We start from the raw sequence: 72089 nt of genomic DNA on the forward strand, positions 1-72089 counted from the left end.
CCTAACCACCCTGTCCTCGTCAGCTGTCTCTTACGACAAGCATGGGCTACTGAAGACCGATTCTAACCCGGACCTTCACGGATCAGAATTCCCACGAACGTGGAATTGTTATGTATGTGCATTACCAAGTCTTGCATACGCTACATACAAGCTAGATATCAAATTTAAGCATGTTGGCCACCTATACGTAAACGAATTGAATGTATTGGGCTTAACACTATTGCACATAAATCATCCTATCATTTATCATATCCTGGTTTGTCTGTATCCGATACTTAATATCATTAAGCGCAGTTGCATCAATAGTTGCTGTAACGCTTCAGAAAGTCTTTCATGCTCTCTCAATATTTGAATACTCCGAACAGGATGATAAGGGGCAAAAGCTTTGTCGGCATTCATTGCAGATTTTACGAGCGCTTCCAAAGGGACTCGTCGCACGTGTAACAGTTCAATACGAGCGTTCCATGCTTGTCGCAAGAGGCGACTGCGACTAACGGGACCGGGTGGTCAGGTTCGCTGATCCTTACGTTCCATAAGACAACGATCTTCACGTTCCCTAGACAGCGATCTTCGCGTTCCCTTGACAACGATCTTCACGCTCCCTTGACAATAATTTTCACGTTCCTTTGACAAGAATCTTCAAATTCCATAGACAATAATCTTCACGTTCCCTTGACAACAGTCTTCAAGTTCCCTAGACAATAATCTTCACGTTACCTTGGCAACAATCTTCGCGTTGCCATGACAGTGATCTTCACGTTCCCACGCAATAGCTTTCCCTTTTGTACTGAAGGACTTTCGAGGTCTCTCGTTTTATCAGCTCCATCTTCCAATATTTCAAAGAACATTGTATGGACTTTGCTCGAAGGTCGTTTGATAAGATTTCGAAAATGCCAAGCTCTTTACAGTTTTCCACAGGTTTCTAAGACAGATATTAGACATTCAAAATTTGACTTATCACTGGCAATTCTTTCAATGAATAAACATTTGGTGTTAAATCATGCAAAACATGGATATAGCAGGAACTGTACAATGGACTTCATTGTTAATACTCTGCACATGCTGCTCTCGAATATACGAGTAGAACATGCAGGGAAAGTCTGAACAGTGTTGATTTTAATCGGCTGCATACGAACAACTGTTGATAACAATGTGTGTGCCACGGTTCGTATTGTTTATTTGTATATCTTTATTTAACGTAGAAATATTCCAGGTGGAACTGTAGATACTACAACCCATTGTTAAACTTGTTTGCTAAACTGTTTTCACCTTCAGGTTGGATTCCTGAGGGGGACTAGATTTTAAAATATTGGTTGATTGATTAACTGACTGACCGACTGATTCTTTTGAGCGAGTTGGTGAGTGAGTGAGTGAGTGAGTGAATGAGTGTGGTTTTACGATGCTTTTAGCAATATTCCAGCAATATCATTGCGGGGGACACCGGCGAGGGGGTTCACATATTGTACCCATGCGGATAATCGAACTCTGGCGTGAGGAGCGAATACTTTAACCACTAGGCTACCCCACCGCAATAAGAAAGTACACAAGAAATCTTCGATGCCAGGCGCCATCACAGCGGCAAACAGAAGTATATCTTCTTTAATGGGGAACAAATCAAATGTACGAAAGGTAATTTTCTAAAAAATGTTTAATCAATACAGATATATATGAACAACACCTGCCTCCCTGTTTTACACTTTTTTGAAACCATGCAGTTTCATCCCCTATATTCTGACTATGATGAAAAAGGTGTCTCCACAGTACATGAGCAGAGTAGAATATTCAGGACAAAAGTCTTGGAAATCATGGAAACACGTTACGTACTGTAGGCACATGAAGCAATCTTAATTAACTTTGTTCCTTCCCTGGGAACATGGATAATTCGATTTTTTATGTTTTCCCCCGTCAACATAACATAGTCGTGTTGTTGTTGAAATATTGCCTTATTCACTCTAAGTAATGCATTGATAGACTTCAATAAATAAATTAATGCCAGATGAGTCAGTGATTAAGTGAGTGTGGTTTTACGCCGCTTTCAACAAGATTCCAGCACCGTAAATTGGCTTCACACATTGTCGGGAATCCAAACCGGCTCTGCGTCGTGACGAACGGACGCTTTAACCACTAGGCTACCCCACCGATCCCTTGCCAGGTGAACTTTCTAGTCATCCAATCAGAGCAGAGACTCTCGGTAGGAGTGAACGAAACATTCAAATAAACGTATTATATTTTCTGTTTGTATAACATAACCGGATAGATCCGAATGCGGCAGAATATATTATCATTTTAGTTTTTGACAGGTTATACATCGGGTCGTTTTCGAGCCCCATGACATCTGTACCAACAGGGTGTACTAGAGTGCATTAGTGTTGTATGGCGTTTTCCTTAGCAAAGAATTTGGGAAAACAAAATTGCCAAGACATTAAAGGGTACGCTGCTAATTCATATTGATCTGTTCACTCAGTGGTAGTTCAAGGTCAGGTCAGATCGTGACGGAGGCTCAATGAGTGAGTGAGTGAGTTTAGCTTTACGTCGCTTTTCGCATATTCAGACAATATCACAGCTGGGGACATCAGAAATGGACTTCACCCATTATACCCGTTAGGAATCGAACCTCGTCCTCAGTGTGAGTAGCGAGCGCTTTCACCACGATCCCACCGCCTGAATGATAAGCATCTGATACACCTATAGTGAAGAGCACAAATCGGAAATATACCACAAATGATAATATATGCCACCATATATATGCCACCATATATTCACTGGAGGGCACAAGGTCACACATTAAGAGATAAAAGTTCTTTAAGAATGACCAGCTGTGTTTCTCGCAGGAACTCTCTCGCTTTGAAGGTCGGTAGGAACAAACGCTAAGGGAAGTAACTCTTTAACTTTCATTACTGTGTACGTCATATCCGGTTTCGTCATATACACATCCCAGTTCACACCAAACTGAAACAAATGGAAATAATTCATCACCTGAGAAGTATTGACAGTTACCATGTCAATCACACTGACTATTGTAACAGAAACAAGAATAATAACACTGATAAAAGACAAAGAGGGGTTAGTGCTCAAACGTTTTCTCCCAGAGGCAGTGCATACTGGACAAAATAGTTGGGGATATTTGTAAATTTTAAAATTATGAATAATGATGTTATTATTCACTGACGTACTAATAACACGTCAGTCATAAAAAATGCCAATATCCCTAAGTTATTTTGTCCAGTATAGAATATGATCTCAGGCCATACCCTCAACTTATCCTAAATGACAAAATCCACATACACCTAACATTTTCTTCAAATGCACTTTCGGACAAAAGCCAGTTAAGATTTTCTTTAAACACCTCAAGACTCTTCTCCACGTTCCTATTTTCATGCAGGTAAAATAGTACGGTTCGACAAAATAGCCCAGTGCAAGCCTCGTGTGGAATGGCTCACTTCCAAGCCTACCAAAGATGATACTGATAACACTCACCTCGGCCAGGGACTGTCGACAAACACCACAAGGCACAATCATCTCCTTCATGTCACTGTGAACGAGACGAGGACTGAATTAATATCAATACGTTATTAATCAATATGCGAATATCTATATGTCATACAATCCATCTTAGTCAAAATCTCACCATCCTGTTCCCTACCTATGAAATCAATATCGCACGTGACTCTCGCTTACCTGGCTGTTACCTTAGCTGTTGCTACACCCTTGTCACAAATTTTGCAGTATCAAATGAAAATAATGATGGTTTGTTTAACAACTTTTATATTTTGTTGATGAAATTACAACAAATGTCTACAGAGTAGGCGTGTTTTTCCTATTTACTTTGGCGTTAGTTTGAGTCGTTTACGATTATTTGATTTTGAGTTAGAGTACAATTCATTGGAGAGATTTTGACTCTGATGGTCAGTAAGTAAACTGGAAAATGCTACAGATTATGTCCAACGTCGCTTCTTATTTGGAAATTAATGTTATTTCTTGTATTTGTCATTGAGAACAAGACCATCAGTCCTACTTAAAAAGCGACATTTATTTCCACACCACAATGCTAATTGTCTTTTGTTTCCAAAGCGTTAGACCCGGGTTCGACTCCCCATATATATATAGGTACAATATGTGGAGCGCATACCTGGTGTCCCCAGTGATATTGCTGAAATATTGCTAAAGCGGCGTAAAACCATACTCACTCACTAGTAATCTGTAAATGGAGTAGCCTAGTAGTTTAAGCGTTAGCTCGTGACACCGAAGACCCGGGTTCGACTCCCCATATAGGTACAATATGTGGAGCCCATACCTGGTGTCCCCAGCAGTGATATTGCAGGAATATTGCTAATGCGGTGTAAAACCATATTCACTCACTGTCAACAATCCAGTCTGACCAGAAACAACTGCTGTTTACAATACAAGCAACCAGCAACCGTAAAAGGCGACGCACGGGATTGGGTGGCCAGGCTCCCTGACTTGACTGACAAATGTGATCGTATCCCAGTTGCGTAGACCGATGGACATGCGGTCTAAGCGCGGTTATTTACAAACTAAGATACATTTGGAATGTTGGATGATGCTGGAACAGAGGCGAGTGACTGGGGTCTGTTTTACGCCGCATTCCATCTGATTATCCTCCAGAAAACACTTTTCACACATTGTATTCATGTATGGAATACACCCCGTGTTTTCGAAGTGTGGAGCAAACGCTGTAACCTCACTACCCACCTATAGATGTACCCGTGAAGATTCGGGTTACATGCCTGTCGTAAGGGGCAACTAATGGGATCGTGTGGTCAGGCTCGCTGACTTGGTTGGCATTTGTCATCGGTTCCCAGTTGCGTAAGTCGATGCTCATGCTGTTGATCATTGGATTGTCTGGTCCAGACTCGGTTATCTACAGACTGACGCCATTTAGGTGGAATATTGCTGAGTGCAGCGTAAAACTAAACTCACTCACTCACTTTAAAGATGTACACCCAATTCTTAGTTCCTCGCTGCCATAAAGCTGAAATATTGCGGCGGTAACAAAAAAAAAACCCCAACTAACCAATCAACCAACTAAGCTATAAAAAAGTACATATAGAGATTGAAACAAAAGAGTTTGGGGCGTTTATTTGTTTCTTACTTTATTTAAATAGGTACTTTAAACAAACAGTAAAACAACAATTTTTCCCAACTAGACTATTTAATGTGGTTCAATAGTCATTGTCAAAATACCATTTTACAGGTAAAAGTAACACAAAATACACAGTATCAACAAAATTTAGAAACGTGTTATAACTTATGTCGCAATCAATAATGGGCTGTAACAGTTACCTGTTCAGACGGTAACGTGCATTTGCAGGTGTGTTGCCAAAGCTAATGTGCAACTGATACTCAAAACTTTATATGAACTAATAAACATCATTAGATGAGAAAAAAGATAGTACTATAACATTTAACAATAACACTTTGGTTGTGTTCAAAACGCCCCAAACCATTTTATTTCTATTTCCGTGAGTACTTATAGCCATCATTGCCTATTGTCTAACATGAAATTATTAATTTCTTCTTAATGTGCCACCGTGTTAGCTGTGCTTATTCCGTTGCCAACTCATCACTGTTTTGTGGAAATTAGTTTCAATTTAAATATCTCCGCACTGCTAATGTTACCTTGCAATGGCAATGGCTGTGAACTTCCGGTGACCTTCTGAAACGGCCTTGACAATGGCTGTCCTCTCGGCGCAAATCGACAGACCATATGATGCGTTTTCTACATTACAGCCTGGACACACAAAAATAACATGACATAATACTGAGCCCAGTAAGATGAACGAAATTAAGGCTAGACGAAACCCCCATAGGTGTTCACGTTCCCTGCTGGCTTGACATGTCATCTGGAGTGTTTCTCAGTCCCTGAATCATGTTATTTTCCCTGCTGTCTAGTCCTCCCTGCAGTGCTAAAGCCTTAGACGCGTCAAGTCTAGATTTCCCCTGGTCGGAATATTTGGTCTGTCATGGACTCCTTGTCAGTGTAATAGGTTTGTTTGTTACAGTCAAAATTATACATATTGAGAGACAAGGCTTTTGTCTAGGTTCCGTCTTGATAATGACTCCTTAGAACTGCCGCGCAGAGAGAGCCAGGAACCAGTTTAACCAACATATTGCATACATTATACATGTCGCGGATAGGTTCACTGGTTCTCCTTACTATCTACTAATTCGCCATAAGTTGTCGTAGCGATTGAATGAAATATTTTTATCACAATGTAACATTCCTCAAATGTATATTACAGAGGACTCAAATGTTTCCAGTTTGCTTTGAAGAGACACGTTCAACGCATGTCCAGTTGTGTAGTTCCTCTCTAGCTACTATACAAAGTGCCCGAAGCTCTCTTGGCCGTCCAGGTCAATCCGTATCTTAGAAGGTGTAGATTAGCTCTGTTTTGCCCAGTAAATTTCGAAGAAATGAATTAGCATGAGCGTATGCGCTGATGTTTATGTATTTTTTTTATAAAAAAAAGGAAAAAAAAAGACACCCCCCCCCCCTTCTTGCATCTCTTTTGCTGTTCAGTATATATTAAAGTTTGGGGTCCGTTTCCGTTTTGTCTTGTCGGGTCGTCTTCACCCAGCAAACTCGGGAGTCGGGATTCGAGTCCTCGTGTAGCTGCAAGTGCTGAACATTTATGATCCCATTGACATTTTAGTAACAGAATGTCGTCCGCTAGCCTGCCTAGGAAGGGCGATAACTCTGATCTACCTGTGAACATAGTTCCGTCTTCTGTTAGCAGGGCTGCACCGACAGGGAATTTGCTGTAGGGGCAGTACGCCATTTCCTTCATCTCATGACAAGCCTTCAGGATCTTTTGAAGTTGTTCTGGAACAAAACGCGGTACGTGGACTGTTACGATCAAGTAATGTGGTGATATGAGTTCAAACAGTTTTTCTCTTCGGTTAAACATCTACGATAACCGCTCTCATTAAAACAGCGCTGACCCTGACATGCTGCTCTACGGAAACGCTGAGGGGACATGAGTAGAAGGATTTATTTTGTTTTGTATTGTGCACACGAGGTAATAAAAACTGCGAACCATGTTATAGTGTCCGCTCCCTATAATATAGTTTGCGCACGAAGTTCCTTTACTCATGTCCCTAAAGCACTTCCGTACTGCTCCATTGTGTTTTCTTAATATGCTCCCAGCGTCTTATTTGCTGTCAATACACGGGAGATAGCGAGTGAGTGGATTTGGGTGGGTGAGTGAGTAGGTTGTAAGTGAGTGAGTATGGGTGGGTAAGTGAGTTTGAGTGAGTCAGTGAGTGAGTGTATATCAACTTTATCATCAGCGTCTGTTCCAGACATGAAACAATTACTACCACTGACATCAGTATGGTGTTGTCAAACTTTCACTGGAACTCATACTGGATCCTGATACAATAGTGCCTAAAGTAAATTAAACTTGAAACGAGCACAACGAGACCAGTAGTGTTAGTTCGTTATAACGGTATTCGAGTCTGACAAAACTATACAGCAAAGGTCCGGGAACAAAAGGTTCGTTACATCCATCAGTTCGTTATTAGCGAGGCGGTCGGATAGCCAAGTGGTTAAAGCATTACCTTGTCACCGGGTTTGATTCCCCAAATGGGTACAATGTGTGGATTCCATTTCTGGTGTCCCCGTTATGATATTGCTGGAATAATGCCTTTTAGAAAGAGATCAAATATATCATTCTGATGACCGAGTCTGGATAAGATAGATCTTAAACCGAAGTCCCCACGTAAGTCATGCCCTCGTGCCAATGTCTATGAACACCTAAACCTCGTCTTACTTATGACCCAAACTCTCCCTCGGAGGAATAAAAGTATATATATATGCATATGTACAATCGTGAAAGCCGATTTCTGGCGTCCCCTGTCATAACATTTGTATAATATTGCTTAAAGCGGCGTAAACTCCCACTCATTCACTCTAACTGCCACCCGGAAATGAACCTTTACATTGTGTTGCCTGTCCGTATGGTGCCTTGATTCTTTCTAACAATTCATTAAGATTCTTTGGACTTCAGTGATCCCAGACGCCACATTTTACATTAATTCAACTGATAATTTAAAAAAACAAACGTTTTCTAGATAGGTAAAAGGAACCTCAGACAAAGGCCACAAGTGAAACTACACATGCACAACATTACGCTCCCAACGTCAGGTAAATGTCTGAGAAGAAGTACATTTTCTGAGGTAAATGTGCATTTCGGGGAACAATTATTACCAACGAGAAAAGAGTTGTGAAAGCACTGGGTGTTAAAAACGCTGGAGTAGCCTAGTGTTTAAAGGGAAAGCTTGCCACGCCGAAGATCTGGTTTTCAGTCCCGAGAACGGGTACAATGTGTGAAGCCCATTCCTGGTGTTACCGCCGCCGTGATATCTATAGAATATTTCAGAAAAAGCGGCGTAAAACCGTACTCACTCACTCGGTCAGTCAGTATCACAGGCTTGAGTGAATGAGTGGGTGCTGTTCTATGCCGCTTTTAGCAATATTCATTTTATATATTCTCTCTGACTGTCACGGCACATTCAAGATCGATGGTCAATAAAATGTCATTTCTATGTAGAAACGTTTAGTGATCATGATAAGTTGTTCATTATCAGTATCAATGATTCAAGTATGACAACAGCTACGCAACAACCCCAAATCCCCGATTTCACTATAAGTTGGTTATTATGTTATTATTATTATTTATTATTATAAGTTTGCTTGATAAACAAAATCAAAAATTCTCTTAAAAAATAAAGACAAATTATAACAAATTATTAATACATATATAATCCTACAAACATTCCAAGGACAGCATAACAACAGCAAACAACAGTCAACAAATGAAAATAAACTTGAATGTTTTCCTCCATGCATCAGTAGTGTCTACGGAAGTACGATTGCCCCCACGCTTACTCTCTGAATGTATCATAATTTTAGTTAGCAACAATTTGTGAAACAAAATCATATAAACTGACAAGGAGCCCCAGGAACAGCAGAGATTCAGAGCCTGGGGAAATCTAGACTTGCTTCATTTAAAGGGACACTGATGCGGAGCAATTTCCGTGGATATCCCAGAATTTGTGACTGGTTCGTGACCTCTGCTGCGCAGTCCGTAATGAGAATTTAATTATAGACAGATCAACTAAGGTGAAGTCATTTTTACTTCATTACAAATGTATTATGAAAACAAATGAAACACTTTGAAGGTTAATCATCTGCCAGTAGTATAAATGGTAAAACAATTATTAGGACGGACAAATAACGAAGCCAGTGTACGTCTCTGTATTTTGTCTCATAACCCTAATTAGTTTATTGTCATATTTGAATGATTTTGAAAATTAATGAAAGAACACACGGTCTGCTTATACTTATAGTAAATTTCTAACATGGCAGCAACATTTATACCTTGTATAGATTGCCAATGTGGATCCTATTTCACACACATACGCGATCTAGTGTGTGCTTTCTGTCACATAGATTCTGCTGAATGCTACAACAAATAAATTAAAACAAAATGCAAATAATGAATGTAAAACAGACTAATTTTATAGCAACAATATCAGACTACTACCTTGTTCCTAACAAAAGAAAGATATTCCATTCATCTGCAGATGGTAAATTATACTGCTCTCTGTCGTGTGTCTTACAACAGTCTAATTTGCGAAAAAGTAACACATCGTTTCACGTCTTTCACATTGGTGAAAACCTGATAAACCTCTCATTGGTCACCCAAGATAGCACATCTGGCAACTAACTGTATGATGTCGGCCATTCTAAGTAATATCGTTAACCATAATGAGCAATCAATCAGTCAACGCAAGGGTGGTTAATTCTTTGAAGGGAGGATGTTGTTTTTACACTCTCACTTTACGACAGGGTGTAGTCAGTATAGATTAGTACATCTACACACACTGCCTTTTGACAAATCCGCTGTAGAAGATGAAAGTAATTAATCAATCAGTGTGTTATCGGTTAATCCTTTGATCGACGTTTGTTTTTGTAACTCAGCTGATAAACCCTCTTGCATCACTTACATGCACATATTACATAACATAGAATACACTTGCCATTACAGACCTTAATTTATAATGTTGAGTATTTACTCCAGACAGGAGCAATGCCAAATGCGAACCTTTGTTGAGTTACCTGAGTGGTGTTAATACTAATTAAACCTGTTATAAATTCATTAACTGACCATCCACGGAATGATGACAAATAACACGTGTACGTTTACACCATCAAACGTGCGTTACAGCAAGGAAGATGTAATCTATGAGTTGCATGCAGCCTGAAAACACTTATGGGCCGAAACTGTTTTAAGGATCCCAACGGAATTTCGTTACATAAGGAATACACACAGGCATTTGTTGTGTACTTGGGTAAATAGGTGTAATCAGTTTTTATACGTCAGGAGATTTCAGATTTCTCTACCAAAGGCATTCATCGTTTTTAGTTTACGAATTCAAATAAATCAACTGTGTGTTTTTATTATCATAAATAATAAACCAGGGTAGCTACCATAGCTACCAACATTTACGTATGATATTTGCTATCACAGCTGAACCAACACTCAAAACTATCTAAATATAAAACTTTGCAATCTTTCGGACTGAAATAAATGGCTTGTTACGTGCCTGTAAACATCATATTTTCACATAACATGATTAAATATCGAGGTTAAAAACACAGAAATAGGATCAAATTGGATCAGTCACTATACCATCCAAGCATCCGAAAAAAACTACACTGCTGGGATATTTTGTTACGATAAGACAAGGAATATCATGGATATTTTCAAATTATGGCATATGACGGGCATCCGGCCTCCTGACTGTTTAGGCGAAGAAATTCTGCTAATATGTACAGGAGACAGGTCGAAGTACCGTGCGCTGACCAATTTGCAGTTTGGTTTCGTAATTAGACCGTTGGCGAGAAACATTATTCGCTCCACATCAGTCCCCCTTTAAAGCTTTAGCATTGCAGAGAGGGAAATTATCGTGTTTCAGGGATTGTGAGACAGACTATCGGTGTCCATACAAACTGTTATGTCAAGCTGACCTGGCTGAAGGACAGCGACTGGTTTGACCTACATGTAATATTCTGTATATCAGAACAATACCCAAATGACCCATGATCATTTCGGGAACAAAGACAGAAATACCTGCGTAAATATTCGTATCCCATTCAGTTATGCTGCAGATTTTTCGGAAAGCTTTACCCAAAGAAATAAACATGGTTGTTCGATGGACACTACTGGGTTCACTAAGTTCACGGAATGTGAAAGTTAAATATTTGTGAATACGATTTTAAGGATGTATTCATAATTTGATACCAAATATCAAATAGCAGCCAAACTGACATAGTTGTTATGTTAAAATAATTTGTTCTAAATTTTGCTATTTTCATAAATAGCTGGAAACAAATTACAAGTGGGATTTTTAAAGTGCAGTTTGCAACAAAATTGGGGCCGAAAAAACAACTCTCTGAAAAGGTCTAAACATATCTCCGAGTATATCACCATGGCACCGAACAGAAAGTTGACAGTGAATTTAACCATAAATTTCGCCAGATTCGAAGGGTTTAATAACTGCAGACTGCATGTTGATCAACAAGTTCTTCTTGGCTTACCTTCACTGTATCCAGGCATGCTTGAGTCTGATACGTGTGTGACTGATGTCAACGAAAATTCTCCGTTTTGACTGAGTATAATCGTTCACTGGGATGGGCTGACTTTTTACTCCAAAGGGCGATACCTCTCCTTTCGAAATGATTTAAGCGACTGTCGAACATCACCGCTCCCAACCAGTCTGGTTCCCTGGGTCTCATGCGCCTGCGCTAAGGCTCCGACTCAGTGTCGGAGCTTAGCGCAGGCGCATGAGACCCAAGGAACCAGGCCCCATCTCCACCGCCAAACACGTCTGGTTCTCGGCTGAATGCATCAATGTGTGCAATACGCTATTGCTCCAACCTTCAAAACAAATGTTTTTGTACATTTTTAGTTTAGTTTAGAAAAGCGTCACTTGTTGAGTCTGACACGATAGCAGAAAACGCGGAGACGCCATGAAAAACAGCATACATACCAAAACATAAGTCTCATTAACCTATTCAGACACTGACCTCCTTTTCAGCCGATCCGAATTTTCTCGTGTGAAAGTGTAAATCAACACTTCAAACAATTCTAGTTAAACTGAATTTCAATTCCTTGTTTCATAAGAAAATGATATTTATAAATGAATTGTAATTATAAACTTTAACAACACCGTCTTTCTATACTTTGTGTCGAGGTACAGGCAGCATATCTTAACTATGGAATTGCAGACTGCCCCTGTTTGATTAGGTCGTAAAATAAGTCACAATGCATCTGGCTCACTGGTTAAACCTGTTATGTATTTTTTCGCTCATTCATCGTACTCCTGTGGCGCACAACGAGGTTGATTGATATCAGTTCCGTCAGATACCGCCAAACTTTTCTAGTGGCAGAGCCTTGTTTTGAGACTTCCTCGATTTCTAGGTTTCCGTTTGTCGCTTGTTCGCTTTACGACAGAGCACGCCGTACGACGTGTTTGCTAGGATTAGAAGGAGCTTAGTGCTGCAGTATTCAAGTGCATAGACTTATCAAATCATACTGATTAATATTTATGCATCCAGTTAACTGACATACTTTAAAAATTCTGGACTGGTTGTAGCACTAAGTTGCGCAATAGGACGGAATCAAGTGAACAGGAAACGAGACTTTTCTCTGGTCAATGTTTTGACATGTGCCAAGTGTGAGTGAGTGAGCAATATTCCAACAATATGCCGGCGGTCTGTAAATAAACTGCACCTGACCATCCAGTGATCAACAGCTTGAGCACTCATCGGCGTATATCGGCATACCGTGTCAACCAAGTCAGCGAGGGTGACCATCCGATCCCTTAAAGAGACACTGATGTGGAGCAATTTCCGTGGACTGGTGGTTTCTTTTGTTATTGTTGTTCTCTCGTCAGTACCCGGATGATATCCCAGAATTCGTGTAGACTGATCAACAAAGATGAAGTTATTTTACTTCGTTATTATGAACACAAATCAAACACCTTGAAGTTTACTCATCTGCCAGTGATATGAAAAAACCCACACGTTAGGGATGAAAAATAAGTCAGTGTAGGCCTTTATATTTAGTACCTTGTCACATTTGTAAGCATTTTAAATGTTAATAAAAAGCCCACGCGGTCTGCTTATACTTACAGTATCAATACCATCAATATCCACATAAAAGAACGATATTCCATTCATCCGCAGCTGGTATATAATCCTGCTCTATGTCTTGTGTCTTTCAACAGTCTAATATGCGAAACAGTGACACATTTCACACTGGTGTAGACATAATCTCAATGGTCACCCAGGACAGCACACCTGGCAACTAACTGTATGATGATAGCCAATAATGAGCAACAATCAATCATTCAAGGCAGTGACGGTTAATTCTTTGTAGGAAGGATGTTGTTTTTACACTCGTACTTTACGACAGGGTGTATTCAGTATAGATTACGTAAATCTACACTCAAACATTGCCTTTTTGACAAATCTGCTGTGGAAGTAATTAATCAATCCTTTGATCGATGTTTGTTTTTGTAACTCAGCTGATAAACCCTCTTGCATCACTTACATGTACATGTACATATTACATAACGTGCAATACATTTGCCACTACAGACCTTAATTCATAATGTTGAGTATTTACTCCAGACAGGAGAAATGCCAAGTGGGAACCTATGTCGAGTAATTTTAGTGGTGTTACCACTATTTATACCCGTTATAAATTCATTAACTGACCATCAAGTGAATGATGACAAGTAGTGAGTGAGTTTAGTTTTACGCCGCACTCAGCAATATTCCAGCTAAATGGAGGCGGTCTGTAAATAATCGAGTCTGGACCAGACAATCCAGTGATCAACAACATGAGCATCGATTTGCACATTTGGGAACCGATGACATGTGTCAACCAAGTCAGCGAGCCTGACCACCCGATCCCGTTAGTCGCCTCTTACGACAAGCATAGTCGCCTTTTATGGCAAACATAGGTTGCTGAAGGCCTATTCTACCCCGGGTAGACCTTCACGGGTCCGATTACAAGTAACACGTGTAGGTTTGTACCATCAAACGCGAATTACAGCAAGGAAGATTTAATCTCTGTGTCGCATGCAGCCTGAAAACACTTTCGGGGCGAAACTGTTTTGAGGAGACCAACGGAACTTCGATGTTACATAAGAAATGCACACAGGTGTTTGCTGTGTACTTGGGTAAATGGGTATAATCAGTTTTTTACACGTATGAAAATGTTCAGATTTCTCTACCACTGGCCAAGTCGTTATTAGTTTACAAATTCAGATAAATCAACTATGCGATTTTTATTCTCATAGATAAACCAGGGTCGAAGTTGCCAAAATTTACGTATGATGTTTGCTGTGACAGCTGGACCAACCCTCAAAACTATCCAAATATAGAGCTTTGCAATCTTTCGGACTTGTATGAAACAAATGGCTTGCTACGTGCCTGTAGACATCATATTTTCACATGACATGATTAAATATCGAGGTAAGATATAAGATCAAATTGGATCAGTCACTATACCATCAGAAAAAAAACCAACTAAACTGCTGGGATATTTTGTTACGATCAGACAAGGAATACCATGGATGTTTTTAAATAACGGCATGTGATGGGCATCCGGCCTCCTCACAATTTAGGGTGAAGAAATTCTGCTAATGTGGATAGGAGCCCAGTCCCTTTGTCCGTCATGGTCGAGGGAGCGGGTGCTGACCAATTTGCAGTTCGGTGTCGTAATTAGACCGTTGGTGAGAAACATTATTCGCTCCGCATCCACGCCCCTTTGAGATAAGCACGGGTTGCTGAAGATCAATTCTAATCCCTATCTTCACGGGTGGGTGTCTTCAGCATGCCTTTATCATGGGTGTATGCCTCTGCTAATAATTAAGATTAAATAACGTAAAGATATAACAGTTGGTTTAATCTGCCATCGCAGCGCCATGAACACAGTGGTGGGAGGATTGTAGGTATCGACCATTTCCGGTCATCTCGACGGAAGCCGTCAAATCTGATTCGTCTACGTTGCAAGGTTGCATTTGGGTACGATAGTTTGGAAGTCACACCTAAAATACTTTCACTTTCCATGTTTTTAATAAACCCCAATCACTAGATGCAAACTTTCTTTTTTTACCTCAGTTTATATGATCAAACTGGAAATCTGATATATAAGGCGTCACATGTGACAGCACGCGTTGACGAGGGGGATTTAATGAACCCCATGTATGTTACACACTGCAACTGAAGATGTGAAAATAAGAGGTGTGCTGGTAGTGTACCATTTGTACTTTTGGACATATATGTGTGGCCCTGTATACAGAACTTGTACACAGGTCAGTTGAAGTTAAGCAGCGTTGGGCGCGGAGTGTCTTTGGATGGGTGACCGTGTTTGGCAACTTGACAGTTTTCAGGACTCCACTTCTGCCCGACAAAGAAGAACATGAGACATGTGGTCTCACATTAGGCAAGTGAGTTTGTTCAAAATTGCATCTGTTTACCCAGCAGAAAATGGGTACCCGGTTGGATAAGTGACGTGGCTTATACCTCCTAGCGCCCCACAAACACCTTGGGACATCAGGGTAATACTAATCAGCGAATTTGAGCAACCGCAGCAGAGAAAAAATGCACTTAATGCATTATTATTACATGGCCATGAGGTACACTAGCTGCTTTTTGTGAAGGATCATAGCAGTGTTTGCAATTAAGTAAAATCTCATAGACGATGACTGTTTCATTACAACTGATCAATCACCGTAAGTAATTGGGCAGCGTATTTTATGAAATTTCCCTGCTATTTTTGTTCACGCACGAAAGTAAACAAAAAGACATTTAGTTCTTAGGGTCTTGTCTGTTGCACAAACTACATATGCAGACTTCTCATCTTTAAAGCATGACGTATAAGTTAAGAACATAATTTTTTTTGAGTCTTTGAGATAAATTCAGCCATGTCTTGGGACGAGCTTTTAGTGCTTATGTAATGTAACAGTCAAAACTAACCTTGTGAACAATATTCTTAAAGCAGTCAAGTGTTCCAGAATTGTTTGCGTTCGATTATGAGAAATCATGATTGATTGCTTGGTCGTTTAATCACTACGACCAATGATCGATTATTTTTTGTTAATCGGACCACCACTCGGACAAACGCGTCCGTGTGTCTTCCAGATGTTAAATGCACGAGTGTCACGTGCTCTTTGGACCTTGTTTCAGCATCTGAAGCATTTGTGATCAAGCAGATATCGACAACACATAAGCGTTGGTGAATTAGTGAAGAAACACAAAAGCAAAATATCATTGAAAGATTTAATTGGCCTGCTTCAATCACATGTAAATCAAGTAAAATCAATGGTACAGCACAGGCACTTTGTAGAGCAATACAGTGGTATCTCAGACACATTTTATCGGAAAGCAAAGTACATGAACCTGGAGAATCTGGTCGATATATCTATCGGCCGTCAGATTGCTAGGACGAGCACCAGTTTCCGGTGTGGGCGAATGAGATGGCTCCATACAACATTACACTCCATCCACACTTTCTGTATGCAATTTGCCGCGAAGCTTTCACCTCATCGCGATAGACACGGGTCCTTCCGTCTTGTCTGTAGAGCTCGAATCGGGATCCATTGCTGAACCATACGTGTCCCAATCGTCCTTGAGGATATAGTCTGTATGATATACTTTCCCGAAAAAGAAACGCATAGGCAGATATCGACAACACATAAACGTTGATGAATTAATGAATGCTGGTAGTATACAGAGGTGGAGACAGGCCACTACTAATGCTGCTTCTCTTTCTGGTAAAACTATCCACATACCCTGGTGGTATTACATGCATGTGTTTAACGCTTACTAGTATTTGAATACAAATGTGTTATTAGATTTAGCCTTGAAACTTATGCAGAGACATTCTTCTAGTCTTTCTTGCCAGTAATACACTCCTCAAAAAAAAAAAAAAAAAAAAAAAAAAAAAAAAAAATTGGTCCGCTCCAATCATACGTAAATCCAGGAAAATCAACGGTTACAGTATGGAAATTTTGTAGAACAATACAGTGGTATCTCATGCACATGTTATCAGAAAATCAGGCCGTCAGATTGCTAGGACGAGTACCAGCTTGCGGTGTGAGCTAATGAGATTAGAAAGGTATCGTCACAACGCAATAGAACGGAACAGAACAGAACAACGCACCTTCTAGTACAGAAAAGAGCATTCACTTTCGGGCAATAAAAAAGGTTGAAAGAGACTGATCTGAGAGCCAGGAAACCCGATGTCGGGGTCGTTCTACGTCGTCACCATCGCGCTCAGCGTCTCCGTTATCTAAAAGTATCCAATCGGTTGTATAGACATTACCTTCTTCTAAATTGGTGTCAAATTTCATGCACTTAAGTCTATTTGTGGACACGTTATACATATTTGAAATTGTACATTTGCGTACCAGATTTATCGTCTTTGCGTTTCTTTTTTTTTTTTTGACATTATACAACAAACAATACAAAATCACACCTCTACCAGGACGTCTCGGTCGCAACACTGTCTCTCAAAGAACAGTCTAGACCAACATCCTGTGCAGTACCGATAGTGAGGATGCAGTGGAGGCAGCAGTTGTCGTCCTTTGGTGTAGGTGGCGCAACCGGATGTAGTGGCCTTGGGCAGGAGTGGTGACACGTGGTCTACCTGGAAGTGGTTCCATGGCCTCGAAATGGTGCTGGATGAGACATTTAAAAACTCGCAACCTCTGATCTGGACTCTCCAGCTTATAATCCTTCGATGGCGTTGTTCGCCTGAGCTTCGTTCAGTCTTGGCATTGTGAAATCTGTGTTGAGAGTTTTAACCAAAGTGAAGCAAAATCGAGAACCCTGCACATTTGTAGTCCTTTTCGATTTTTTGCACGCGCATACTATGTCTTTGCTTAAGTGGCTTAAAACGACAGCAGTTGCTTTTTTTTGTTACAGTTGTTTTGTTACCCATCTGTGTACAAAGTAATATATTTCCAAACGACTATTGCAATTAAAATGTATTTTGTAAGCTCCGTAACACAACATATTCAGCGTTCGTAAACCTACGTTTCCATATATCTCAGTTTATAAGGGAGTTTTCACTTTTGCGTTACTTTTTTGAAGAGTATACATTGTTGAGATGGGTCATCCGGAATATATTACATGTATTGGGTTTAATATATGCCTTTTATAATGAAAATCCTACTAATCAGAAATTGATATTCTTTATTAACATGCTGTATCCATATTCCGTTACCTGAACCCACTCACTCAGTAACTCACTCATCTAAACCCACAGACTCACTCACCCAAACTCACTCACTCACTCACTCATCTAAAGCCATACACTCACTAACCCTAGGAACATTACATGAAAACACCGTCAAACGCCATTGAGCGAGTGAGTTTAGTTGTACACAGCAGTCAGCGCTCAGCAATATCTGAGCTGTATGGCGTCGGTCTGTAAATAATCGGGTTTGGATCAGATAATCCAGTGATCAACGACATGAGCACCGATCTAAGCAACTGGGATACGGTTTCACCTCTCAATTAAGCCTGGCCACCCTGTCCCGTCAGTTGTCTCTTACGACAAGCGTGGGTTACTGAGAGTGAAGACCAATTCTAACCCGGACCTTCACGGAATGTGCGTTACCAGGTCTTGCATAAGCTACATGCAAGCTAAATATTAAATTTAAGCATCAAACGTAAACGAATTTAATGTATTGGGCTTAAAACTACTGCATGTAAATCATCATCATCATCATCATCATCAGAATTCCCGCGAACGTGGCATTGTTATGTATGTGCATTACCAGGTCTTGCATAAGCTACATGCAAGCTAAATATTAAATTTAAGCATGTTGGCCTTCAAAACATAAACGAATTTAATGTATTGGGCTTAGAACTATTGCATGTAAATCATCATTATCATCATCATCACAATCATCATCATTTATCGTATCATTAAACGCAGTTGCATCAATAGTTGTTGTAACGTTTCAGAATGTCTGTCATACTTTCTCAATATTTCAGTACGCTGAACAGGATGATAACGGTCAAAAGCTTTGTCGGCATTCATTGCAGATTTTACGAGCGCTTCCAAAAGGGACTCCTCGCACGTGTTCAATACAAGAGTACCTTGCTTGTCGCAAGAGGCGACTGCGACTAACGGGATCGTGCGGTCAGGTTCGCTGATTTGGTTGACTCAAGCCATTGTGTTCCAACTGCGTAGATCGATGATGATCACAGGATTCTCTGGTCCAGACTCGATTAGTTACAGCTTTCCCAACAGCCCATCCCCCCACGCCCACAAAAAGTGTGTGACATGTGTGAACTAAATCAGCGAGCTTGACCACTCGGCAGTCGCCTCTTACGACACGCATAGTGGCCTTTTATCTCAAGCATGAGTTGCTGAAGGCCTATTGTACTCCTGGCCTTATTGGGCGGGAACCATAGTACAAGGGTTTTTTCTGGAGTCTTCCCTTTCTATAGCACCATGTTCCCTTGCTGTAATCTTCACGTTCCATTGACAATAATCGCAACGTTCCCTAGACAACGATCTTCGCGTTCCTTTGACAGTGATCCTTACTTTCCCTAAGACAACGATCTTCACGTTTCCTTGACAACGATCTTCGCGTTCCCTTGACAATAATCCTTACTTTCCCTTGACAACGATCCTCAAATCTCCATGACAATAATCTTCACGTTCCTTTGACAAGAATCTTCCAATTCCCTGGACAATAATCTTCACGTTCCCTTGACAACAATCTTCAAGTTCCCTAGACAATAATCTTCACGTTACCTTGACAACAATCTTCACGTTGCCATGACAGTGATCTTCACGTTCCCTCGCAATAGCTCTCCCTTTTGTACTGAAGGACTTTCGAGGTCTCTCGTTTTATGAGCTCCATCTTCCAATGTTTCAAAGAGCATTGTATGGACTTTGCTCGAGAGTCGTTTGATAAGATTTCGAAAATGCCAAGCTCTTTACAGTTTTCCACAGGTTTCAAAGACAGATATTAGACATTCAAAATTTGACTTATCACTGGCAATTCTTTCAATGAACAAATATTTGGTGTTAAATCATGCAAGAAATGGATATAGCAGGAACTGTACAATGGACTTCATTGTTAATACTCTGCACCTGCTGCTCTCAAATATACGAGTAGAACATGCAGGGAAAGTCTGAACAGTGTTGATTTTAATCAGCTGCATACGAACAACTGCTGATAAAAATGTGTGTGCCACGGTTCGTATTGTTCACTTGTATATCTTTATTTAACGTAGAAATATTCCAGGTGGAACTGTAGATACTACAACCCATTGTTAAACTTGTTTGCTAAACTGTTTTCGCCTTGGATTTCCTGAGATGGGCTAGATTTAACTGACTGACTGACTGTTTGAGCGAGTTGGTGAGTGAGTGTGTCAGTGAATGAGTGTGGTTTTATGATGCTTTTAGCAGTATTCCAGCGATATCATAGCGGGGGACACTAGACATAGGGTTCACATATTGCACCCATGCGGGCAATCGAACCCGGGTCTTCGGCGTGAGGAGTGAATACTTTAAACACCTGCTACCCCACCGCCCCTTAATAGCAATAAGAAAGTACACAAGAAATCTTCGATGACAGGCGTCATCACGTATATCTTCTTTAATGGGGAACAAATCAAACGTACAAAAGGCAATTTTCCCAAAAAATGTTTAATCAACACATATATATATGAACAACACCCGTCTCCCTGTTTTACACATTTTTGAAACCATGCATGCACAGTTTCATCCTATATATTCTGATTATGATAAACAAGGTGTCTCCACAGTACATGAGCAGAGTAGAATATTCAGGACAGAAGTCTTGGAAGTCACGGAAACACGTTACCTACAGTAAGCACCTACCACACTTGGTGTAAACTCGATTTATGCCTCCAATGTCATGGATTCCATACAAAGCTGCTAGCGGTTGATTCGAATCTTAGACATTTGCCAAACGCCCATACATCGGAATTTGGCTCTGTATGAACCAGAACCCTCGCAGTGCTACCTGTAATGAACTCCTAGTCCCACGATTCTATACTGGAACGTTTCCGGGATTCACACATGAATAAAATATTATATACCATATTCTATGATATATGCATGCTACTTGATGTACAGCTGTGGGAGTCATACATTGGAGTTGAAACGTAGAATGAACTAAAGCTACATTACAGGAACCAATCTTTCATAATCTTTCATAATCAAGGAACTTTGTTCGTTGTCTCGGAACTTGGATAATTCGATTTTTCTCGTCAACATAACATAGTCGTGTTGTTGTTGAAATACTGCCTTATTCACTCTAAGTAATACATTGACAGACTTCAATAAATAAATTAATGCCAGATGAGTGAGTGAGTGAATGAGTGAGTGTGGTTTTACGTCGCTTTCAACAATATTCCAGCAATACGGCGGGTGACACCGGAAATGGGCTTCACATATTGTACCTTTCGTCGGGAATCGAACCCGGATCTGCGTCGTGACGAACGGACGCTTTAACCACTAGGCTACCCCACCGCCCCCTTGCAAGATGAACATTCTAGTCATCCAATCAGAGTAGAGACTTTTTGACTCTCGGTACGAGTGAACGAAACATTCAAACAAGCGTATTATATTTTCTGTTTGTATAACATAACCGGATAGATTCGAATGCGGCAGAATATGTATTATTTTAGTTTTTGACAGGTTATACATCGGGTCGTTTTCGAGCCCCATGACATCTGTACCAAAAGGGTGTACTGGAGTGCATTAGTGTTGTATGGCGTGTTCTTTAGCAAAGAATTTGGGAAAACAAAATTGCCAAGACATTAAAGGGTACGCTGCTAAATCACATTGATCTATGTTCACTCAGTGCTAGTTCAAGGTCAGGCCTGATCGTGACGGAGACTGAATGAGTGAGTGAGTTTAGCTCTACGCCACTTTTCGCATATTCTGACAATTTCACCGCGGGGGACATCAGAAATGGACTTCACCCATTTTACCCATGTTAGGAGTGACTAGCGAGCGCTTTGACCACGACCCCACCGCCCGAGACTGAATGATAAGCGTCTGATACACCTATAGAGAAGAGCACAAATCGGAAATATACCACAAATGATAATATATGCCACCATATTGCTTCACTTAAGGACACAAGGTCACACACTTAAAGATAACAGTTCTTTAAGAATGACCAGCTGTGTTTCTTGCAGGAACTCTCTCGCTTTGAAGGTCGGTAGGAACAAAAGCTAAGGGAAGTAACTCCTTAACTTTCATTACTTTGTACGTCATATCCGGTTTCGTCATATACATATCCCAGTCCACACCAAACTGAAACAAATGGAAATAGTTCATCACCTGAAAAGTATTGACAGTTACCATGTCAATCACACTGATTATTGTAACAGAAACAAGAATAATAACACTGATAAAAGACAAAGAGGGGTTAGTGCTCAAACGTTGTTTTCTCTTAGAGGCAATGTAGAATATGATCTCTGGTCATATCCTCAACCTACCCTAAATGACAAAATCCACATACACCTAACATTTTCTTCAAATGCACTTTCGGACAAAGATTAAGATTTTCTGTAAACACCTCAGATTTTGTGTAAACACCTCAAGGCTCTCCTCCACACTACTATTTTCATGCAGGTAAAATAGTACGGTTCGGCAAAAGAGCCCAGTGCAAGCCTCGTGTGGAATGGCTCACTTCCAAGCCTGCCCAGAGATGATACTGATAACACTCACCTCGGCCAGGGACTGTCGACAAACACCACAAGGCACAATCATGTCTTTCATGTCACTGTGAACGAGACGAGGACTGAATTAATATCAATACGTTATTAATCATCACTATGCAAATATCAGTATGTCATACACTCCATCTGAGTCAAAATCTCACCATCCGGTTCCCTACCGATGAAATCAGCATCGCACGTGACTCTCGCTTACCTGGCTGTTACTTGAGCTGTTCCTACTACTTGTCACAAATCTTGTAGTATCACAGGCAAACTGTAGCGCAAATGGGATTACGCAACGTAGAGAAAAAGACCAGTCTTCATATATGCGAGCGAAGCGAGCAAAGGTTGGCAACGCACTTCCCTCGCTTCGTTTCAAAATCTATTTTTCAAGTAAAAAAAAAATATCGCCACCATCAAAGGTACACTCCCATTTCCTCAGTAGGTTGTGCTCTGAGATTTCCAACCCCATATTTAATAATTACTCGCGTGAAGTATGTTTTATTCAACATTTTAAGCGCAACTTGTGGTACATCATATTTTATTTTGACAAGAAAAATATTTTTTGAACGGAAGCGATGGAGGTGCTTTGCCGTTTCGCTGGCATATATGAAGACTGGTCCTATTCTCTACGCTGCGTAATTCCATTTGCGCTACAGTTTGCCTGTGTTCCAATTTACTTGGGCGTTGTGTGAGTCAGTTATCAGTTTTAGAGTTAGAGTGCAATTCATTGGGGGAGATTTTGACTCTGATGGTCTGTAAGTAGAACTGGAAAATGCTACAGGTTACGTTCATCGTCACTTCTTATTTGGATATTAATGTTAATGTACTTAAAACCGACATATATTTCCACACCAGAATGCTAACTGTCTTTTGTTTCCAAAGGTACAGTATGTGAAGCCCATATCTGGTGTCCCCGGCAGTGATATTGCTGGAATATTGCTAATGCGGCGTAAAACCATACTCACTCACTGTCAACAATCCAGTCTGACCAGAAACAGCTGCTGTTCACAATCCAAGCAACCAGTAATCGGTTCTTATCGTAAACGGCCGCGCACAGGATTGGGTGGCCAGGTTCGTTGACTTGACTGACACATCCCAGTTCCGTAGATTGAAGCTCATGCGGTGCAAGCTCGGTTACTTAAAGACCACTAAGATACAGTTTGGATGTCACTGTAGAAATGAGTGACTGAGGTCTGTTTTACGCCGCATTTCCATTATTATCAGCCAGATATACTTTTCACACATTTTACTCATGTAAGGAATACAACCCGGGTTTTCGGAGTGTCGAGCGAACGCTTTCACCACATAAGACCGTCTCACTGCCCATTTACAGATGTACTCGTGCAGATTCAGGTTACATGCTTGTCGTAAGAGACAACTAATGGGATCGGTGGTCAGGCTGGCTGACTTGGTTGGCTCATGTCATCGGTTCCCATTGCGTAGATTGATGCTCATGCTGTTGATCACTGGACTGTCTTCTCCAAACTCGGTTATTTACAGATTTGCGCGATGTAGCTTGAATATTGCTGTGTGCAGCGTAAAACTAAACTAACTCACTCACTTTACAGGCGTACACCCAATTCTTAGGTTCTCGCTGCCATAAAGCTGAAATATTGCTGAGTGCGGCGGTAACAACAAACAAACCAACTAACCTATATTTTGTCATTTTTCTGAGCTGCTGAGTACCCAACTAAAGTACTCATGGAAATTGAAACAAGATAGTTTGGGGCTTTTATTTGTTTCTTATTTCATTTGAATAGGTACTTTAGACAAACAAGAGGTATGGTTTTTCCAACGAGATTATTAAATGTGGTTCAATAGGTTCAATAAATACCTATCCCGTGAACAAGCATGAAAAATGTATTGAAAAAGTCAAGATGAATGGTACACTACGATGTTCATAGAATATTTCATGTATTCGTACCTATGGAGAGTGTGTCTTATTTGCAACCTACAGCTAGCACCACCTCATCTATTTCGGGTTATTTAGAAAAAAAGGTTAAAAACAATAGTTACGCCCCCCTCCATCCACCCAAAACGCCACCCCATCCACCCCCGCAAAAAACGAAAAACAAAAACAAAACAAAAAAACCCAAACAAACAAACAAACAACAACAACAACAACATCAACAACAACAACAACAACAAACAGCAATGTAATATTTAACAATCACACTTTGGTAGTGTTCAAACGCCCCAAACCATTTTATTTCTGTTTCCGTGAGTACTTATAGCTGCCATTGCCTATTGTCTAATATGAAATTATTAACTTCTTCCTAATGTGTCACCGTGTTAGCTGTGACTCCGTTGCCAACTAATCACAGTTTTAAGGAAATTAGTTTCCAGTTTTAATATCTTCTCACTGTTTTAACCCGTGAAGGTCCCGGGGTAGAATAGGCCTTCAGCAACCCATGCTTGCCATAAAAGGCGACTCAGCTTGTCGTAAGAGGCGACTAACGGGATCGGGTGGTCAGGCTCGCTGACTTGGTTAACACGTCATCGGTTCCCAATTGCGCAGATCGATGCTCATGTTGTTGATCACTGGATTGTCTAGTCCAGACCCGATTATTTACAGACCGCCGCCATATAGCTGGAATATTGCTGAGTGCGGCGTAAAACTAAACTCACTCACTGTTTTACCTTGCAATGGCAATGGCTGTGAACCTCCGGTGACCTTCTGAAACGGCCTTGACAATGGCTGTCCTCTCGGCGCAAATCGACAGACCATATGATGCGTTTTCAACGTTACAACCTGGACACACAAAATAACATGACATAATACTGAGTCCAGTAAGATGAACGAAATTAACGTGTTCACGTTCCCTGCTGGCTTGACATGTCATCTGGGGTGTTTCTCTAGTCCTCCCTGCAGTGCTAAAGCCTTAGACGAGTCAAGTCTCAATCTCCCCTGGTCGGAATATCTGGTCTGTCGTGGACTCCTTTTCAATGTAATAGGTTTGCTTGTTACAGTCAAAATTATACATATTGAGAGACAAGGCTTTTGTCTAGGTTCCGTCTTGATAATGACTCCTTAGAACTGCCGCGCAGAGAGAGCCAGGAACCAGTTCAACCAGTTCACTGGTTCTCCTGACAATCAACTAGAATCGCCATAAGCTGTAGTAGCGACTGAATGAAATATTTCTGGCATTCACTAATTTTTTAATATTCCTCAAATGTATATTACATTATTTTACATTTACATTTACATTTATACAGAGGCACGTTCAACGTATGTCCAGATGTGTAGTTCCTCTCTAAATACTAAACAAAGTGCCCGAAGCGTTTTTGATCGCCCTATAGCTACCCAAATTTCGAAAGAATGAAATGAACGTTGATGTTTATGTCTGTCTTTTTGTTTTGTTTTTTAAACTGGACATAAAAAACCCCACTGTTCCATCTTTTTTGCTCTTCAGTATATATTAAATTTCGGGCGTCCGTTCCCTTTTTTCTCTTGTCGGATCGGTTCACCCTGCAAGCTCGGAAGTCGGCAAGTGCTGAACATGATCCCATTGGGGGCGGTGGGGTAGCCTAGTGGTTAAAGCGTTCGCTCGTCACGCCGAAGACCCGGGTTCGATTCCCCAAATGGGTACAATGTGTGAGGCCCATTTTCTGGTGTCCCCCGCCGTCATATCGCTGGAATGCTGCTAAAAGCAGCGTAAAACCAAACTCACTCACTCAGTATGATCCCATTAACATTCGAGTAACAGAATGTCGTCCGCTAGCCTGCCTAGGAAGGGCGATAACGCTGATCTACCTGTGAACATAGTTCCGTCTTCTGTTAGCAGGGCTGCGCCGACTGGGAATTTGCTGTAGGGGCAGTACGCCATTTCCTTCATCTCATGACAAGCCTTCAGGATCTTTTGAAGTTGTTCTGGAACAAAACGCGGTACGTGGATAGTTACGATCAAGTAATGTGGTGATATGAGTTGAAACAGTTTTTCACTTCGGTTAAACATCTACGATAACCGCTCTCATTAAAACAGCGCTGGCACTGACATGCTGCTCTACGGAAACGCTGAGGGGACATGAGTAGAAGAATTTATTAAATTTGTTTTGTATTGTGCACACGAGGTACTAAAATGTGAGTTAGTGAGTGAGTTAATTAGCTGTGAGTGAGTGTAGGTTTTTCTGAGTGAGTCTGTGGGTTTGGGTGAGTGAGTGGGTTTGTGTGAGTGAGTGGATTTCGATGGGTGAGTGAGTAGTTTGTGAGTAAGTGAGTTTGAGCGAGTCAGTGAGTGAGTGTAAATCAACTGTATCATCAGCGTCTGTTCCAGACATGAAACAATTACTACCACGGACATCAGTATGGTGTTGTCAAACTTTCACTGGAACTCAGTGAAAATAAAATTAAATTTGAAATGGCCACAATGGCTACTGATGGTAGTTCGTTATAACAGTATTCGAGTCTGACAAAAATATACAGCAAAGGTCCAGGAACAAAAGGTTCGTTACATCCATCAGTTCGTTATAACAGTAATAACGGTATTCGAGTCTGACAAAAATATACAGCAAAGGTCCAGGAACAAAAGGTTCGTTACATCCATCAGTTCGTTATAACAGTAATAACGGTATTCGAGTCTGACAAAAATATACAGCAAAGGTCCAGGAACAAAAGGTTCGTTACATCCATCAGTTCGTTATTAGCGAGGCGGTCGGATAGCCAAGTAGTTAAAGCGTTGGCTTGTCACCGGGTTCGGTTCCCCAAATGGGTACAATGTGTGGATTCCATTTCTGGTGCCCCCCGCCATGATATTGCTGGAATATTGCCAAAATCGGCTTAAAACCATACTGACTTACTCACCCACTCGTCATAAACGTAGCTTTCTGTATTTGCTTAATTAGGTGGGGTGTTACTTAGCTGACGATCAAATATTGCAAGACTTCTATTTTTTTTAAAAAAATGTGTTTTTAACATCGCGTTTAACATCGCCACATACAACCATCAGAGCGAGCTAGAAACCCACAATCTCCATGGACAAATATTATTTACAAGGATAATTCTGATATACACAATGCCTTTTAGAAGAGATCAAATATACCATTCTGATGACCGAGTCTGGATAAGATAGACACTCTTAAATTGAAGTCCCCAGGTAAAGCAAGCACTTATGCCAGTGTCTATTGTATAAATACCTTAACCTCGTCTTACTTATGAACCAAACCCTCTCTCGGAGGAATAAAAGTATGTATATGCATATGCATAATATTGTTAAAAGGGGCGTAAACTCCCACTCATTCACTCTAAATGCCACCCGGAAATGAACCTTTACAGTGTATTGCCTGGTCGTATGGTGCCTTGATTCTCTCTAACAATACATTGAGATGATTTGGACTTCAGTGATCCCAGACGCCACATTTAACATTAATTCAACTGATAATTCTGAAAAGAACGGAGAATCCAGGTTGGAATTTGTGTCGGGAAAATTGGTTAAAATCTCATAATTGTTGATTGGGTCATTACAACCGATCAATCATCGAAAAAACTGGTTAGCGTAATATTGTTTTAGATTTTCCAATTCAGGTTGTTATTGCAGACAAATATAACAGGATGCAACTTGATCCATTAAAATCGTTTAGTGGCTGCGACCATTCTTCGAGTATTTCAGTTAATCGGAACACCAAAATCGAGAATATTTTGGAATATGTTCGTGGCAGTCGGGTAATCTAGTGCTTAAAGCGTTCACTCCTCTCGCTGAAGGGACGGGTTCGATTCCCCATATGGGTACTACGCGTGATGCCCATTTCACTGAGTCACTGACTAACAAGAATTCGTCAAACAACAAACAGCTTAGGTCTTGTGATATATGACGATAGGAAATTGTCCTTGAAGTCAGGAGATGAGAGTTTTGATTGCTGTAGAAACCAATATTGGACCCACGGGGTCAATTGGAAAAACACAAGACTCAGACTGATAATACATATATAAGCCGCTTGTCATAATTCAGTGCTTTATGGACCATCCTGCCAAAATGTTAAAAAGAAATACTGGCGGTATTCTTTCTCACCTGAATATAAAGTGCACAAATTGAAATGTCGTCCACGATAACCTAAGCTATCTGCATGCATATTTAAATGTTTTCTAGATAGGTGAAAGGAACTTCAGGCAACGGCCAGAGGAGAAACTACCCATGCAACCATTATGCTCGCAAGGTCAGGTACATATCTGAGAAGTAGCTGTTTTAGAGGTAGATGTGCGTTTCGGGAGACAATTATTACCAACGAGAAAAGAGTTGCGAAAGCATTGTTTGTTAGAGACAAAGGGTAGCCTAGTGGTAGAGTTCGTCACGCCGAAGACCTGGCCTCGATTTCTCGAAACAAAGTTAAGTCTGAGTTTTGACTTAAGTTAGAGTTTTTACTCAAATTTGAGAAAATACTTTTCCTAGAATGTACTGAAATTGATATCAAACTCAAGAATAGTAGACAGATTGAGTTTTGTGAACATATTGCTTAAGTTGTTGGGGCATGTTTATTTTAAAACTGCAGATGAGAAAATTTCAGCTGATTCAAATTGTCAAAGTCAGTTAGAAAACTTAAGTTTGTTTCGAGAAATCGGGGCCTGAATGTCAGTCCCGAGAACGGGTACAATGTGTGAAGCCCATTCCTGGTGTTACCGCCGCCGTAATATCTATAGAATATTTCTAAAAGCGGCGTAAAACCGTACTCACTCACTCGATCAGTCAGTATCACGTGAGTGAATGAGTGAGTATGGTTTTACGCCGCTTTTAACAATATTCCAGCAATATCACGGCGGGGTACACTGGAAATGAGTTTCACACATTGTGTCCATGAAGGGAATAGAACCTGTGACTTCAGCGTGACGCTTTAACCACTAGGCTACCCCACCACCCTGAGTAATACAAGAGAAAACCGTAAAGAGTATACATAAATAAAAGTAACAGTCACTTTTCATTCAGCAATAAGTACTTGGCATTGCTATTTTTTTTAAAATATCGCCCAATAACCTTGACCTGAAAACCAAACGGCTCAATATAGAAGCCTAGCGTCTCGTTAACGCCTGCAAGAACTGGGTTCCGCCTAACACTGACCCCATATCTAGTAACAAATATAGAAAGATAAGAGGGTGCGGACTAATATATAACACATGTCAAAAAACATGCTGGCGACCTTAACAATACCACCGTTATCGGAAAGTACTTGTAAATAGTACTGGTAGCGTGAGTCTAACAACCAGTACTGTTGGCATGGAAGCGAGAATACAGTTGACGTCTTTTCTCAGTACATACTGATAACCGAATTCTGGTTACAATGTTGTGTTAAGCTCGCTTTGTGCATCGGGGCCCAGATTTAGAAAGTATGCACAGTGTAGTCACCTAACGTTTCGTTACAACAGTGACTGGGAGAGTATGTTTAGTTTTATGCCGCAATATTCTAGCAATATGGCTGTGCTCTGTCAATAATAGTGTTTGGACCACACCGTCCAGTGATCAACATCATCATAAATGTGCCTTGTAGATATTGTGAATCAGAGTTTGGGAGGTCGTGGGCGGAGGGTATCGGTCACCAGTAATGGCTGTAATGAGTGAGTGAGTGAGTGAGTGAGGGGATAGACGTCCTGTTTGAACGTGATACACGTGTACCCACCAAGCTAGTCTTGGGTTTGAATCCAAAGTGATCTGTGTGTTATGACCCCGTTTTTTTGCTTGTGTTACAGGTCTGTACCGCATTCAGCAATAGTCTATCTATATGGCGGCGACCTGTAAATCTACACCGCATCCATTGCAAGAAAGAAGTTGTCTAGCCACAAAAGTGTTCATCCTCATCATACCAACTTCTAAAATGCCACTTAAAGAAGAGGCCTGTAAATAATCGACACTGGAGCAGACATTCCAGTGATCAACATCATGAGCATCGATCTAAGTGATTGGGGTGGCATGGGTAAAAAAGTCAGCGACCTAAGTGGACCAAGTATTGGTTGCTGTAAGCCAATTCGAACGCCGATATCGCGGTTAGCTGTACACGAAAAAGATTTAAAGCATAGCAGCACAGGGGACTAATTGTTACTTGTAAACACTGATTACTCGAGCATCGGAATAATTAATTATGGTCTTTTGTTAAAAAATCAGATGCAGATTACAGATCGGTAAGACTCACACTATCAATACTACTTTAGACATAATTGTCTGATGAACACCATCAACATGCGCCCCCTTGCGGACCAAACACATCAGGATTCATAACTGTTTTCCGAGAGCTTTCAGCGAGAGAGAATTTCGCACACGTGTTTAACTTTCACAAAGAAATAAAATTAAGAATTGAGAACTTGTGAAAAATTGAAAATGTAAGTGTAATTAGAGACTTCCAACCCTTCTGTGCATATATAAAATGTTTGCATTACAGTGTTAGTCATAACAAGTAAATGTAATTAGAGACTTTGAACCCTTCTGTGCATATATAAAATGTTTGCATTACAGTGTTAGTCATAACAAGTAAATGTAATTAGAGGCTTTGAACCCTTCTGTGCATATATAACATGTTTGCATTACAGTGTTAGTCATAACAAGTAAATGTAATTAGAGACTTTGAACCCTTCTGTGCATATATAACATGTTTGCATTACAGTGTTAGTCATAACAAGTAAATGTATTTAGAGACTTTGAACCCTTCTGTGCATATATAACATGTTTGCACTACAGTGTTAGTCATAACAAGTAAATGTAATTAGAGACTTTGAACCCTTCTGTGCATATATAACATGTTTGCATTACAGTGTTAGTCATAACAAGTAAATGTAATTAGAGACTTTGAACCCTTCTGTGCATATATAAAATGTTTGCATTACAGTGTTAGTCATAACAAGTAAATGTAATTAGAGACTTTGAACCCTTCTGTGCATATATAAAATGTTTGCATTACAGTGTTAGTCATAACAAGTAAATGTAATTAGAGACTTTGAACCCTTCTGTGCATATATAAAATGTTTGCATTATGTTGTTAGTCATAACAAGTAAATGTAATTAGAGACTTTGAACCCTTCTGTGCATATATAAAATGTTTGCATTACAGTGTTAGTCATAACAAGTAAATGTAATTAGAGACTTTGAACCCTTCTGTGCATATATAAAATGTTTGCATTACAGTGTTAGTCATAACAAGTAAATGTAATTAGAGACTTTGAACCCTTCTGTGCATATATAAAATGTTTGCATTACAGTGTTAGTCATAACAAGTAAATGTAATTAGAGACTTTGAACCCTTCTGTGCATATATAAAATGTTTGCATTACAGTGTTAGTCATAACAAGTAAATGTAATTAGAGACTTTGAACCCTTCTGTGCATATATAAAATGTTTGCATTACAGTGTTAGTCATAACAAGTAAATGTAATTTGAGACTTTGAACCCTTCTGTGCATATATAAAATGTTAGCATTATTGCACAAACTTTAAAACCAGGGTCTATCAAAGGTGTCGGTTCGGAATCTATACTGGACGAAAGTAGTTTGGAATATATGCAAATTTTGAAATCATTTGATAAAGATCTATTTATTCATTGATACACTGATAAAATATCAATCATGAAAATACCAATGTCCCTAACTCATTTTGTCCTGTACAGTTAGCCTATTCCTATAAGTGGTCGCAGCGATCATCTACAGCTTGCTTCATTAAGGGCTGTCCTCTCACATTAGGCTGGGACAGAGTGATGTAATGTTGTAAATTGTTCTAAATGGTGTAATCAGACGTCCCCCCTATCGAATTCCATGTTATTGCTTTAGATGTACTCAATGTCAAGGCACCCCACGGCGTGGCGCTGTGACACTCTGGCGACCGGATGTAGCCTTAAGAGTTCATATCCGGTTGTGATATTACGTATTCTTCAGAAAGATACTGCGTAACGTTCACATTTCACACCAGGCAGTGAATATAGGACACTTCTTATGCTAATTGCAGGACAATTGAAAACCAGATGCTGGTTGACGAGTTGATCTAATTTCTGGGTGTAAAGAGTACCATGTCGAATTCAGTGGTTTGTGGTGAAAGAGGTACGTACACCGTGTTTATAGATTTACACATGAAAGTCATGAAATTTAGTTAACAATATTGAATGTACAAAACCGTTATTACATAATGATTTTATGATGACAGTGGAAAACATAAGTGGTAACAGATGTAAAAAACTATTCTTGGTTTGGAAATATACGGTATAAGAAAGGGTAAAGAGTCTCGTCCACATTTTCTGTTTATCAACAAAACAACGACTGACATGTATATTCAGAATTGGACAGATCGCCTATCTCTGTTTAATACATTTATAGGCCCTTAATACATTAAGTTTATTATTTTTTTGCGATGTTCTGCGCTATTTATTCACAGCTATAGTAGACATATGCATGTAGGCATCAAACGTAAGAAAGGAATCCACCATCTGTGTTCTTTAAACCTGACTGAAGACGAGTATAACAGAATATCTAGATACGTTTTATCCTTCTCAATGAGTAAATGCCACGTATTATTATCTAGATCTCCGGGGCTGTGGGGTAGCGTAGTGTCTTCGTTACACACCCGGGTTGGATTCCCCTCGTCAGCCCATTTCTGGTGTCCACGACCGTAATATTGCTGAAATATTGCTGAACGCGGCGTAAAACTACACTCACTCAAGCTATAAACGAATAATCAACCGTTCAGTAACATTTTTCTGAGAATTGACCAAATGCCTTCTCCTTTCTCCTTTGAGGCTTGTCATGGCGCTCTTTGTCAACGTGAATAATAGACTGGTGACCTGTCTACTGAATAAACTTCAGATCTGTATGTAGGAACTGACCTCTCTGCGCATTACGTTTTCCATGCGCTTACAACTGGCTCATAAATATATTCCAGATAGTCGGTAGCCCAGTATTTCCTTGTACAGTGCATATTACAGACCTATTATTCTGCGTCTTACGTACTTTCGTTTTTCCGTGGACGTTAAACGTGGCGCCCGTTCCTTTGAAGCTGGTATAGGAAATCGTTAGCGCTGACCCAGAAATAATTTTACTTGCATGTGAACGAAGAACAGGTCACAAACGCGTTACGAAAGCTAACTCAGGGCGATAGCGTTACGTGCGCAAACGTTCGCATTAAGAATTTGGCTTACGTCGCTTTTGCAAAATTCCAGCAATAACACATTGGGGGATGGGTTTCACACATTGTAACAATGTTGGGAATCAAACCCGGGTGTTAAGCGTGACGAGCGAACGCTTTAATCACTTGGCTACCCCACCGCCCCAGGGACCAAATTCACTAACCTCGGAATAACGTCATTCTAAAATGCAGAAGTGGCACTTCTAGTGATGAACGTGACCAGAGTGCCGTCGTACAAAACAACCTTAACGCTAACACACCCTTAAGCCTATGTTGTGGTATGGGAGTTGCGGTCACCTTAGCGCTAAGATCGCGTAGCACGAATGTTGGAATTCTTTTGTTAAAGTATGGGAGGTACGGTGATAACATTAAGCTGGGGAACACGGCCTTGGCTCAACTATACTGAGGGAAACAAATCTGGGAACATCACTCAATCGTACCTAGTTATTTCCAGACAGTCACCCTCAGTGCAATGCAAAACGTGCGAAATACCTGATAGAGAATACTGGACCAATTATGATTTGTACGTTCCTTTATTTCTTCTCCTCAGTATACAAGCATTCAGTGATCTCCGACATACGACAAAGACCAAAGACCGCAAGGCTCAATTTACACATTCCCTCTCAGACAGTCACAGCACATTCAAGATCTATTTTCACATAAAATGTCGTTTTCATGTAGAAAAATTTAGTGATCATGATAAATTATTCATTATCAATATCAATGTTTCAAGTATGACAACCACTAGGCAACAACCTAAAATTCGCGATTTATATGCGATATATGTTGGTTATATTATATAATTATTTATTATGGCTTGATAAACAAGAATAAAAATTATCGCCACAGATGCCAGATAAAGACACCTCAAATTATAACAGATTATAAATACATATATAACCCTACAAACATTCCCAGGACAGCAAAACAACAACAAACAACAGGCAAACAACAAATGAAAGTAAACCTGAATGTTCAATAACTATGAACTTGTATGTTGACAAGCTGTTTAAAGGTTACCTTCGCTGTATTCAGGCATGGCTGTGTCTGTATCGTGGACGGTTGTTGTCGAAGATATCTGCCAAGTGTCGACCTGGAATCTCCAGGCAATTTATCAGGAATACTCGGTCACGTGATGTGGGCACATGTACATAGTATGTTTATATACCAGCTGGTAACATGTCATTGATGTATGCCCTTTAGGATATGATTTGTCACTGTAGTACAATTTCCTAGAAAATCCGCGCCGTTTCCTATAACATATGACGCAATGTGTTTACGTGCCTTGTGCTCTGCATTGTGATAGGGGATTGGGTTGGGTTGTTGTTGATGGTTTAAAAGGACCGTGTCCAATACTAGAAAGTGAGTCTATCGCTTGTTGTTGTTTTTGCTGTCTGTCTGTCTGTCTGTCTGTCTGTCTGTCTGTCTGTCTGGTTGGATTTACAAGGACTGTGTCCGATATTGAGAGAGTAGACTTGGGTTATTGCTTTTTTTTGTTGTTGTTGTGGATGATGATGATGATGATGATGATGATGATGACGACGATGATGATGATGACGGTGACGGTGACGACGACGACGGCGATGATGATGGACAGATTTATAAGGATTGTGTCCGAAACTGTGAAAGTGGACTGGGTCTCTCGCTTATTGATGTTGTTCTTGATGGGTGGCTGTCTGTCTGGAGGGGGGATTTACAGGGATTGTGTCCGATATTAAGAAATCGGACCGAGCTGATCGATTGTTGGTGATGGATGGATTTTCCAGCACTTTGTCCGATATTGGGATCGAAAATATTGCTGTCAATGATTTTGTTGTGGTGGTGGGTTGGTTTGCTTCAACCGTTTCATCAACGTTCACAAGGGATAAATCTTGAGTAATGTGTTCAGAGAAACAGGGTGAAAAACAGATTAAGAATTAAACATCTGTTGCACTAATATATTGTTTTTTTTCACACTTCAAACCATGTTGTACAACTTCTGTGAGCTATTGGGCCATACTAAGCACAGGCTGCAAACAACGTGGTGATATATTCTGTTGACATTTCGTACGACAGATCCAATTATCTGTATGGCGGGAGAACCGTAATATAGCGTTCGCATATATTTTATCCATATTTTTTGGCACCATTTCAGCTGTAACTGTCACCTTCCTCAAGACTTATTTCTGAAGATTTATATGATCTACGTTCTGTCATTGTGGGTGAGTTTAGATTTTACGACGTTTTTATCAATCGCCCAGCAATATCACAGCAGGGGGCACCAGAAACGGGCTTCACACATTGTACCCAGGTTAGGAATCGTTACTCGGGTCTTGGGAGTGACGGGTGAACGCTTTAACATTTAGGCTACTCCACACAAAAACATTTGCTGTATTGTCATTCTTACATTCTGTCCAGAAACCGGTATATTATGGCACCACCACAATACAGGTTTTCTGAAAACATACGTATTGATGTATATTCTTCAAAATAACCAAGGAAACAAGAACTTTCAGTTCAGACAGGAAGTGTAAGCATGAACAGAGTTTCAAAGACGCACCACCATTTCTCTTTATTACCACCTCCAAACACAACGCATGAGGTGCAAATGTACAACGCAGTAGGCCATACACAAGAAGGACAAAAAATAACCGAGATCATTAATTGTTGACAGTCATCTTGCATCACACATTTGTTAAAGTTTGCTTCTGGTCGATTTTGGGGGTTTGAAAGTTAAATTAAATTTCACGTCAGGGACCAATCATTTTTCAAGACGGATGACTGTATAAGTCACTATGGTCCCAAGGAAATGCAAGCCCTGATGCACTCTCAAAACATTCATTACTATCACATTACCACTGACTGACTCCGATATATCTTCGATAATATTTTAAATAGCAAATTGAAGTTCCCTTAGATTTTTTATGAGTTTATATTACGTAAGATGGCCAGCGAAATGTTCAACAGTGGCTACATGCAATATAAACAGGAACAATTATTTATGGCTAGACAACTTCTTCATTTCTTTTGACTGGCATTCTAGAAGTTAGGTAGATGAAGAATGAGGACTATTTTATGGATATACAACTTCTTTGTTTATTATTGGCGACGTTTCGACATAAAGTCGTCTTATTCTTCAACTTCTTTATTGCAATAGATGCAAAGGCGAAAAGCCTTAACACTGTTAAGAAGCAAGTGATGATACCCATAAACAGTCCTGTTCATCAAACCAGCTTCTAAAGCTGCTTAAATACGCAACAGGCAATGTAGTTCTTTTAAGACAGTACCCATGAAGATCCGGGTTAGAACATTGATCTTCAGTAACCCATGCTTACCGTAAGGGGCGATTAACGGCACCGGGTGGTCAGGGTCGCCGGATTGGTTTACACAAGTCATCAGTCCCACGTATCGAAACATAAGTCTTATTAACCTGTTCAGACAATGACCTGCTTTTCAGCCCATCAGAATTTTCTTGTGTGAAAGTGAAAATAGACATCACAAACAACCCTGGTTACACTGAATTTCAACTGCGTGTTTCATAAGAAAATGGTATTTACAAATGAATTTTAATTTTAAAATAGAATAACATTGAATAACACCGTATTTTCATATTTTATGCCGAGGTTTAGGCAGCATGACCTTAACTAAGACGATCATCATCATCATCATCATCATCATCATCATCATCATCATCATCATCATCGCAACCATCAGCGTTTTTTTATTGGAAGTGAGGTAACCTAAAGTAGACTGTGTATTAAATGCAGCATTTAACGGCTAGTGACACTCGAAGATGGTATCTGATCATTCTTTCACTTTTACCGTTGTTCACTGATGGTCTGACAGTTCAGGGGGCGGTGGGGTAGCCTAGTGGTTAAAGCGTTCGCCGTCGTTACGCGGAACAACCGGATTCGATTCCCCACATTGGTACTACGTGGTGGTGTCCCCATCGTGATATTACTGGACTGTTGCTGTCCTGGGGGTCCAGGACAATGCGTCTTATATATGTTTTGTGCACTTATCCCTATGTCGAGTTATTTAATCATGCATAAAAACATACAAAGGCTCATGTGATAAGTATTTCTGTTTTAAGTCATTGATAAACAATATTTATGTGAAAACCAGGTACAAGTCGATGATTTGGGTGTTCTCCCAAGCTGTTGCACTTATTTTATGTCTCGTAAACTTTCACAGGGCACATATATACATTCATGAAATAATGAACGTTTCTGGGAAAACAGATTTATGTATCTTGATGGTACGACATGTAGAGGTATTTCATAGCATGTTGAAATAATTTACGAAGTAGTTTGGCAGCTTGTTTCTGTCGGTTAGGATTTCGGGGAAATTACATTTGTCAACAATGTGCTATTATAGTTTATGAAGTACTTCTGTAAATAATTATACATCGAAATATCACTCCTTAAACAGATCAGGGACCTTTGAGTAGGGTGGTGGGTAAAGCGCTCGCTCGTCACGCCGAAGGTCCCTGTTCGATTCGCCATGAGAGTGAAATGTGTGAAGCTCATTTCACCGTATAACTGGAATAGTGTTAAACGCGGCGTAAAATCATACTCACTCACACACCGAAAGCATAAATGTTCATTTAAGTTCCGATTGTTGGTGTTTTATGTGTTTTTATGGGTTTAGAAATGCGTTATTATTTTCTTGAAGTTAAGTTTGGTTAAAACTGCAAATGAATTCTATTACGGGGAGTAAGCTCTGTCCATGCTCAACCAGAAGTTGGTTGTCATCAACTACCGTTTCTTCGACAGACAGTTTTTCCTGGTAGAGAGCGAGTCCCCAACTTCGTAAGATTTTGATATTTTCCAGAAGTAAATGTTTATGAAATCGACTTGACTTATAAACTGAATGGTCATGGATTACGACCTCATTTGGTCATGGCACATTATATTTTGTTTACATCAGAAGCATTTCTTGACCCATCTTTGGGCGAGAATCGGAAAAACCGAGAAACCGACCACGACGTCTTTACAACATAATAATTTGAATTCATTTCAAGTATTGAACATTTGTAGACTAAATGAGGTTAGGTAGTCGCTGTTTCAAGGTTTTAGTCCTTGGTGAAACATACAGACTGAGATATTAACGAAAACAATAACTGTACGAATCGACGGCAGTTGCTTCAAAACTGTACAGGTTGTTGGTTCTTCTCACACAAAGCTGTCTTGGTTGTTGCAGCTATCGAATTCTGATTCGTTCCTTTTCCCCCTATTTTAGGATACAATTACAACGAAAGGACTGTGATGATCTGTTCGTTTGCTTTCAATCATGTGTTTTTTCATTGTTATTACTGCGCAGAGAAATAATAATTTTGTAACATTATTACACATTTGTGTAAGCACATCCACATGTAATGGCATGTCATCCGCCAAATGAGAAACAGAGAGTTGATGAAAATAACACTGTCCACGACGTTGAGCGCAGCAACACCAGCAGTCGCTGTGAAACAGCTGTTGATACAGAGGAGGGTGTCACGTCCGAGGTCACTGAACTTTATTGGGTCATCTTTCCAGGTTGTAGATTGGTAACGTCATTGTCACACGTTAGTATTTCGCCATTTCATAAACGTTATATCACAACGTAATAACAACGTTGCAAAACAGTCACAGATGTTAGTTAACAACGTTGCAAAACAGTCACAGATGTTAGTTAACAACGTTGCAAAACAGTCACAGATGTCCGTTAACAACGTTGCAAAAAAGTCACAGATGTCCGTTAACAGCGTTGCAAAACACTCACAGATGTTAGTTAACAACGTTGCAAAACAGTCACAGATGTCCGTTAACAACGTTGCAAAACAGTCACAGATTTCCGTTAACAACGTTGCAAAACAGTCACAGATGTTAGTTAACAACGTTGCAAAACAGTCACAGATGTCCGTTAACAACGTTGCAAAACAGTCACAGATGTCCGTTAACAACGTTGCAAAACAGTCACAGATGTCCGTTCTGTCACTAATAAACGATCGTTCACAAGTTGCAGCCGTATTTTCAGACCCCAATGTACTTTATAAACTTAAATGTAAACTTATCCAGTATCATGAAGTTTGCATCATGTTTTCAGCAACAAAATAGTAAAAATGTGATAAGTATTTTATTTGTATGCTGTTATTTCAAACTTTAAAAACTTTTATGATTTATGTAAAAGGTTATCATGGAACGTTCATGGAGCGCTTAGTAAAGTCAAATGCATGGTTCCAAACACGAGAACATTGTATTTCTACAGCGTGACATTATTTTGCTATGGAAACCTTCCACTTTTTGTCCCCTGTCCGTGACGATCGATACCTGTTTTGAATTAGACTAAGGCTTAATGTCTGTGTTTGGGTGAGTGAATTTAGTTTTACGCCGCTTTTGAGCAATATACCAGCACTGCGGGGGACAGTAGAAATACGCTTCACACAATGCACCCAAGTGGGGAATCGAACCCAGGCCCTTTGCGTTTAGAGCGAACGCTTTAATTATTATTGTACCTCGCCGCCCGTTAGTATCTGAATATATAAACTGACGGGCAAAAGAAACTTTCTGTGTGTTGCTTATGCAATTACGGACAAAAATAACATATAACATGTGAGGAAAATAGCTGTATTGCTTGAGCAATCAATAAGGCACATTTCACACATAAAAATACGGTTGTTAAGCAGTTCATTTCATCAGAGGGGACACTATTTGCCACATGGGGTGAAAAGTGTGATTTCATATGAGGTACAGCATAACAAGAGTCACAATAATGCAGGAAACAACGTTCTAAATTTCGAGTATGTCCACCCCTGACTTGGATGCAGGCAAATACACGGCTTCTCACTGATGTGGTCAAACGTCTAATGACGTTGGCTGGGATACGCTGTCGTTCTTCAATGAGTGCCTGAGCCATCTGTTGTCTGGTAATGTGTGGAATCTGTCTCCTGCGAATCTGTCTGTCAAGGTGATCCCACAAATGTTCGATGGGCGACATGTCGGGAGAGCGGGCCGGCCATGGCAAAATGTTGACGTTGCTGACGTTGAGGAAATTCTGAACAAGTCCTCCAACATGTGGTCGAGCGTTGTCGTGCTGAAATAACACTCCTTGTGGTTGCTGTTGCAGAAATCGCAGGACAGTTGGTTTCAGAATCTGGTCAATATACCGTTGCGTCAGGCTGCCATTCACTACAATCAGACCAGTCTTCTACTCACAGCATATCCCACCCCAGTCCATGACCTTCCCTCCACCGTAGGGTTCCACCTCCTGTATGCAACATCGAGCTGTACGTTCACCCCTCCTTCTGTGCACTCTCACTCTTTCAGCGCCCCTAGACAAACAGAATCTGTTTCGTCGGAAAACAACACCCCCCACCAGTCACGTAACTGCCAGAGTCGAACTTGATTGGTCCAGCGTAGTGACAACTGGCGATGTCTATCCGTCAGCAGTGTTTCCCGGTATGGTCGATAGGCCCTGATACCATAAGCACCTAGTCATCGTGCAACTGTCCTTCGGCTCACGGGGTGACCTTTTGCCGTTGCAGCTGTTGACGTTACCGCCAGGAACCGATTTCGCAGGTGCAAAGTTCTCATGTGCCGGTCTTCCTGCGCTGTTGTTACCCGTGGTCTTCCTGACCGGGGCCTGTCTAACGTCTGACCAGTCTGCTGATACCGTTTGCGAAGGTTCCTGACTGTGACTACAGAGCAGCCAAACGTTCTTGCTATCTGGCCTGTTGTGGCTCCCATCTGCAGCATACCAATAGCTGTCTCGCGTTGTGTTGGTGATTACCGTGGCATATCCTTTGTGTTTTTCTGTTGCGTCATGTGTCCTTCTGTCGTATGCCACCGTATTTATACCCATTTTGCGCGTGAGCTTTCATGAACCCGCAATGCACGTGACTTTCAAAATTTCTCACACAAGTGAGTGAGGGAGTGAGTGAGTTTACTTTTACGTCGCACTTAGCAATATTCCAGCTATATGGCGACGGTCTGTAAATAATCGAGTCTGGACCAGACAATCCAGTGATCAACAACATGAGCATCGATCTGCGCAATGGGGAACCGATGACATGTGTCAACCAAGTCAGCTAGTCTGACCACCCGATCCCGTTAGTCGCCTCTTACGACAAGTATAGTCACCTTTTATGGCAAGCATTGGTTGCTGAAGGCCTATTCTACCCCGGGACCTTCACGGGTCTTTCTCACACAAACCTTAACCAGGATGCGTTTGTGAGCAGTCGTCTGCCAAGAACACATTACTTGGTGTGCCACCATCATTTCGACTATATACTCTTAAAAACGTTCGGAGATTATTTCAGATGGTTTTTTGAGGGGAACGTTTCTTTTGCCCGTCAGTATATATAATTCTTATAGAAACAAATAATTGAAAATGAGCCCAATGTCCAGTAATATCCCAGATTGAGAACCCGAGGAAATTTAGACATGCTTCATCTAGGGATTTAGCATTGCCGGGGGCGCTGGGCAGTGGATTAAAAATAGTGAGACAGTCTCTCTTGAGCTGCTCGTGAGCGACATGGTGAATGGTATTATAGGGACGCTTCAATCTGTTTAATAATAAATAATTGTTTATCTGTCTAGGATTTCTTTACGTTGTTTCCTCTCAGAGACAAAGCTTTCAATCTGTCAACAAATGTTGTTCGTGTGTTTAACATGCGAGCTAGGTTTGGTGTTTTTTTTCTGACACCATGAAAGAATTTTACGAGTCAAACATGCAGATGATGTGCTGATCAGCAACCGATCACTTCCACAAACAAAGGAAGGGAAGCAACTCCCTTTTCTCTAACGTATTGTTCTTTTCGTGCAGTTACGCAGTGAAAATATTAATGACAGATCGAAGCTAAAAAAATATACTCTTCCGAACAGAAGGTGTGCTCTTGATGCATACATTTCTGTCAAAGATGTATGTTTGTATACTGATTTAGAATTGTAGTGTCAGTACGTTACAACTCCAGGCGGTTGAAACATCAACTCTAGCTGTTGTAAACAGGGACAAATGTCGGTTCTCTCCCAAATAAACGCTTAGGCGTATCTGAGTACATTTTTTCTTATAACTTACTCATCGACATCAGCTAACTTAGTTTTTGCTTGTTAAGATGGCGTCTGTGACGTCCTTAATTAGACGTAACGTATGATGAACAAGCGAGCGACCACCCCCTCCTAGATAAGAACTTCTGTCATTCCATAAAGTCTATCATGACACAGCCTGTTACTATTCAAAGTGCCTTAAAATCAACAACGCACAAAGAAAGAAATATTTATTTAGAGATACCGTTCGTTTGTTTTTTTATTTGGTATATTTATTTAATTATTTGGCGAATTTTTAAAAACTTTACCCATTACATACACACTAGCAAAGAATGTGTAAGATTTGTGTTTAAACACAAACATTAACTTTACATAACAGAATCGGATCAAGCCTTTCGAGAAGAGTGGGTGAATAATTATTGCCTTTGTACATATGAGATAAAGCAACCCTGCTGACCATTTAGAGCAAACGAGATCAACAAAACCTGTCACGCACAGACGCAAAATAACTTATTTATGAATTATGTATTTTTATATATATTTTGTCAGAATTACCTGTCAGTGCTAAAGTATGTCAAATGCAGTCAGTGTTATCAACGGTGTGCGATATAGCCCGCTTGCCTGTGGCTAGTAAAAATCAAGTTGGGGCCTTTAAATCACCACAGTTACTGGCTCGCCTGGCTGGTGAATTTTCATGACGTCATTTTATAGTTATATCACTCTCTCCGACTTGTTAAGCTATAATACACTTTAAATCATCCAAGTTTATGGCCTGATAAACATGTTCATCATATTTGCAGCTTAATGATGAAACCTGTGTATGCTTTCACATTTCGGGCTAGTGAATTATTTTGTGACCTTAGTGGTAACTTTCAGGCATCGTTAGCCCGACTGGATAACAAAGTTTGGAAACTATTTCGCGCGCTGGTTATCAATGGATAACCACGTGTAATTACTCGTATGCAATCGTGTAATTACTCGTATGCAATCGTGTATGCACAGCGAGCGTACCATTGAATAATGTCCGTATGACAACACTATTCTGTCCGCACACATACCACGTCAGACAGAAATAGTGAAAGGTCAGGCCGTACTTCGTGTCACAGTGCATGTGAGCAGATTCCGTGAATATCTGCACGTATGCACTGACAAAAGAATACGTAACGTATTGATAATTATATACATCATTGTGATCATAATTTTCTGTATGCCACAGACATGTATATATCACAATTTAACTTTATGTCTGTTGAAATTGACACAGTCACTCGAATGAATTTTGTGAAATAAAAAATGTTTAAACCAATCATTTTTTTAGTTACAGGTTTTGGTTCTGTTCCCTGGCCAAAGTTGGTTTTACCCATATCTGGTCTCGTGGACAGAGCGTCTCCGCAGAGAGCTACAGGACTGAGGTTCGAACCCTGACGTTCAGTGATGGTACCTGCTGAATACCTGATGCGCTCAGCTTCAGGTGAAAAAAAGGCTGTTCATGCCTGTGTTATGTGTGTAAGTGTTGTATCTGTCTTAAATTAAGGCGTGGCATTTCTGTCACTATTTTACTCTGGCACTGTAATACTGATATGACACTGAACCGGAGCAGCAGTCTCACACACACGTGGTCGCTTGTCGCTTGTCGCTTGTCGCTTGTGGCTTGTCGTTTGTGGTTTTTTTCAGTGCTAACATCTTCAATGCAACTTTTAACACCGTTCCAGCCCACCTCAGCCTACCATTGCAGATTGGCCTTTAATTGCTTGATAACATATAACATCCCATATTAGAGTCACATGCGACGTTTCCACACAACGGTACTTGTAAGAATCGAAATGTCTCACGAAATTTTTCATACTTTTGTTCATAGTGTACTTACCAGCTTGAAAATGGCACTCAAAAAAGATATATAAGATAACACTAATTTAAGAAATAGTAATCACAATTAAAATGATATATATGTCAAATGCTATATATGTCAACGCGAATATTAGTAGTCAATGCTGTGTGGATACAGTTAGGGAATACTGCTGACCTGACGCTTGAAAAGTATAATGTATACTTATGTCATCGAATATTCTAAAGTCCGTTCTCTACCTCGATATTAGTACATGTATGTATATTGTAGTAAAGATATAAAAATCCAATGATGTACTTGTACATGTAAAGAATGTCTTCCCTTTACTTGCCAAGAAAATAGCCATTAGACTTTAATGTCATGATATAACCCCGTTACAATTCATCGTACTGTTTGAGAAGTGTTCAAGCACGGAGACATTGAATTATCCGACATTCTGTATAATCCGACATTTTCCCCGGTGTCAGTGACTGTCGGATTATACAGAGTCATCTGTACAGAACATATCACAATCAGAACATATCGTAACAGCGTTATCGTCGACTTAGCTTAATCCGTTAAATCTGCCACCATATCCTCTTTCACTGCTTGGACATGGGTGGGGAGATATTCCAGCCATCTGTGGTCAGAAATTAAGATCATTAATGACATGAAAAAAGCATTGTCCGAAAATGACCAGGCGTCAAAACCGAGAGTTCGGTCACTGGTCAGTTATTGCAAATCCACATGCAAATTCTCATTTTTTCAATCGCAATTCATCCAGCGGTCAAGATAATGGGCCGGTGTAACAATGCAACGGTCAAGCGGGCATTTGGGCGGCCGTTTCACCCTGTCACATTTTACAGGCAGTTCAAGACTGAAGGAATACTGTAATTAAGGGGTGCAGTTTCGAGACAAACCACTTAATAACGAGCGTTATTTTCTTTGTGTAGCACGTGGCCAGATGTGGGGGTTTGAACCTTGTACTCTGTTTTTTTCGAATCTCAAGTAACAAAACAAAGAAATATTTTTGTGCCGATCAAATGTGCATGTAGATTAATTTTTGATAAGCCCTTAATCAAACCCTTTTGATTAATCATACTTAATGTTTTCAAGACATATGACTATTTTACGGGGTATATAAGGGCGAGGAATGGTGAGTTCCATATTAATGTTTGGATATATCACTGGGACGAACTACACTATTCCTTAAGGCTTGCTATAGTTGTGAGCATATGTTTGCAAGGATAAAGCTGTGGATTATACACTTATTATCGTTTGCTACGAAGGTAATTAGTGTGGGGAGATTAACGTTCACCTGTGTAACTATACATCGTGTTTTAAATATCTGTAAGCTTTCTTAAAGCTCTGAATTGTTTGTTCATTTTGTGCATTTTTGGAACGTTTTAAAAGTGTTTCATGCATTTTTATTGGTCTTAAAATATGAGACGACCGAAACCAATGAGCTTGTTCATTGAGCAAGGTCGAATATAATAAAATGTTTGTGCAGAGTTGAATTATTTTCTGTTACAAATACTTTATTTTTATATCCGAATTCAGTACATTATTCTTGCATTCTTAAAGGTGAAATATATGTCATCTTTGTTAGATGTTTTAATAAATATGCTACTTTCCTGCTTATTTTTATCTCGTTATGTGCACTCTGAAATAATTTATTATTGTCTCCCGGTCTTCTGTTCAATATATACATCGGTTGTTTCCAATAATGTCAAAACTAATATGATATGTAAAACAGGACTTGATCAAATAATTGCAAACGCTGTCAAAACGTTACATGATAGAGACAAAAACCATATAGTATAATATATGGTCTCTGGTAGGAGTAAGTGAGTGAGTGAATTTAGTTATGCGCCGCGCTCAACAATATTCAAGCATGGGTTGCTGAAGGCCCTGTCTACCTCGGGACCTTCACGGGTGTCGCTAGTAGAAACCAGCAACAGAAACGCTGAAAATAATAGGTGCAGAACTGTGAAAACCGTGTCACGATTAAACAAAATTTCTTGTTTTGTTTCAAGCATCAAACATTGGTGTGTACTTCCCTTTGTATTGCATGCCAGTTGAAGAATCCGGTGTACATCAAAACACTGCAGTCATCTTAGCATTGCGCTACATACTGCTGTATAGAAGGTTAGGTGAGTTTCAGCGTTCATGTGCAACTGCATGTAATTCTAATTCTTTCTCCCATTTCGATTTATATAAACAATATTTCTTTTCTGAACATTACTTCGACAACGATGCTATCAAGCTCCTGTTAAATCATATTCTGTGATTAATTTCAGCAGCCGTGCTGGTTGTTTCCAGGCGATTTGCAGTACATGGTAACGTTTTAAATGCTGGGATATGACATCAGTTTGCCGCTAATAAGGACAGAATTGTAGAAATATATAATTTAGGACAAAGGAAGTAAACAAACTACCGACATCTAACTTTTAAATGCTGTGCGGTGAGAGGGGTGTTTTTGTCACGCGGACACGCGCGCCAAACTGGAGTTATCTCCCTTACACCACCACACCACCAACGGTACTATACCCACACCTTTAAGTTTTAATACGTATTCACACTGAAATTGTTACGGTAGTGATATCATTATCATGAATGCTTTAACAGGAATATTTGTGAAATATTTCTTTAAAAATCCATAACTTGACTTCGTGTATGCTAGTGTCGATGTAATATTTATGTAACCATTTATTAAGAATTCTGAAGATTTATTCAACCTCATTTATATATTTAATGATTATGAAGAGTAGTTGCCTAGAAGCAATTTATATTTCACGTTTTATTGGATTTTGATCTCTGTTTTCAAACGCCCGTGACACCTCGCATGATAAACCACTAGAATTCTCGACAGGGAAAATCTTCCTTAACTCTTTTGTAATCAAATCGTTCATTATCATCACAGGCAGGGTTGCATTTAGTTCAGCAAAAATTCGACACAGATTTACCGGGGCTTTTTTAGAGCAGAAAACTATAAACTCATGCCCCCGTGACAAATTACACCTGACCCACCTCCTTCTTCATCTCTAATTTACAAAATTGATGTTAACCCTTTATCTTCGAGGTCATCGGCTACAATGCACGCGACATGACACTCAGATCACCTCGGCTCATCTCGGCAAACTGAATGATCATTACGCTGTCCGGCATTGTCCGAGGATGGTCATCTCGTATGTTGACCAGTGGTGAGGACAATGGGTCAGTCTGGTCTCAAGCAGGGGGGCTGTGATCAATAAGCCCCCTTTTTCAATGCCTAATTCCCCTCATCCCATCCTCAATGTTCGAGTCATTGGTCAGTCGTGTCCATCTCTGATGACCAAGAGAGACATCTAAGTTCTCGGCCATTCATCCACACCGGTCAAGTAGTTTTTATGATGGCTCTCTAAGAGTCTAGTGTCTGTTTCTCACAGTTTAAAATCCGTTTAATCTGTACAAAAGTCTTGGAAACATCAGAGTCATCTGAGATATTACCAAAATGGTTCCTTTTATCTTGAATGGTTTGCTTTCCGATGTCTGAAATGGATACATTTTGCTGAACATTATCGGTTGATATGGGACATTCAGACTTTTCGGTGTTTAGGAATACCCTTGAGTTTCTTTTCGGCAAGTAGTTTTTCATGGATAACCACAAGCTTTAGCATTATCATGCTTAACATGACAAAGGAAGATGTCTTTGAACGTACACTGTATCAAAGCCAAAACGTATGTGGTGATGATCTTTTTGAAAATAATAATCGACATGTTCATTTAGTCTTGCTTCTTCATGAACAATGGACAGCCACGTTGTCTTCAGACTGGCAGACTTCTGTCGTAATAACATTAAAAATAAAAGACTGAAAAGACAAAGATGAAATATTATTTCTATCCCCCTCTTAAAAAGTTCACGAATAAATATACTGAAACATACGCTCTGATCTCTTATCTCACACGCAGCACCACGACAATCCCGTATTTGAAGAATTTCACTGATAGAAATCTATACATGTAAGTAAATAAACATAGATCTTTAAAGGAGAATACTAACGTTGAATTATTTTTTGATATATAGAAAAACGCACCCTAAAAGTCACTTTCCGTTATCATAGTTTCACAAAAGTTTGTACAAATCACAATATAAACGTGAAAAACGACCTCGGATTTCCGCCTATTACAGAATCACCCGACAGCTAATGAGCAGAGGCGGTATCACGTGATGTATACATATTTTGTAACTGAAAATTTATGTATATGTTTCAGATGACTTCATCTTTTACCCAACAAATTATTGCAATTCTCTTGTACTCTCATTTAACTACTTTGACGTGCATCTACATTTCTTTGTTCAATACAATTAGAAATTTGTGAATATGCATTAAAGGGCTAAAAAAACTTCCAAATTATTTTCAGTACACATGGTGGATATCGTGTTTAGTTTATCTGTGACTTCAAGTTAGATTCATAAGCTGCATTCATTACGTTTGAAGTATTCACCTGATGAAAGGGTAAGAAATAGCCGAGAAACATCGTGTTGTAAATATGCTATACCTTGATATGAAACAGGGTGCATTTAAATCTAAATATTTAGAAAATGTAGCAGCATTTAATACCTATCCTCATTTGTGTCATCAAACAAATGAAAACACACACAGAAAACGTCATTTCTACTTCTGATTTAGTTATTGTGACACTTGACGTTTACAAACCGGTGACCACCAAGTTGAGGCAATGAAAGATTTTGTGATTTTATCATATCTTGCAATATGTTCACTCTGCCATGTGAAAAGGGAAGATTAGATACTGTGTTAAGTAATGGATATATTACATGTCTACAAACACACTGTTCGAAGAGAGTTTGAGCTTTGAATAAGTGGGGACTTGGAATTACTCGTATTTTGACAGTTATATCGCGACGTGTCTGATTAAGACCGACGTGACGCAGGTATCGAACGTTTATCCCTGTGGCGAAACCGGTAAGCGCAGGTATCGGAGCTAATATTGGAGTATAGAAGTATATTTAGGTGATGGCAGACAAATATCTGTGTTCAAGTAGTTTGGATAAACCATGGATAAAAAAAATGTAAAACTATGTGTTTATTCCATTTAATTAAAAGGGAAAACAAATGAAGGGCATTTATGGTTTAACAGTAAACCTGTCTCCATGGATAAAAGTGAAGGCGTTTCTTTTGTGTCTACAGTGACTAGAGACAATTCAGTAAATGTGATGGAATATTCAACTCAGAACGTTAGAAGATAGATTTTGGTAGTTTATGTTTGATATATGGAGGGTAGACCAGCGAAGAACAGTTTAATTGGTCTCTTTACATTTGGCTCCAATCGTAGAATCAGTTACGGAGAAAGGCGTGACTATATGTATATGTATATATTTCTTTTGTCCTCATGTTCTTCCTATGTCCTTCCGAATGTTCTGTATGTCCTCCTCTCCTTCCGTCTATTCCTTATGTCTTTCTGTATTCCTTGTATGTCCTCTTCATGTCTTATATGTCCCTTTGTGTTCTATATGTCCCCTGCCCTTATGCATATCCCCTGTATGTCTTTCTATATCCCTTGTATGTCCTCTTCATGTCTTATATGTCCCTTTGTGTTCTATATGTCCCCTGCCCTTATGCATATCCCCTGTATGTCCTTCTGTATCCCTTGTATGTCCTCTTCGTGTCCTGTATGGCCCTTTGTGTTCTATATGCCCCTGCCCTTATGCATATCCCCTGTATGTCCTTCTGTATCCCCTGTATGTCCTCTTCATGTCCTGTATGTCCCTTTGTGTTCTATATGCCCCTGCCCTTATGCATATCCCCTGTATGTCCTTCTGTATCCCTTGTATGTCCTCTTCATGTCCTGTATGGCCCTTTGTGTTCTATATGCCCCTGCCCTTATGCATATTCCCTGTATGTCTTTCTATATCCCTTGTATGTCCTCTTCATGTCCTGTATGGCCCTTTGTGTTCTATATGCCCCTGCCCTTATGCATATCCCCTGTATGTCCTTCTTTATCCCTTGTATGTCCTCTTCATGTCCTGTATGGCCCTTTGTGTTCTATATGCCCCTACCCTTATGCATATCCCGTGTATGTCCTTCTGTATCCCTTGTATGTCCTCTTCATGTCCTGTATGGCCCTTTGTGTTCTATATGCCCCTGCCCTTATGCATATCCCCTGTATGTCCTTCTGTATCCCCTGTATGTCCTCTTCATGTCCTGTATGGCCCTTTGTGTTCTATATGCCCCTGCCCTTATGCATATCCCCTGTATGTCCTTCTGTATCCCTTGTATGTCCTCTTCATGTCCTGTATGGCCCTTTGTGTTCTATATGCCCCTGCCCTTATGCATATCCCCTGTATGTCCTTCTGTATCCCCTGTATGTCCTCTTCATGTCCTGTATGGCCCTTTGTGTTCTATATGTTCCCCTGCACTTATGCATATTCCCTGTATGTCTTTCTGTATCCCTTGCATGTCCTCTTCATATCCTCTGTGTCCTTTACGTTATACATGTCTTCCTGTCCTTATGCGTATTCCCTGTATGTCCTTCTATATCCACCCCCCCTCCATGCCCGCTTATGTTCTGTACGCCCTTCTCTCCTCATGCATATACTCTGAATGTTCTCCCATGTCACTTGTACATCCAGTATGTCCCCCTTGCCCTCTATATCACCTTATGTTCAGTATGCCCTCCTCTCCCTATGCATATCCCTGTATGCCCTTCTATATCAACTGCATATCCCATATGTCCTCCATATATCTGCCTATGTTTTGTATGCCCTTCTCTTCTTATGCATATACTCTGAATGTCCTCCCATCCTTGTATGTATATCCAGTATGTCCCCCCTTGTCCTTTGTGTCCCCTTACGTTCTATATACCATCCCCTCCTTATGCATATTCCCTCTTTACCCTTCTATATCCCTTGTATATCCCACATGTCCTCTGTGTGTCCCCTTATGTTCTATACACCCTCCTCTCTTTATGCATATTCTCTGTATGTCCTTCTATATCCCACATGTCTTCCCCGTGTCCCCTTACGTTCTACGTACCTTCCTCTCCTTATGCATATTCCATGTATATTCCAGATGTCCTCTCTGTGTCCCTTATGTTCTGTATACCCTCCTCTCCTTATGCATACTCCCTGTATGTCCTTCTATATCCCACATATCCTCCCTATGTCCCCTTATGTACTGTATACCTTCCTTTCTTTGTGCGTATATCCTGTATGTCCTTCTATATACCTGTATATTCTATATGTCCTGTATGTCCTCTTTTGTTTGTCCTATTGTATGTCCCCCTGTAGGTCCGCCTTGTGCCTTTACAACCCCTCACGATGGGATGTCTTTGACATACAGGGTGCTGTTTGAGATGGTAATTTTCTTTTCCAAATTACAAAAATAAATAAATAAATACATAAATAAATAGAATAAAATAAATAAATCCAGAATCTTTTCCAATACATTGATCCAGAATCCATAATATCACCACGTACACCAATTCAAACCATCCTGTTTTTCACAAACAAGTTCCAAATTCATTATGCCCACGCGAACCTTAGCCAACTACCCAAGCGAAACCGAACACAATTCCAGAACATACCACTGACACTTGAGAAGACAATCATCTCGCTATCATCCCTCTCTTCCGCCCATCAGGAGATACCCACCAGTGGTCATCGCATGGCCATCACCGGACAATACAACAACGATCTCATCCCGACGACGAGGTCTGCATGACAATGCGAGGTATTATTTGTCGCTGTATCCGATGTTGATGCCACTCCGGCGTCAATGAAGCGTACATCTGACAACGAAAGTATCCTCCTGCTTCCTTCGTCAACGACCTGTTGAGACAATACCATGAACAAGGGACGGAGGATCCATTAACATCGGACTGTTTCTACCAGACCAAGACGGACCCTTTTGACCTGAAACGTGTATTCCTTTTGAAGAGACACTTTAGGCTACATAGAGCGTATTTGGATCATCGAAGCAAGAAGGACGCACTTATAAGTCACATCCTGTTGTCTTCATAAATTGATAGCAAGTCAGGAAATGGTTTCTTGATTAATGTGTGGACATTTCTGATGACACTTGATGATAACTGAATGGGACGATTAATAAGTGACCGTCTTAATTTAGTAAACAAATAAAAGCCAGTTTCCCCAAAAAACATAATCGACCATTAGTGCTTCTTGTATTGAAATCAAACCAATACGGATGGTTGATATTATCAATCATCCTCATACTCTGTACCCTGGACTAATAGTTCGTCCCAGACGTAAAGTTTTCCAGTTTAAAATCAATCTGTAACATCTATGTACACAAATATGACGTAAACTGAAAATCATCTTGACCAGGCTGGGCTTTTCAAGTCGTTTTAGAATAAAGTCGCTGCTAGTTATTTGCAATGGTCACAGAGACAGACTTTCTGTGCCTATGTAGACAATCGACCCCGGGTCTTCGAGTGACAATCCCATATTTTAACCACTAAACTGCCATTTCGTTTAAAACAGAGGCTCAGTCATCTGGGGCTTACCTACCTATAAGAAAAAGTCAGTTTTGTGCTAAAAAGGCCGGGCAAGCCCACAGTCTAAAATATATAACTTTGCAACCAATCGGGCTTACACGAAATAATTGGCTTGTTGCGCGCCTGGTTTTCACAGTGCCACTGTCATGAATACTTTATATGATATATGATACGTTTTGATGAATAACATTTTCTGTTATCCGTAATACAACGTTACGGAGTTAACTGTTGTCCCTTGATCAAGGAAAAAAACGTCTTATATTGGTCCAACGTCTAAATGCCCTTCAAGAACGTGACTGGGTCAGATGGTAGAAGTTACCATATGGGTGAATCAAGAAGCTTTGTATACTGCTTACCATTTCTAAACACCATGCTCGGGTTCGACAGTGTTCGATAGATGATCTTTTATAGAAAATTCTCAGTTTGCAACCTATCCTGATCAAGTATGTCTTCAGGTCATTGTCCAGTGACCAAACATAAGCAGGTGCGTGTACATCAGAACCCCACACAGGCTGGACACTTGACCCGTCTGAGGTGGACCTCTACTGTTGGTTTTATTTGTATGTCAAATACACTTTGCAGCACATCAATCCTGGGCAGGTACACGGCAATAAAACTATTGTGGTGGGACGCCATTGTCTCGGCATTGTTGTGGGGAACATTTGACTCTACAGGGAGGGACCTGTCTCAATAACTGCCGGACCATCAACTGTGCCTGTCAGTAGACCCATACTTGTCGCTTAATGATGTGGACATATTGGTTAATGATCTCTGCACTATCCCTGGGCTATACGACACCAGTTTATTTATTCCTTTAATTCCTTTATTTCATTCTGAAATATTCAGTTACAGATATAGCGTCTTCTAAAATTTAAATAAAACCCTTTCCATATTCATAAGAAGTTTTAGCTAAAAGCATAGTCTTGTTTACGAATCTAACTTACAATGGAGCATAGATTTATGAACCTTAAACATTGGTGACACCAGGTGTTCATGAAAATTTGAGCATCCCTACCCACCCATCACAAACACCGGAAAGACAAGTAGTTGTTCATAATTTACAGTGTACGTCTAAAGAAGAACAAACTGGTGTTAATGTTTGTCATTGATGCACCGAACCATGTCATCAGTTTAGTCGTTTAATGTTCCTAGAATTATTAAGCATATTCTCGACAGATAAACCTTCTTCCAATTCATTTAGTATAGTGTTTGTCACTAGCTGTTAAACGGTTTTAAAAATAATGAGAATCTCAATCATTTTCTGATGATGCATAACCCACAGAATCATCCTGCGCAACCTGAAGCAGTTGAGACGATGTCTGTTGTTTCTTTCACGAATACATTGTACTTAGTCATCCTCAATTTCATCTTTTCCTGAAATATTTCATGGGGTTTTCTGTTGAAAAACATATTGGATGATCTCGCACTTTCATCCAGGACAGGGCTTTCCGTCGGTCTTATGGCTTACATCTCTGAACTAACACAGGATGAAGACGTGACAGAAAGATGCTTCTGTTTGGTAGTAACATCCAACTCCTCGGTAAACTTTCAAAATGTGAGAATTCCAAATTTGACGCATTATGCCTGTACTGATTAAGTATTTTGACTATTATTTTGAGTATTGTGAAAACTGACTTATTATTGCATGTGTTCACGGCAGGCGCAATAGGTTGGGTAGAGTATGCCTACCTTTCTCATAGTGATGCATTTCTATATGGTTTTGCATTTGATATTACGTGCTCCGGCCATTTTACGAATGGTCATCCTATGGGTTCTGCCACTTATTTTCGATTATGTTGAGTTGTATTTTGAAGAGGGAATATATGGTGTTGACTACTTCAAAATAGCGTATGCATTTCATGTGACTGTATAGGACTTTAAGTTGAAGGCACCATGTTGCACGGTACAGATGCGGAGAGGTGTACTATCGGCAGGTGCCCGCTGTCACAGTCGCGGGTCGGGTGGGGTCATGTAAAACCACACTCGCTGTAGCCGATGACATCCACGACACTGTGATGATGTACAGGTATTCAGCGTCTGCCACAACGTAGGTCGCAATAGGTCATGTTTGAACAATCTCAGACGAGTGATGTCACAAGATGTGCTGCCACCTGGCGGTGACATTAGGTCATGCCATGAAGATCTAGGGGTGACGTCCTAATACACAAGTGACCAGCGTCTGGAACACTGGTGAGTGAGTGAGTGGGTGAGTGAGTGAGTGAGTGAGTGAGTGAGAGGCTTTACTCCACAATATCCAACGATATCGGAAAATGGCTTCACACACCGAACCAAGGTCTCAAGCAAACGCTTTAACCTTTAGGCTACCCAGGCGACCCCTCAGTAGCACTATAATTCTATGCCCGTAAGAATTCATTTTAACTAAATCACAGAAAAAGAGACGGTCAGAGCTAAGTAGCTGGGTATCCTCATACTATCTTTGTTTTCATTTATTTCAATGTCGGAGTGAGTATACTGTGTCTGAGAATAATATCGGTGGGTCAGAGACCATCATGGTATCTCAGTGGGTTGGAACTTTAGTGCCAACATTGGTCATGGACTAGTACCAAGAGACACACATAAAATCATAGTAACACATACGCACAAACACGCACACACGTATAACTGTAATGCACCTTCAACTCCATTACACATTAGGCCGGGTTGGTAGTGCAGTCATTAAAGTATTCGTTAATAACAACGAAGACCTGGGTTCGATTCCACGTATGGGTGCAATATGTGAAGCTTATTTCTGGTGTCTCCACCGTGAAATTGCCTGAATATTGCTCACTCACTCGAGATATACTAAGGGTATTGAATAGACCAAGCAGAGTGAACTGCTACCTAGAAATCTCGGTATCGTGTGTGTCAAATAATCTCCGGTCTCTTCCAGGTCCATATGGGAGGTACTTAAGGAAGTCTGGAGCACTGTTATAAAAAGATGGTGCTACATCTCGCAGGAGCTAGGTGGCCGTGGTATTGCTTCCACCTGTATCCATCATTGTGTCATTAGTATCAATCACAACAATGACCCTTAATGGAGTGTTTTCTGGTTGCTATGGTGATACCCGTGGTGCTGACATCTTTGGAACATGTCTTGTAGTGGCCGAGATCAGTGAGAGCTCCGGTCAGGTCAGTGTGTTTCAACGTTAATGATAATTCGTCTGTAACAACTTCATCCCTACCTTATTTTATATATATATAGTAAGCTTTTGCATTTCATTAGCCTATCAACTACCCTATCGTACACTCGTTGGTCTCTCTCGGTTATCCACCGTAACAACATCTAACTGTATTTTCCATTCTCTTTTCTCTTATAATCTGCTGTTTATTGTATGTACATGCTTATATATATCCTGTATAACTGTTAGTAACCATCTGACGAAGGGGCAAGGAATAGCCCAGAAACTTTGTGTGTACAATAAAGATGATCTTGACATCCTTAAGATTTTTTCTTATCATAAAGTTAATAATTATGATCATTTGTTTGTATGGTGCTGGTGACAGATGTTTTCTATGTATCGAATAAACAAGGGTTCAGGATAATTGATCTCACTGAAAGATACAGATCCACACTCTTTAGCTGAACTTAACTTTCAACAATGGTTATAATGGGTTTTTATGAATCATAATAATAGCAATAATATCAACGTGATAATACAAATGTCCCTGCCTAACCAATCTTGTCCTGAGGTGAGATTGGGTGGTAAGGTTAGGTGCCTTTGTATAGCAATATTCACTCATTAAGGGTATCGATTTACCAGAATAAATGGGTTTACTCGTGGTTACTTAATATTTAAAAGATTGCTGGCGTTAAACAACAAATAAATGATATGTTATTGGCAATACCACACAGCTACCTGCCCTTCATTGCTCGTATGTGAGTAGTGACTGAGTCTATATGGCGTGCAGCATAATTTGTCTTGAGGGTTTTGAGATGTCGAACACCTTAAATTAGCCGCTGGACTGGAGTGAGTTTACTTTTACCCCACTTTTAGCAATATTCCAGCAATATCACATGAAAAATGGGCTTTACACACTGTACGCATACAGGGAATCGAACCCTGGTCTGAGGCACGAAGAGCAAACGGTTTAACCACTACGCTACCCCACCGCCCCGGAAAGGTGTAGCAAGAGGAGAACCTTCAGCTGTCGCCAACAAAATCGTCAACATCGTCTTTCTGTCACCACTCTTGTCGCGTGTAGGAGGTGCAACATACAAGACACAAGGATGTTTAGAATGAGCAGTGTCTTCAGTTCTGACAGGTGCGTCAGGTTCGAAGGTAGATATTAATCACAACACAACTGTAATGCAGCTACTGCCATCAAAGAAATCAAAGAATTTTGATATGAAAAATGAAAAATACTAAAAAACGATCATATTACCGTTTTTCAAGGACACCCAAGGACTGGTGACGTGAACGCTTTATTCAGTAGGGTCGAAGTTACGAAACATAAATACATGTACCAATGACTGACCAATCCTTACCATCGGAATGTGCCAGAACAACGTTTTTCCTGAATATGCATCATACCAAACTGGAAACTATGCAAATAATATGTGGAATAATTACACATATATCTGAATACACATATTTTAGTAAAGAGGTGTCATTATAATTTACAAAGTAAAACAGACAGTGCGTTTCGAACAATAACGAAACGATGTATATTTTCTACCCCTGCCGTCCACGAATGAGCAAGTGAGTGAGTGAGTGAAAATGTAAATCACGTCGACAATAATTTAACCATATTGTGTCTGAAACAATAACAAGAACTGTATAATAACAAAAATGTCACAATATACCTTAAATTAGTCACAGAAAAACATGTTTGATTATTATATCACGACACAAAAGTATGGGTGCTACAGTACACAGCTATAACAGGTGCCCGTGTCAGCGAGACGGGATCAAGTTGGGTCAGCTCTTGACCACTGGTCACCACATAGGGATGTTTATGGTCAGTGCGGCTGAAGCGTCATCGTTATGGCATGCATTGTGCATGTGGAGGAATCTACCATCTGTCCAGGCTTAGGTCAGCTTGGGTCAGCTTGGGTCAAGACACGGAAGCTGCTGGTATTGACAAATTTTATGACATATCTGGATTAATATCCAAGGGCATCAAATGGTGTTAGAAGTCAATTAAATTTAAACTAATGAATAACTATTTAGGAAAATATTTAGTGACCCATGGACGCTTTGGACAGGTGATGCATGTCAGCTATCTGAGTCAGCGAAAGGTCGAGAATATTAGTGAGATTTATTTTGGTCTTGAAAGTTTAAAGTACCAGGAACTGTGATCGTGTATCTTCTACTTGCTTGACAACCAAAGCGTCACCTTTACAACGCGTTAGCGATAATTCAAGAGTGCTGTTTCACAGACCGCCGCCATATAGCTGGAATTTGACTGCGTGCGCGTTAAACAACAAAGAAGCTGTTGTACAAGGTACCCTAGAGTCCAGCCCATTGACGGATGCCTATGTAGAGACTTGAGAGTCAAGACGATCTTATCGCTGAAATCGGTATCTACAACGACAGTAGGACCTTGTTCTAAAGAGCGATCATAGCTAATAATACCTAAACCTTCACTTAGACTTAAAGTGAGTGAGTTTAGTGTACGCCGCTTTTAGCAATATTCCAGCGATATCACGTTGGGGGACACCAGAAAATGGGCTTCACACATTGTGCCCATGTGGGGAATCAAACCCGGGACTTTGGCGTGACGAGCGAACGCTTTATCCATTATGCTACCCCACCGCCCCACTTAGAAGGAGACATTTAAATAAGTAAGTGTATTATCGGTTACGATTGGTCAGAATATTAATAATAATGCTGTTTTTTTCTTAGTTTCACCAAATCGAATTCATTTTGTATGTAATAGGACATACCTCAAATTTCCTATTAAAACTTTAGTAGCATACACCACAGACCCGAATACACAATTGGTTCTTAAATACAAAACAGACGTGATGTCTTCTTTAAGGATCACTAAAATGAATCAATTCTCTCTTCTGGCAAGGAGGTATGTGTGCATCATTTGTGGGTTTTTGTCAAATGCCTGAAACGTTGAGAATGTGCCACTTGTCTCCGATGTCTAAAATAATATTTCTAAATTTTGATCTTCAAGCAAGGAGGCTTGTAATCTCGTGTAAAACGCGAAATAGGAGAGTAGTGTCTTTGCAGGGCGAATATTTGGAAACATTTATTATTAGTTTTGAATTTCTTGTGTTATGTCTTCAAGAAAAGAAGAGTCATGTTACAAATAGTGTCTTATGTATTGCCGCTTCGAAGATGAAAAACGAATTATTTATTTGTAAGATCTCATTTTCTGATAGTTTTAGACGAAACCGGTGCCATACTGACTGTGTCCAACCTTCACGAACCACCCCTCTTGACACGTCCAAGAACCCTGGCATCAATTATATCCAACCATTGTTGACAACCTTAGGGCCAAACGTTAGGTCAGGTTAGGCCAAGGATGAACTATCGGTATCACGATCATTGTGTGTCAGCAACAGGACGCTTGGGGATGTGCAATACCATCACTTGTCATTGTCCCTCCACAGTAGGGGTCTTTTGTTGGGTGGAGTTAATTGCTTCATCTCTCAAGGGTCGCGTCCGACTCATCCAAGCATTGTTGTTGCGTTTGAAATGGTGTCAGAAGTCAATATTGGTGAATGAAGAAAGCTGAGGTATTTGAGTTGCTGTGTATCGGAATGATCCTAGACTAGCAGGTGCGCGATGTCATAGTAGGACCATTGATGCCAAGATGGGTATTAATGAACGGTAAAGACCCAGTCCAGCGGGGTGGGGCTATGACACTGATATTGGACATTGTCTGGGAAGGGTCGGGTATAATGTACCCGGGTAACTAAATACAGACGGGGATGTTCTGTTATCTTTTAAATGGTGTCATCTCCAGGGTCAGACGGGGTGATGGACAATGGGATTGGATAAGGCCAACATCAATGAAGGCCCTGACCCTCCTGGCGGTCATTACTGTATTCAAATAGCCAAGGATGCTACCGTTAGGAGTTGGAAGAGAGGGGATTACCTTATGAGAGCGGGAACCTAAAGTGACAGTCCCGAAAATATGTACACTTAAAAAAACCCCAAACAAACAAAACCAAAGCAAAACAGAACAGAACAGGACAAAAAAAACCCCCTCCAAAGCCAAAACTGTACTACCTTGGTGACATACTTGCCGAAACACTGCAGACAAGGTTCAGAACTATGATATCCGTATCACATGCCATTGGAATAACTGATGGTTCATTATCAGCCACTATAGATGTTTACCGTCCCTTATCCAAGGCTTCATAAGAATCGACGGTTGTAAACGTATAACGTTGTTATTGGCCCTAAAACTGTATAATGTTGAATCCGCGATTAGAATTAGATGGGCTACTTACATCCGCTTTTCCATCATACCTATCTGTAGAATGCTGTTCAGTTACCCATGGGGAGTACATAACCTAATTTTCTGTGAGGTTGTGGAAAGTTGACATTTAATCCTACCAGGTACCCATTTGTGGACAGAAGCAAATTTCACACAATCAGCTCTCGAGGGAGACCTGAAATCTACACACAGAAGGTTTCAGGGATCACCAATCCACCTAAACCTTGGGTTCGATTCCCAAGATGGGTATATTGTGTGAATCCCATTTCTGGTGTTCCCCGAATAATGCCAATAAACTCACTCACTCACTCTGATGTGCGATCTGTGCGTTTTGCAAAACACGTGACTGACCACCATGTTATGTGGGGGCATTAAATCTCATCACTGACTCAGTCAAACAAACATGTTGCACATGAGCTCACTCTAAAAACTAAACAAACCCTAATTTATGATTATCGACCTAGATGGGACTCCGCCTGATCTGGCCCGGCACGTCAATGACGACAGCTTAAACAAGCACTCGACACCAACCAGCAGATAAGCTCATTATCTCAGCTGTTTCCATAGTTAAAATGATATTCCATAGAACTTGCCAAGGTTCCAGACATTTAAACTTCTGCCACCAAGTCGTCTGCTATAAACTATCTGTCGTCTGCTGTCAGGACACCATCTGCTGACCAAATCTCCCAGCCTCCCAAATCTTCCATTGTTCGTAAGACATGGAGAACAATCAAATACACTCCAAGAAGTGGAAGGTTCGGCCAGTGGTCATCCTAAGTCAATACCTTAATTCGTCTTTTTTTATTTCTTCTGGTCAAGCTGCAGCGAGCTGTCACAGGACCGTGGTCAGACGTCGCTAGCACGTGCGGGGGTACGTCTGCTCGCACCACGTGACACGCCAGACAATTGCAGGTTGTTAATCACCTGTGGGGAAATACAATTTGGCACGTCTTTACCAGCATAAACTATCAAAATTAATATTTATTGTGTCAGGCATGTTCTTTATGACACCAACTGCAGTTTGATCGAGATCGGGTTCGGCTGTTGCCATTAGCTGCTTGACACTTGATAATTGATTCGACAGATTCATCGTCACGCATTTCACGAGCTTCAAAAAATAAGAATAATGAAGCATATGACGGTACGGATAATAAATTCTGTATTTATGCACACAGCGGCATCTCGGTGTAGATTCTTACACCCTGTCTTCTAGAATGCCGATAAAACAGTTTACTTCTAAAATATGCTCGTTGTCATAGACATATTGAGATAGTAAAACATGTTACCCACACATGACATAGAAGGGGGAAGTAGGGAGGGGAGGGGGGCCTTCGTTTGGTTAGGCTGTGTAAGTGGGTTGGGGGTAGGGGTGTAGATGATGTGTGTGTGTGTGTGTGTGCTAGTGTATGTCTGTGTCTGTGTCTGTGTGTGACGAGTACTAGCTATAGATGCCAGGAAAAGCTGTGAGATGCAGTTCGATTGACACCCTCGGGAATTACTACGCATAAATAAAAATACATTCAGTCATTAGTAGTTTACTGCAAAACATTGTACAAGATACTCCTCATCAATCCATTCAGTCGTTCGTTCATTCATTCATTTGTTCGTGCCTCCATCCTTCTTCCCTTCATTCATTCATTCGTTCGTCAGTAACATATACTACAAAGCCTTGCATAAGATACCACTCTTTAACCTAAAAAATAGAGGACATCTCAAAACAGTGCTTCCCTTTCCTTTTATCCTTTCATAGATTTTTCAATACATCATACCATTACGGGGTAACGCTGTTAGCCTGGTGAACATACCCCTTTCTCCCACCCCCTTTACCCCTACATAACATGAACTCATGCCGTTAATAAACCGCATTGTCAGTCGCATTGTTGACGTGGGATGTTTTTCCAGAATCCCAGAATCCTTGGATACAGGGGATGCCATGCTATTATTGATACTTGATTTGACAAGATGGGGTTTACATTGTTCGTGTCAGTTGTTTGACGCCGCCTTTAGCAATATCTCATCCAATGAACAATTGCCTGTAAATCATCGATTTTAAACCAAGCAAACCTGTGATTGATCTTACAAGGAATGTTCAGAACTGTCTGGGCAAGAGTGTACGAAATGAACAAAACCGTCCACCCGCTACGTTGCCATTCGCCTCGACTGGTTGCTAGGAAACCATTCCAAACCTGAAATCACGTATTGGGGCTTTGGAAAGCGATCGCCGAGTCACCGCCCTTCAAGTAATTATACAAATGAAAAGAACTGAAAAGAAACTCATATTTTTCTTATAACTATGACAGACCAAATACAGCAGCACTGACGAATCGGTTGTTTCCCCCTTTGAAAAGTATATTTCTTACCGTGTGGTAATGGACATTCTATTGCAATATGTATTTAAATATTTTCACAATAATAACATTTATGCTCTGGTGATTATCACACAATATATGTCGACATTAGGCTTAAGTGCAACGGTATCTTTACGAAAGCCTGAACGAATGTCAGAGAAATCCCATTAATGTACCGGTGAAAGATTATCAGTCCGTTGTCCTGCCCTGGATTACGGAAGTTCTGTGACGTATAGCAGAGGACATTCACACAATAGATCCGTACTTAACTACCCCGGTGTTATTCCTGACACAAGCGGGATATATAAGATTCGGGTGTGACAAATTTCTTAATTCTTCTCCCCGTAAATCCACTTCTGACACTAAATGAACGAATTAAACCGACAGGTGACCGATGCAACATTTCCCAGGACAGGAAGTGACCTCTAACGACCCCTAGCGGTGACCCTTCACGCCATAATATTGTCATGTAGGCAATTAGGCAGGATCGGACCGTGGTGTCCTTTCGGAATTAGAATTTTGATTGTATCCCCTTCATTACTGTTACACCTGCACCCACCTTACCCCGTCCCACATAACGTTCCCCTCCCAGGAGAAATACAACTGGGCCCTCTTAGTACCATTGACGTTGGGTATTGCGTTTGAGTTTTAAGGAAAAAAGTTCGGACTATAGTTTCGTTAAATTTTTATGTGAATATTGTTTCACCTTGTATCCGTAATTTTGCAGCTATTTTGCAACCGTTAAAAGATGATAGCACCATGCTAGGCGGAAAACAATCTTGTGGACACCGTTACAGCATCATGTCAGGCGGAAAACAATCTTGTGGACACCGTTAAAGCATCATGTCAGGCGGAAAACAATCTTGTGGACACCGTTACATCATCATGTCAGGCGGAAAACAATCTTGTGGACACCGTTACAGCATCATGTCAGGCGGAAAACAATCTTGTGGACACCGTTAAAGCATCATGTCAGGCGGAAAACAATCTTGTGGACACCGTTAAAGCATCATGTCAGGCGGAAAACAATCTTGTGGACACCGTTACAGCATCATGTCAGGCGGAAAACAATCTTGTGGACACCGTTAAAGCATCATGTCAGGCGGAAAACAATCTTGTGGACACCGTTAAAGCATCATGTCAGGCGGAAAACAATCTTGTGGACACCGTTACAGCATCATGTCAGGCGGAAAACAATCTTGTGGACACCGTTAAAGCATCATGTCAGGCGGAAAACAATCTTGTGGACACCGTTAAAGCATCATGTCAGGCGGAAAACAATCTTGTGGACACCGTTACAGCATCATGTCAGGCGGAAAACAATCTTGTGGACACCGTTACAGCATCATGTCAGGCGGAAAACAATCTTGTGGACACCGTTAAGTCTCTTTGCTCAAAGAATGATGATAATGATGACGACAATGATGATGTAGTTGAAGATAGAGGTGATTTACGACGACGGCGATGTTAAAATGATGGTTGTGATGACGATGACGATGATGATGAAGATGATTTGTTGATTTGAGTTTTACGTCACATCGGCATTATTTCAGCGTCACAGCGACGAGACCAAGTCTGCATGCATAAACATTTTAAGCACAAAGCTTGGATGATTTGAGTTTTTATTTATAATTTAATTTATTCATTACACTGATATTTGCAAACAGAAAATATCATAGCACCAATTTAAACAAAAGATAAAAAAACCCACCAATGATGATGATGATGATGATGATGATGATGATGATGGTGGTGGTGGTTTTAAAAATGATCCTCCAAATAATTCAACATTTAGGCCACTTCACTAACCCAGCTTCACTGACAGACAACACATTCAAAGCCTAGATACTGAATTGATCTGTTCTATATATCTTGACATCGATCTTCGGGTGGCTAGTTCCGGTTGGATGACAGGGTGATACACAACCCAGAACCCGTCAATACACCAAAAACATCCTATCCATATCTACTTCCGTGTCGCACTATACCACAAATACTCCTCGAGGGGTTGTTGAGTGTACACCTTTAACGTTAGAGATAAATAACTTCAGTTGTACAAGGATATCGATCTGTGTATTTCAATATCATTGATTTGAAGTCGTGAAAATGTGACAAAACATGTTACTTAGCGAGGCGGGTGTTGTGGCAACCTGCCAAAGGAGATGTGACGATTGTTGCATCTTGTATCTGAAAGCAATTTTAATCAGCATTAGCGATAATCCGTTGTATTGTATATCCATATTATCTATGTATTATATTTTTTATTTATCATATTAGAATTGTTCTAAGTAACTTGAATGGATGAGTTTAGTTTTCCGCCGCTGTTAGCAATATGTCAGCAATATCACGTCGGGGAACACCAGAACTGGGCTGAACGCGCTGTACCTATGTGGGGAATCAAACCCGGGTGTTCGGCGGAACGAGCGAACGCTTTAACCATCGGACCACCCCACCGCTCAAAACAAACAAGATGCAGAAAACGAGTATGATATCCACGTATCAAATACAAACCCTTCGAATAACTCGTGTGCTTCATTATCGTTGCTTACTTTGCTTTGTCTTCAAGGGAGGGAGTGAGTTTAGTTTTACGCCGCACTCAATGGATCAATGGATCTGATGTCATTTGAGGATTGTCTGGTCCAGAATCGATTATGTACATATTACTTACATTTCATTTTAACTGAGTGAGTTAGTAGGTTTAGCTTTACGCCGCACTCTGTAATATTCCATCTATATCTCGGCGGTCTGTAAATAATCAAGTCTGGACCAGACAATCCAGTGATCAACAACATGAGCATCGATCTGCGAAATTGGGAACTGATGATATGTGTCAACCAAGTCAGCGAGCCGGACCACCCGATCCCGATAGTCGCCTCTTACGACAAGCTTAGTCGCCTTTTGTGGCAAGCATGGGTTGTTGAAGGCCTATTCTACCGCGGATCATCACGGGTCCGAAAATAAACTGGCACAAGTAGATATACGTGTTGAAGTATTAGCATGTGCAAGGGTCGATAAACAGGTACATTGCTAGGTGGAGGAACAAGTGGATAAGTGGGGAGAACAAAAACAACAGACAGAGGTGTTAATATCGTAATCTGCAACTTTCCCAGCTAAAGACTGGTACACTGTCTAATCATTAGTATCAGTATTATCACCATAAATGAAGAGTAGATGAACGGGTACATGACAAACATGTGAAGAGATAAACAGAAAGATACATACATGTTGCAGTTAGATAAATGGATAAACGACAGGCATGTTACACTTTGAAAAACGGGTAGATGACAGACATGTAAACGGATAGATAGTCGGGAAGCTTGACGAGCAAGCAGATATACGGGTAGTTAACATATAGAAAGACTGATAGTGCCAGGGTAGCTGACCAGATAGATACTAGTAACAGGTAGATGGTCTATCACTTGAACAGATTGACAATGGGTAGATATTCACCATGTGAACAGACAGACAATGAGCAGATCTTGAGCAGGTGGACAACAGGTATATGGACGTATATGGCACGTGAAAAAATGGACAGACACATGGACAAATAGTACGTGGAAACCTTTCACTAACAGGACCACACTGGGGGTGCCAAACTTACATGTCCCCACCCTCTCGTCTCGCCCTGTCACCTCCGGGTCACTTGTCGCATCTTCTATTTGTCCCTCGGGAATAATCTATACCATTAACCCTTGAAATGATACGTTTCGTGATCGGGCGTCCCATATCGCCTTCAGTGACAAGCAGACCTATAACACGTATACGATTAACCTGTCTAGTACAACACCCATCCCATGTACATCAACCACAGCAATTGGTTCCGAGAAAAAGACCACATAATTGACTCTATCATTGAAACGACAGAGCGAGCGTGATCCCTGTGTCCAGGTAAGCACGTGCCACGCCTATGGGAACATCCGGGTGTTTGAAGGACTGACCCTCGCTAATTGACAGATGGGACCTCAGTTGAGTGCGTGAGAGACATGGCTGGATATATAATGACATATCATTGCATGATATGGGATATATGATAATGAACCCTGGGTCGGCAATGTGATATACGATGATACCCACGGGTAGGGGGCTTGAGGTTTTGAGAATAAAACTGTTCAAACTGTAACTTTTTCAACCGATAAGAACAGTTACAAATGATTGATTTTCGAATCTTCAGTCAGACCCGTTGACTTAGTAGATGCTGAGTCAGTCATTGGATTGTCTGGTCATGACTCAGTCGTTTACAGACCGCCACCATGTGGATATCGCGCGGATAATAAACAAACAAACTATGCGTATTAATTTCATTCCTTGTGTAAATTATCAAAATTAGCTACGCGGCGAAAAGGAGAATCCGTTGCCTTTCTGAGATACTTAATGGTTCCGTAATAGTCGACTGTTGATTCAGAGAAATAGTCACATTTAGCCTCATACACATATTTTTTTTCAGGGACTGTGCAGGATTTGAATAAGAGCTGTTGTTGTTTAAATCGTTACTTTGAGGGATGAGTGGTCATATTTTTAACCTTAGCTGCTACATAGTTTTAAATTATATATCGCTGTTACTCTGGTTATTTTACTGTTCAGCGGTGGAATGTTTTTTTTATACTCTGAATTATGTGTTCTTAATTAGTTCAAAGTGCGTCACAAATATGACTGAAATATGACTGAAACTCACTAACTCACTCACTCACCCAAACTCACTCACTCACCCAAACTCACTCACTCACTCACTCACTCACTCACTCACTCACTCACTCACTCACTCACTCACTCACTCACTCACTCACTCACTCACTCTCACTCACTCACTCACTCACTCACTCACTCACTCTCACTCACTCACTCACTCACTCACTCACTCCAATAGCACTGTGATACCGGTCAGGTTTAACTACGATTCCAGGAGGGCTGAAGACATATCAGGGGACAGATAACATTATAATATTCTCAAGTAGGAAGATATATACCCAAGGCAGGCTACGTGCTCATTAGCTGTCAAAACATGCCGCAACAATGACTGCATGGTTCTGACACCTGTTACACGTGTACACCGACGCTAGTGTATTTCACTACTCTATAGAATATTGTTTTCAGATCGCATAGGTGCTCGTTGGGTGGAAATCACGTGAATGGACAGTATAATTCGTTTCCGGTGTCGTGAGAAATAGGTATGAAAAATTTACTTATCTAGGCGGGGTGCGTTCATGTCCCCAGAAGAAAGGGTTGCAGAGAATATTTTCATATATGGGGGATTGACTGCTCGTTAAATGTATACCCTATTATAAACACTTCCTGTTTAAAATTGATCTGCGACAACCTCCACCAATTAAATGCATTGTCAACAAATCCAACACCGTTGTCAAGTCTTCCCAGGGTTGAAATACTGACCACTAGTGGCTATAACGATGACCAGAAGTATCGTTCAACTTTAATTATTATTAATAACGGACGCTGGTTTAACATCGTGGGGTGGTCAAGCAGGTGCGCGCACCCCGTTGTTTATACCTGACTGTGTTTTCGCCACCCTTGACCTCTCTCAGGACATTCTGACCACTGCCTTGACCAGTGGAGTTATGTTCGCTGACAACATCATCATTACTGAACGTCTCTACGGGCTCCTGTATGTTCCAATTCAGAACGCTGGTGAAGTCTTCTCCGCCCACCTCTCTCAGGACCATTGACCACGAATGACCAACAGGGAAGTTATGTTCCTTGACCAACGTTACCTTAGAATTATGATTTATTTCGGACGCTGTCTGTAGCTTCCCGAATTTCTATACCCCCTCCCCTTTATCTCTGTGTAGTCTTCACCCCATCACCTCTCTCAGGCCATGCTACCCCTGCGCTGACCACAAGTGACCACCCCGGCAATAAATTGTATAGCGACGGTCCTCAAACATGTCTTAATAGAATTGCGGGTACTTCAATGGCGCACTTTATTCGCAATTCAGGCGTTTCTGTAACATGCTCGGGTTGCTCTCTCCACCTTTCCCAGGACAGAATGTGACCCGGATGTTGCTAGTGAAGTGGTCAACGATTTAAAACACATTGGTCACCATGACATTAATGGGACATCGGGAAAATGATATCTATTTTTTCTATTGTATCACAACTTCAAAGAGTTTAGCTGTCGAGATTTGGAAACAACCGTTGTGAAGCTGGAAAACTGCCGATAGCGGCGGCAAACAACATTCATTCTCACTGTCTCCTATATTCAAATATGTCAGAAAATGTCATGGAAAGACGCGTTGTTGGCTAATCAGATCTTTGATAACCTTTAGATTTAGTTCCGATAAATCTCCACTAGTGGGAGTGGAACTCATTGGAGCACATACTTTGGAGATTATCGGTGTTAGCTAACTTCAATCTCATCGCCTGATACGAAAGATAAAAGTCACGTTTTCTGCAGAATCGAACGCAATGTCTACTGTCTTAATAGTGACCACTGTCACCACAAGGCTAACCTACTAGCGATAAGAATTTTTTTCACGATTTTGTCACCCCTACGCGAGATATCTTTAGAGTCAATAAGGTGTCATGGCTCATTTTGTGGAGGCATTTATAGGCCTTTCTATTGAATGCAACAATTGCATTATGTGAGTAAGTGAGTGAGCGAGTGAGTAAGGGAAAGAAACCCACTTCAAAAGACTTATTTTATTTTATTTCTTTATTTTGTTTCTTATTTTATCACTTTAATGCTTTGATTTAGGAAAAGAGTATTCGAAATATTTTGATAAAAAATTCTTTACTGACAGGACCGTGGTTGACAAAGGAGGGTCAGAACAGATGATTGAAACATTGATCTATTTCTTTTATTTCTTTATTTCTTTTACCGTCAAAAACGTAATAAAAAGATTATAACAAATTCATTAGGAAATTATTCATCGAATATATAACGACCCACGTGTTACCAAGCCCTCCATATGCCAGCATTGTTCAGAAACCTGTTACTCATTATCGACTGGTATTCACTTCCTCGTCCCGGCGTCATATTGTGACGGGTTTAGTGAACGCCACGAGCCATGGCGATAAACCTTAATGATAACATATTTACATCAACAGATAATCGCAACAGATAAATCAGATCTTTGCCCACAAAGATCGTGCTGGTTTCCCCATAAATGAGACCCCTTCCCTCCTAGCCTAATCCCGATAGAGGGCGCCAGTGTCACATGTCAACCCCTTTTACAAAACACTGAATGTCTATTCCCAGTGATGGCAGCGACAGTTGATGAAACGATATAACCGGTCAATAATCATCCACAATCCCTCCTGTCCATGTAGAAACATGGAGTATATTCCATAATCCTCCCAGCATGGACAGGCCGACAGCTGGACAGTGACGTCACTGCATGAGACTACAGGACGTCAGTCGATGTACCACGTTAGACGATTGAATAACATATGATACACAAATTTAGAAGAAATGTCTTCTCATTACTTGGTTATCGAAATTAGGTTATTGTTCAGGAACGTTGTGCAGCGTTCCATGAGTAATAACAGGACCTACTCGCGGTGTTAATTTGTAAGGATGAAAAAGGACATTTTTTCTGTGACATATAACGTGTATTACGTATGGATAATTACACACGTGTTTTATATATACCAGAAACCCCTGGGAATCGCGAACTCAAACGACTCATATCTGGCGCGTTTCAAGACACATTCCTTAATTGGGGCCATCTTTTAAATACACTGTTTGACTTTATCAAGACATGAAAAGATCTACACATTTAATGCGTTCTGTAAGTCGCAAGGGATGGATGTACATAATCACTGGAACCGATTAAACAGACTGTATGATGTGATTATGTTCTCACTCATTCGTCTGTCAACGGCACAGTGACACTTGCTCGCTTTACGCTGGAATTTAAAAAATGATTTAATTTTTGGTACTTTCAGCATCCTCGACAATATGAATGCGAGATATATCGCATAAAAATTTAAAACTCTATTTTAAACGAAACGAAGGCCCACTAAGGTGAGGGATTCTGATTCGTTCTTGAACCTGTGGAAAGTTAACACTTGCCTCCTTTAGGGCTTTTGCATAACAGGTTGGGCTCGGTAAATTAAGAAATAAAATGGTTGAGGAACCAAGAAAGTTCAGTATTAAATATGTGTAAACCAGCCACATTCATAAAATCAGTTTTCATTACAAAAACTCCGAGTCAACCTTTCTTTTCGACATAGCAAAACCAATTCTGACAGATTCGAGTGTTTCTACATTTATCATTGTTTGGTATCTCCCGCTATTGTTAAGTCTATCTGATCCCAAAGAGCGTGGACGAGTGGCCATGTGGTCAATAAAGTCCATCTTCTGGTCAGTGCGTTCGACCATGCCCATTTGTCACAGTCTGAGAGGGGCATAAAAGAGCAGGAAAAGACACGTAGATGTACGCGTGGACCGCAAAAAATACCCTCATGGAGGGAACAAGGGGTAATGAAATCAAGGTACTTAGGCATAAAGAAACGCTCAACCATCAATCTAGTCAACGAGAGAACAGATGGGCGCGAGGACATACTTTATACATGAAATGATTTCTTTCATGTGTGGTAGAATTCTTAAACATTATAATTATTTCTCTATAGGATCTGAATAGGAACCCGGTTATTCTGGTAGTAAAACAGTTTCGTTATTTTATGCATTCTGTCACGAACTCTTGCTGACAAATGTAAGGGACAGAACATTAAATATCCTGGGCGTCAAGAAGGGTGGTGCACGGGGAGGGGATGGGAACATTAGGATGTAGGGTGGGGGTGTGGTGTGCTCTAAACAAACAGATGCAAAAGATACCAGATAATACTTATCAATGATCGAATTAAGTAATCAACCATTATTTCAAACGTATCTTGATCTATACTTGTCGATTTTATCGAAAGCGAACTGCAGACAACGGTGCACACACAATTGGGTTTCACACAAATACCCCATTATCAAAACGCATCAAGGTTGACGCCAGCCCCCTGAAAAACTGAGAAATTGATGTAAAAATTGCCCTGCACTGCACTGTGGAATAATTAATTCTTGTTTGTTTCGTCATAGCAATAATCAAATATGGGTTTATATTTATTCTGAAAGGCATCTTATATCAGA

At 40.5% G+C, this 72089-nt stretch overlaps 2 protein-coding genes across 2 annotated transcripts; both read right to left on the minus strand.

Annotated features, from left to right (window-relative positions):
* Nucleotides 1–1630: 1630 nt before the first annotated feature.
* On the minus strand, nucleotides 1631–11830 carry LOC137268363 (cytidine deaminase-like). Its single transcript, XM_067802920.1, has 5 exons — nucleotides 11627–11830; nucleotides 6728–6844; nucleotides 5641–5752; nucleotides 3478–3532; nucleotides 1631–2949 (listed from the first exon to the last, which is right to left on the minus strand). Exons 1-5 carry the CDS (start codon nucleotides 11643–11645, stop codon nucleotides 2803–2805), a joined length of 450 nt encoding a protein of 149 aa, XP_067659021.1. The 5' UTR covers nucleotides 11646–11830; the 3' UTR covers nucleotides 1631–2802.
* An 8858-nt stretch (nucleotides 11831–20688) lies between these two features.
* On the minus strand, nucleotides 20689–35113 carry LOC137268362 (cytidine deaminase-like). Its single transcript, XM_067802919.1, has 5 exons — nucleotides 34926–35113; nucleotides 26580–26696; nucleotides 25466–25577; nucleotides 22833–22887; nucleotides 20689–22415 (listed from the first exon to the last, which is right to left on the minus strand). The coding sequence occupies exons 1-5, from the start codon at nucleotides 34942–34944 to the stop codon at nucleotides 22269–22271; spliced, it is 450 nt and encodes a 149-aa protein (XP_067659020.1). The 5' UTR covers nucleotides 34945–35113; the 3' UTR covers nucleotides 20689–22268.
* Nucleotides 35114–72089: the final 36976 nt, after the last annotated feature.

This window comes from Haliotis asinina, chromosome 16 (genome assembly GCF_037392515.1).
Source record: "Haliotis asinina isolate JCU_RB_2024 chromosome 16, JCU_Hal_asi_v2, whole genome shotgun sequence".
NCBI classification, from domain to species: domain Eukaryota; kingdom Metazoa; phylum Mollusca; class Gastropoda; order Lepetellida; family Haliotidae; genus Haliotis; species Haliotis asinina.

What these genes read in the sequence shown, in the direction of transcription:
- LOC137268363 (XM_067802920.1), bottom strand. An exon ending in AGACGGAACTATGTTCACAG is followed by an intron (nt 5,753 to 6,727) that starts GTAGATCAGAGT and finishes TTGTGTGTCCAG; the next exon opens with GCTGTAATGTAGAAAACGCA. An exon ending in GTCGACAGTCCCTGGCCGAG is followed by an intron (nt 2,950 to 3,477) that starts GTGAGTGTTATC and finishes CATTTGTTTCAG; the next exon opens with TTTGGTGTGAACTGGGATGT.
- LOC137268362 (XM_067802919.1), bottom strand. An exon ending in AGACGGAACTATGTTCACAG is followed by an intron (nt 25,578 to 26,579) that starts GTAGATCAGCGT and finishes TTGTGTGTCCAG; the next exon opens with GTTGTAACGTTGAAAACGCA. An exon ending in ACAGCCATTGCCATTGCAAG is followed by an intron (nt 22,888 to 25,465) that starts GTAAAACAGTGA and finishes TCTCGTTCACAG; the next exon opens with TGACATGAAAGACATGATTG.